Source organism: Vitis vinifera, chromosome 14 (genome assembly GCF_030704535.1).
Source record: "Vitis vinifera cultivar Pinot Noir 40024 chromosome 14, ASM3070453v1".
Taxonomy (NCBI): domain Eukaryota; kingdom Viridiplantae; phylum Streptophyta; class Magnoliopsida; order Vitales; family Vitaceae; genus Vitis; species Vitis vinifera.
The window spans coordinates 16,405,342-16,477,430 of NC_081818.1; the positions used below are offsets into that span (position 1 = coordinate 16,405,342).

The following is a 72,089-nucleotide window of genomic DNA, read 5'->3' on the forward strand; positions in this document are numbered from 1 at the left end:
GAGGATATGCACCTATTGAGAAAAGCCAATGTAGTATGCATAAATTATATTCATGGGTAACTAAGGTTATGGTGCCTAAAAAATAATAAGAAAAGGAAAAAAATATTAAGAAAAATGATTTTGGTTGTGCTTTGAAAAATACCAAAGAAAATAAAATATTATTAAAATTAATTAGAACTTATACTTTTTAAAATTATTTAATCTTTATATGGAAGAGTTAAGATAAGGGAAATGGGTTACTGTGTATAAAAATAATTTATTAATTTTAAAGCTATTTTTTATTTTTATTTTTCTCTTCATTTTCTATCAAATTTTCTGAAAACCAAATATAGCCTAAAGGAATTGCTTTCCTTTATGAAAAAATAGAGGAAAAATCATTTGTCAACTTCTGATTTATTTATAAATAATCAATTTAAAAGACAAGACTCAAGTTTTTTTTAATAAAAATCAACTTCTGATTTGGAGCTTAATTTTATACAACTCAGTTTTGATTTTATTAACATCAATTCACAAAATATCAATTTATAGAATAAATTTTGGTTTAAGTTACAGAACTGTAGAAAATTGATCAATGAAATAAATTCCCAATTTAAAGAATTAATAAATTTTTTGTTTAATTTATAACCTTACAAAATTAGTTGATAAAAATGATTTTCTAATTTTTGTTAACATTGATATAAAACGAAGTAAAAAAGTCAGCAAGATCCCCTACAAATCTTCCGGTCTTTTCCTTTTTCCATTGTCAACCTCCTCTCAAAATCCTCATCCTAATTCCCTCTTCCTACTAACTAAAAAATTTCATCTCTTTCTGTTTTTCCGATTCAACCTTTTTTTCCCCACAAGAGTAGAACAAAATGCACCATTAAAACTAAAATGAAGGCCAAAAAAATAAGATAAAAAATTATTTGTATAAATATTATTATCAATTTTATTCATTTATTTCATCCTCATCCCCTTTATTTAATATGAAATTAAAATAAATAATCATTTCAATCTGACATTCTTATATACATCCAAACACAAAATTAAAATCATCAAATTCATTTCTATTTTTTTTTTTAAATGAATAAAAAGAAAATTTTCATGAACATGATTGTCTATCGATAGATGGTAGGTGATTTGCAAATTAGGAATTGTATTAGAACGATTCAAACTCCTTAGGATGGTGAGAGATCCTTTGAGAGAAATAGCTGAGCTTCTGGATGATTGAATCTGGAGTGATTTCGAATAGGTTCTTTGAAGCGATTTCAAACCCGAGTGACTTGCAATCTAACATGGTTTAACCATGGTAATAGATTATCGTTTGATCCGAGCCCATGATACATTGATACTCTGAAGCAAGATAGGTCACTAAGAAATGTCAGTGTGGCTCTGAGTGCCTAGGTGAGGAGTCAAGGTTGAAGGAGATTTCAAAATCAAGCGATTGAATGATCTGTAATTCTTGGGATAGATTCAAAACAGATTCAGCTCATGATTTTTTCTCAAGACAAGATTTTCCATGTCAGTCCTTCTGTTTCTTCATGCAATTGTTTTTTAGATCTACATTTTGCTTGCTTATTATAATTGAATTGCATTAAATCAGATTAGTCTGGTAATAGTTTAATTAAAGTACATCACTCAAAATTGACAATATTTTTCTTTTGATATCAGGCGATGCACTAATCAATAGGATATGCTACCTTAGAATAAAATCTCAGTATCTCCTAATAATGCCAAATGATTCGGCCGCATCCTGTCCTCAACCGTTGCTGCATTTAGCCTGCTCTGTTCATTTTTTATTCTACTTTTTCTTAATTTGTCGCTTAAGCATCTTTTAACACCCAACTCCTCATTCCTGCTGCACTCCATTTTCTAAGAGGAGCATCTCCTAAATTTTAATTCCCAAGCTAGATTCCAAAAGTAAGACTTTAGCCTTCACATTCACATCAAATCGATATTGATTCGATGTATCCATTCGACCCAAGATCTTGGAGTTGGAATAAGTTCAACAGCTGCTTTCTCAAGTCAAAATTCTTGCAAAGTTGTAGGACAAACTTAACCTATTATTTCAGAAAGAAGTCTCAACATTCCTAAATTTGTGGATGATGCTAAGTTTAGTAATCATTGAGATTGCAGCATTTAGAGCTGGGAAAGGAGATACAAGAAAGCAAGAAAAGATAGTATGGAAGATATCCCATCAAGATAGATTATCAAAGACCATTCTAGTCACACTAAACTCATTCCATCTCAAAGTCCCTCACAAAAAACAAACCCAAATAAATAAATAAAATCCCAAATTTTGACAACTATTTATGAACAAAATGTACATGCTCATAAAACCAAACAAAATTGATTCAAAATTTTGAGCACTTCATTTCTCAGAGCAGCAGAATTAGGAAAACAATAACTATCCAAGTAAAAAAACTTAAAACTTAAACCTTGTTACTGCTCCTAAACAATATAAATAAGCAATAAAAGATTGGTCTAATACTTTAAAAACGTAATGCAGGACTGGATTCTGCCCCCCTTTTCTTTTATGTACTAAAATGGCCTGAAAATTCTCTGTTTTACAGATTTACTACAAAACTAAACACGAGATCAAACGATAACTAAGAAGAAATATATACTCAAATCAAAGCAACTTAAAGTGGGAAGGCTGAATTATCAATTGCTCTGCATATTAAAGGGTGACAAGAACTACCTACAGAACTCGAGTTATTTCACTATCAGTAGGTTATTTTCCATTAAACCCTCACCAACAGTAGGAAATTCTGGCGATAGCTGCCATTCTCCATCCACCAAAAACTTGATCTCATACCTTTGAAATGCAAAATAGGTTAGAAGAAGATGAGGATCATGAAGATAACAAGATGATGAAAAAAAAAAGGTGAAATGGTACCGTCCAGGTCTAAGCATTAATGTTGTCGAGAATTTAGTGAAAGAACCAGTGTACTCTGGTGACAAGTGCTCTCCTTGACTCCAACCATCAAAGGTGCCCATTACTTGCACACTCTTTTGCCCACCAAAAAAGACAAGAATTATAACAATAATAACAAAACAAAACAAAACAAAACAAAAAATAAAAAACAAGAAAAGAAATATGATATTATATCCAAAATATGTTCTTTCTTCAGTTCCTTCCACACAATCCAACCAAAAACTTGATAATTCAGCTTTATCCTAATATATCAAAGGGTTTGTCAATGCCACAAGGCAAAGGATTGTGCCATTTTGATGGAAGCATTTTTGTATTTTTTTTTTTTTTTTTTTTTTTGAAGTCTTTCTATTTTCTTTGACTTGGCTGTTATTAAGTAGGTAGTCAAAGGGTCAATCTAGGTTATGTAAAAACATTAAATCATTCTAGAAAGTATAAGGAATATTATAGACTTTCCATAAAACATAAATAGGTGGTTGAAAGCTAAGAATATGAAGGTCTCAGATGGGGGATGTAATCAATTTTTTAATTTTTTTTTTTTTTTGAAAAGAAAAAAAAAAGGGACAAAGAAAGAAAATGGAAAGGGATTTTTTTTCCTTTTTTTTTTTTCCAGATTTTCTCTTGACAAGAAGGGCTGTTTCCAGCATTGGAGGAAGATTAGGTTTGAGGAGTCAACCTTGTGGCATCTTCCAGTCCCTCACCGCTGCATATTGCGCGAGAGGTCAGCAATCTGCCACCAACTTGTTACCGCACTTGGTTTACATCAGATTGGTATCAGAGCGAAAAGGTCTGAATATTGGGAAGCTATGGCTGCAAGGAATGCACGTGGACATAGAGGATGTAGAGGTGGGAATTATGTCACAATGGAGATGTTTCAAGAGCTGCAGGAGCTAATCCAACAACTGGCTGCTGCATTTGAACAAGTAACTGGTAATCGTGGCAATGGTCGTAATCGTGACCCAGATCATTCAAGGGAAGAGGAAGAGGCACTCTATCAGTTATCTGAAAGAAAGTGACAGCTCTTTTGATGACAGAGCAAACAATGTAAGGAGACCAGTGCAACAAAATATGAGACCTCAATGATGGGAAGATCGCATTGTACAGGCCCTACAAATTCAAGGGAGTACAGTGTACAAGCTCAAATTTCAGAATTTGATGGTGGGATGGAACTGGAAGAGTTTGTGGACTGGCTTGGCAGCATTAAAACCTATTTTGATTGGAAAGAAGTGCCAGAGGAGAGGGGAGCAAAGTTGAGAGGAGCAGCTTCTACTTGGTGGAAACATTATCAAAATGATAGAGAAATGAGGGGTAAAGGAAAAATCAGAAGTTGGAGCAAGATGAAAGATAAGCTGAAAGCATAATTTTTGCCTCGAGACTATGAGCAAACACTGTATCAAAGGGTGCAGAATTTGTGGTAGTGTGACAAGACTGTGAAAGAGTATGCACAAGAGTTCCATCAGTTGACATTGAGAAGCAACTTGATTGAAACTGAAAGCCAGAAAGTCAATCATCATATGAATGGTCTTAGATTAGCAATCCAAGATCAAGTGAGCCTCCAACGTCCATACAAGGTTAGTGATGCTTATCAACTTGCTCTTAAAGTTGAAGCTCAATTTATTTGGGGTTCTTCCAAGAAATCTGGACCTGAATGTAGTAGGGCAACAACTAGGAAAACAAATAATATTAACCAAGGAGGACAAAGAATAGCCCCCACAAGAACAGGTGGAAAAACAGTTCAAACATACAACAATGCTCAAGGAAAAAAAATTGATGAAGTACTACAGGTGTGCAGAGTTTGGGCATCAATCTAATGAATGTCCAAAGAGAAAACTTGATGTTCGAGTTAATTTTGCAGAAGATCAAGAGGAAGATTATAAATAAAACTTTGTAATTGAAGAGGAGGAAAAACAACCTGGGAAAAGTGAAGCTACTAGTGTACTAATGATGAAGAAGAGGGGATCAAAGGTGACATGGTAGGTGATGTGCTGCTCATTTGGCAGTCCATGCTTGCACCTCCTGTTCAAGAAAAGAATGATTGGCTTCACAAGAATATCTTTAGAACAAGTTGCACCTCAGGAGGTAAACTTTGTAATTTCATTATTGATGGTGGGAGCAGTGAGAACCTGGTTTCTCAAGAGATGGTAGACAAACTAAAGCTGAAAATGGAGAAGCATCCACAACCATATTGCATTCTTTGGTTCAACAAAGGAAATGAAGTACTTGTGTCATCAAAGTGCCTTGTGAACTTTTCAATTGGGGATTCTTTTAAAGAGCAGGTGTACTGTAGTACCAATGGATGCATGCCACATTCTTCTAGGTTGTCCATGGCAATTTGATAGGAAAACAGTCCATCATGATGACAAGAATACCTATTCTTTTTACTTGGGAAAGAAGAAGTTTGTGTTGAAACCAATGAGAGATCAGGTGGCTGCCAAGAAAGAAAACAAGTTTCGTTTTTGAATTTAAGTGACTGTGGAGGAAAGTAAGGAGGCTGAAATTATTTATGCTCGTCAGAAAAGAAGACATCAAGCCTCAGATGGTACCAAAAAGTGTGTAGGGATTGTTAGATCAGTGTATAGATGTAAAGCCTACTGAATTGCCTAATGGGTCACCTCCTCCAAGGAAAATACAGCACCACATTGATTTTGTGCCAGGGGCCACTCTTCCAAATCTGCCTCACTATAGAATGAGCCCGAAAGAACATTAGGAGCTTCATAGACAAGTTGTGGAGCTTCTTAAGAAAGGCTTTCTTCAAGAGGGTTTAAATCCATGTGCTGCCCAGCTCTTCTCACACCAAAGAAGGATGGAACTTGGAGAATGTGTGTTGACAGCAGAGTTATAAATAAGATCACTATTAAATATAGATTTCCAATACCAAGGTTGGATGACATGCTGGATATGTTAGTAGGTTCTTAGATTTTCTCAAAAATCGACTTGAAAAGTGGCTACCATCAAATAAGGATTCGGAAAGGGAATGAGTGAAAAACAACATTCAAGACCAAGGATGGACTCTATGAATGGTTGTTGGTCATGCTGTTTGGTGTTTGAAATGCCCTGATCACTGTTATGAGATTTATAAACCAGGTTCTTAAACCATGCATGGAAAGTTTGTTGTAGTTTATTTTGATGACATGCTGATTTATAGCAAAGATTCCAAGACTCATGTTCAGCATTTGAGGTTTGTGTTATAGCTTCTTAGGGAAAATCAGCTTTATGCCAACATAAAGGAGTGTGTCTTTATGGTGGATAGATTGGAGTTTCTGGGATTTGTAGTTTCAGCAAAGGGCTTAAAATGTTGATCCAGCCAAGGTTGAAGCTATTACAAGTTTGCCCACTCCAAAAACCTTAACTGAAACTAGAAGTTTTCATGGTTTGGCCACATTTTATAGGAGATTTATTAAGAATTTCAGCATTGTAATGGCACCAATTACAGAGTGCCTTAAGGGGGGCCAATACAGATGATGGAACTCCCAAGCTGAGAAAAGTTTCCAAGAGATTAAGAGAAGGATGACACAAGCACCAGTTCTAGCTTTACTAGATCTTGATAAGGTCTTTGAGTAATGCATCCAAAGTTGGAATCGGGGGTGTCCTAAATCAAGAGGGGTGGCCAATTGCATACTTTAGTGAAAAACTTAATGGGAGTCGGCAGAATTATTCAAATTATGATGTTGAATTTTATGCTATTGTTCAAGCTTTGAAGTTTTGGCGTCATTACTTAATTCAGAGGGAGTTCATTCTACATTCAGACCATGAGGCTTTGAAGTTCCTCAACTCGCAACAAAAGCTGAACCATAGACATGCAAAGTGGGTGGCATACTTGCAAAAATACACGTTCACACTTAGATACAAGGCTGGTTCACAAAACAGGGTGGCTGATGCGTTATGTAGAAGGGTTTATTTATTGCAAACAATGACTAACAGTGTGGTTGGGCTGGAGGCTATCAAGGAGCAGTACATGAAAGACTCATTTTTCCAAGAAGTGCTTGAGAAATATGATGCCAAAGATAGCGGGGTACTTGCAGAATTGGTCTTTAATGATGGTTATCTGTTCAAGGGAGTTAGATTGTGCATACCTGAAGGTTCTTTGAAGGAGCTATTGATTGGAGAATTGCATGGTGGTGGTTTAGGGGGACATTTTGGCAGAAATAAGACACTGAATTTAGTTTCTGAAAGGTAATTTTGGCCTACCTTGTGACGAGATGTGTATAGGCATGTAGATAGATGTTGTGTATGCCAAGTTTCCAAGGACCAGAAACAAAATACTGGCTTATAAGACCCTCTACCAGTACCTACAGTCCCTTGGATGGAAGTTAGTGTGGATTTTATATTAGGATTGCCTCATGCAACAAGAGGTGCAGATCCAGTATTTGTTGTGGTTGAGAGGTTTTCTAAAATGACACATTTTATAGCATGTAAAAAGGCCCTTGATGCAACCCCTGTTGCAAATCTTTTCTTTTGGGCAGTGGTTCGACTACATGGAGTGCCAAAAATAATCACATTTGATAGAGATGTAGGATCTGTTTGGCAACTGTTTTGAAAAACAGTTTTTCATTCTCTAGAACCAAAAAACAGGAAAACATGTTTGACATTCAAAAGTTATTTTTTGTTTTCTCTTAAAAACAGGGTGTTTTAAAAATAACATCTTTTAATTGTTTTCTATTGTTTTCAATTGTTTTCTAAGAGCTATTTTAAAAAATAGGTATACAAACATTTAAAATGATTAAAAATAAAATACAAGATATAAAAAAATATTTTAAAAATATTAAAAAAAGATTAAAAATATGTTAAGTTTCCAAACAGATTTTTGTTCTACAACAATCAAAGAATAGTTTTCAAAAACTGTTTTTTAAAACAATTACCAAACAGACCTGTAAAGTTCCTTAGCCATTTTTGGAGAACTTCATGGAAGTTATTGGCTACAAAACTATAGTTTAGTAGTGATTTCATCCGCAAACAGATGGCCAAACAGAAGTAGTAAATCGTAGCCTCGGTAATTTGTTGAGATGTCTTTCAAAGGACAACATTAGGCAATGGGACTTAATTTTACCACAAGCTGAATTTATCTATAACTGTTCATTATACAGATCCACAGCCACCCACAAGTTAGCGATGATGGTATTGCCTTTGCAGAGAATTTAAAGGAGATTCAGAAAAGTGTTTGATGACTAAGCACTATAAAGAAGCTACAAACCAACATAGGTGATTCAAAGAATACTAAGTTGGAGATTGGGTCATGGCGTTCTTATGGAAAGAAAGGATCCCTGCTGGTACTTATCATAAGTTAATGAGCAAGAAGTGGGGCCTTTGCAAAATATTGCGCAAGTTTGGGGAAAATGCTTATGAGGTGGCATTTCCACAAGGATTAAACATATCTCCCATATTCAATGTATCAAATCTTTATACTTTTCATGGAGATTTACCAAGGGAATCATATGATGCTGGAGCAGAAGCAAAGGGTCGAGCCTGGTGTGAAGAAGTAGATGTTGAAAGGGTGATCCAAGTGCGAGAAGTTAAAACAAGAGCAGGTTCATACTATAGGTTTCTTGTCCAATGGGTAGGGGAAACCAGATTGTGAAAATTCTTGGGTGAAGGAAAATGAGTTTATGAAGATAGATGCTGATAAGTGTCAAGCTGCAAAAATAGAAACTCATTCGGAGACGAGTTCTCTCTATAATCGGGGGAGAATGATAGAAGCATTTTTTTTTTTTTTTTTTTTTTGAAGTCTTTCTATTTTCTTTGACTTAGGTGTTATTAAGTAGGTAGTCAAAGAGTCAATCTAGGTTATGTAAAATCATTAAATCATTCTAGGAAGTATAACAAATACTATAAAATTTCTATAAAACATTAATAGGTGGTTGAAAGCCGAGAATATGAAAGTCTTTGAGGGGGGATGCAATTGAGGAGTCAACCTTGTGGCATCTTCCAGTCCCTCTACTGCTGCATATTGTGTGAGGTCAGCAATCTGCCACCAACTTGTTACCACACTTGGTTTACATCAGATTGGTATCAGTCAGCAATCTGCTACCAACTTGTTATCGCACTTGGTTTACATCACATTTTATTTTCCCTAGAATTGGAAGACGAAATCTACCCTTTATATTTGCTTCGTTTTGGGAAAAGAAAAAGAAAAATCGAGTTATCATTAAAAGGGTAACAATCATTTGACATCAGAGACTGTTGCTTTAAAGACTAAAACTAGACCTTACAATCAAATTGAATAATTCTAGTGCTATGCAAGTAATTTATACATATTCCAAATTCTAATAGATATAAACCTATGTGATGTCAAATCGCATCTGGTGAAATAGAAATTCACAAAGAGAATCTACAGCTTAAGGAACTTCAAAACTAACTAAACTGAAGCAATCATTATCAGAGAATTGATAGCAAGTTCGAATAGTCAAAGGATTGCATGAAAAGAGTTTTTTATTAAATTAGAAATCAAAAGGTTAAGTCCTTTTTTTTTTCTTTTTTTTTTTTTACTAGAACTATAGTAAATGAATATATAAAGGCTACTAATTGTATCCTAGAAACCATCGTTAAGTAGTTGAGGGTTACCATTATTAAAGGGAAGAACCTACTTATTTTAAGGACTTCCATTATTTTTTTTTTTTCCAAAAGAAATATGCTAAGTGGTTATCCAAGACTTTCTAGTTTTCAGTTTATGCAAAAGATTTTTCCGAGATTTCTCCTTTAAGAGATCTGTGCTCTAACAGTGTGTGTAGGTTGTAATCTACTTAGATAGTTAGTAGCTACACTAGTTTTTCAGTTTTCATCATAAACTGGGCTTTAAAGTTGGGCAAATAGAACTAATTTGGTAACTAGACTTTACTTGAAAAAGATAACTCAACATACGTGTGCGTGCATGCCCAGAAAGAGTTACATGTGTGTGTGCATGCATGCTTAGAGAGAGTTACACACTCACCCATATGCCCACATACACACACACACACACACAAAGCTCAACTATCTTTCTCATTTAAGGGAAAAAAACAATACCTTCTAATAATGTTAAGAAGTGCGGAAAAGAAACAGGTCAGATTTGGGTTCAAGAACCAGTTTTAAATCATTTATTCAATATGTGATAGATTAATAACTTGTTGAATATAATGTATTTATAGTGTACAATCTTTCTTTCCTTTCTTAATATAGGTCACATATATGGTAGTTAGTTCAACCTAACCTTGTATATATATTTCTCTATTATAAGAAGTTAATCATATATATGAATGAGAATTAAGGTTTTCTCTCTCTCTCTTTCAACATGGTATCAGAGCCAAGGGAGAAAACTTTATTCTTTCTGGTTTCCCCGTGTAATTAATTCCGGGAATCCGTCCAGTGACCGTGTTTCATTCCGGTCACCTTTTCCATCTCCCAAAGCATTCCGGTCAACCATATCGTGGTCAGAAAACCCTCATCACCGTCAACATTTTTTCGGCGATATTTTTCGGCGACTCTTGTTTTCCGACGATATTTTCCGACACTAACCACATCATCAAGAGCGCAAAAAGGAGATCTGCAACTTTTTTCAAAGCACTGGAGCCAAAAAAACCGATCCACGCGCCTCCCACGCGCCTTTTTTCTCTGGCGACCTGAATCCCACACGCCGACGCGTGAGGGCGCGTGGCCCACTTTCTGGTGCCGAGCTTCTACCAGCAGGCTTGTCTAGCGCCATCTTGCACTTCTACGCCTCCGTCAGTCCTCTCCGAACTCTGCTTCTCCATTTTTTTGGCATTTCAGCCTCCTCCGGCCTCCAACAGCAGCTCCCTTCCTTGGCCGAGACCTGTGTGTGCCTTGGGAAGGCCTCTTCTTCATCTCTAGTCACTTTTCTCCTTTGTTTGGGTCCCGACATACCAGGTTCTTCTTCCACAGCTATGATCCGACCTTCCTTTAGGGTTTTCTTCAATCCAAACGTGATTCAATCTTAGGTGAAGTGGATATGGCGACTAAAAATCCTATTTTTACATCCGTCATCTCTGGATCTCCTACTATCACATCGGAAAAATTGATTGGTAGTGATTATGATGCCTATCTCCGATATTAGGCAGCCACATCAGCTTCTGTTGCTTCTGTTGCCCATACCGATAATGTCTCTGTCTGCTTTACTCAGTCTCCTTCTCTTGGCCCATGGATTCTAGATTCTGGAGCATCTGATCATATCTCTGGTAATAAACACATTTTCTCCTCTATTACTACTACCTCTACCTTATCTACCGTTACTTTAGCTAATGGTTCCCAAACTATGGCTAAAGGTATTGGTTTGGCTCATCCTCTCCCTTCCCTACCTCTCCATTCTGTCCTTTATGCCCCTGAGTGTCCTTTTAATCTTATTTCCATCAGCAAAACAACTCGCATTCTTAACTGTTCTATCACTTTTTTTTATAAATCTGTGATCTTGTAGGACCGGAGTACGGGGAAGACGATTGGCATAGGGCATGAGTCTCAAGGCCTCTATCACCTCACATCAACTTCATCTCCTGCAGCTTACATTTCCACCGATGCTCCTCTTCTCATTCACAGTTGTCTGGGTCATCCTAGTCTCTCCAAGTTCTAGAGATGGTCCCTCGTTTTTTCCACTTTGTCATCACTTGCGTGTGAGTTGTGTCAGCTTGGGAAACATACTCGTGTCTCGTTCCCAAAGCGTTTGAATAATCGGGCAAAGTCTCCTTTTGAACTTGTCCACACTGATTTTTGAGGTCCGTTTCGGACCGCGTCTACTTTAGGATTTCAGTATTTTTTCACTTTCATTGATGACTATTCAAGATGTACTTGGTTATTTTTTATGAAAAATCGAGCTGAGTTATTCTCTATTTTCCAGAAATTTTATACTGAAATCCAAACGCAATTCAATGTTTCTATTCGAGTGTTACGCAGTGACAATGCTTGGGAATATTTTTCTACACCCTTTACTTCTTTTATGTCCCAACATGGGATCCTCCATCAGTCATCTTGTGCTCATACTCCTCAACAAAATGGGGTTGCTGAACGTAAAAATCGACATCTTGTTGAGACAACTCGTACCCTCCTTCTCCATAGTCATGTTCCGTTTCGTTTTTGGGGGGATGCTATTCTTACAGCCTGTTACTTGATTAATCGTAGGCCCTCATCTATATTACATGACCAAATCCCTCATTCCCTCCTTTTTCCTACCCAACCTCTTTATTTCCTTCCTCCTCGTGTCTTTTGTTATACTTGTTTTGTTCATACTCTCACACTTAGACAGGACAAGCTGTCCGCCAAGGCTACGAAATGTATCTTCTTGGGATACTCTCGAATCAGAAGGGCTATCGTTGTTATTCCCTTGACACTCATCGTTATTTTCTCTCCGCTAATGTCACCTTCTTTGAGGACTCTCCATTCTTCTCATCCTCTGAATCTCTTCCCATTTCTGAAGTATTGCCACTTCCCTATATATCCCCCCCTTCAGATGCGCTCTCTTGTCCTCTTCAGGTTTATCATCGTCGACATTGTGTTGTTGCTCCTCCTCTCTCTTCAGCTAAGGTACCCGATGACTCACCTCCTGTCCCACCAATTTCTCCTACCCCGGCCCTGTCATCTACTGACCATTTGCCTATTGCTCTTCGGAAAGGTAATCGATCTACTCGTAATCCTCATCCTATTTATAATTTTTTGAGCTACCATCGATTATCTTCATCCTATTCTACCTTTGTCTCTACTTTATCCTCTATTTCTCTTCCTAAGAGCACTAGTGAGGCACTTTCTCATCCTGGGTGGCGACAGGCAATGGTTGATGAAATGGCTGCTCTGCACTCCAATGGCACATGGGATCTTGTTTCTTTACCTCCTGGTAAATCTACAGTTGGATGTCGTTGGATCTACACTGTTAAAGTTGGTCCTGATGGTCAGGTTGACCGCCTTAAGGCCCGCTTAGTTGTTAAAGGTTATACTCAGATTTATGGTTGTGATAATGGTGACACCTTTTCTCCTGTTGCCAAGATTGCTTCTGTTCGCTTATTTCTCTCCATGGTAGCTATGTGTCATTGGCCTCTTTATCAGTTGGATATTAAGAATGTTTTCCTTCATGGTGAACTTCTCGAGGAAGTGTATATGGAGCAACCACCTGGTTTTGTTGCTCAGGGGGAGTCTGGTTTAGTGTGCAAGTTACGCCGCTCTCTATATGGCTTGAAACAATCTCCTCGGGCATGGTTTGGGAGTTTAAGTTCAGTTGTTCAAGAGTATGGAATGCTTCAGAGTGAAGCAGATCATTCAGTTTTCTATCATCATAACTCTTCGAGCCAATGCATCTATTTGGTAGTTTATGTGGATGACATTGTCATTACAGGCAGTGATCAGGAAGGTATCCAAAGACTAAAGCAACACCTTTTCAACCACTTTCAAACCAAAGACTTGGGCAAACTCAAGTACTTTCTGGGACTTGAAATAGCTCAATCCAGTTCAGGTGTGGTTATGTCACAAAGGAAGTATGTCTTAGACATCTTGGAAGAAACAGGTATGTTAGAATGTAAACCTGTTGACACTCCTATGAATCCAAATGTCAAACTTGTACCAAGACAAGAGGAGCCTCTAAGAGATCCTGGGAGATATCGACGACTTGTAGGCAAACTGAACTACCTCACCATCACTCGGCCAGACATCTCTTTTCCTGTGAGTGTGATTAGTCAATTTCTACAGTCACCATGTGACAACCATTGGGATGTTATGATCCGCATTCTTCGATATATTAAAAGAATACCATGTCAAGGTATGTTGTATGAAGACAGGGGTCATACCCAAATTGTTGGTTACACAGATGCAGACTGGGTTGGTTCACCCTCAGATAGGCGTTCCACCTCAGGGTATTGTGTTTTTATTGGAGGTAACTTAATATCCTGGAAGAGTAAGAAACAAGATGTAGTGGCCAGATCAAGCGCCGAAGCTGAGTATTAAGCTATGGCTTTGGCAACATGTGAACTCATATGGTTGAGGCAACTCCTTCAGGAATTGAGATTTGGAAAAGATGAACAGATAAAGCTAGTCTGTGACAATCAGGCCGCATTACATATTGCATCCAATCCAGTCTTTCATGAAAGGACCAAGCATATTGAAGTTGACTGTCACTTCATTAGAGAGAAGATCGCATCAAGGTGTGTTGCTACAAGTTTTGTTAATTCAAGAGATCTTCACTAAATCTCTCAGAGGTCGTAGGATTAAATATATTTGTAACAAACTTGGAGCATATGACATATATGCTCCAACTTTAAAGGGAGTGTTGAATATAATGTATTTATAATATACAATTTTTCTTTCCTTTCTTAATATAGGTCACATATATGGTAGTTAGTCCAACCTAGTCTTATATATATATATTTCTCTATTGTAAGCAAAGTTTTTAAAGGCGAAAGCGTAAGGCGAGGCGTTTTTGTGTTCGTGAGGCGAGGCGTAAGCCTCGAGGCGTTGAGGCGTAAGCTTTTTGAGCCTCACATTATATAATTAATTAATATTTTAAAATATATAAAATAAAATAGCATAAATAAAAACATGAAAACAATTCATTAGAATCATAAAAAAAAACATACTAATTCCCTACTTTCACAAAAAACCATAACAAATTCATAAAATAGATTATAGATTCAACTATACTAATAGTTTCAAACTTTAACAAAAAGCCATAACTAAGTCATGAAATAGAAAATAGAGTCAACCATAATAATAGTTCTAAACTTTTACAAAAAATCCATAACTAAGTCATGAAATAACAACTAGAGTAAATTGTTTCAACTTAAATCCTCCTCTCCAAGGTCATCATCATCCTCATCCAATGTATCAATAGTAGGAAAATGTCCACTATCATGTATCCCCATTTCATCTATATCTTCATCTTCATCAATTGGTGTCAAATTCAATTCCTTCTCTTTGCCTTTGCCTCCACTTGTACCTAGCACAAAGTATTAATTATGTGTAAATATTAAAAGTTTTTTTTATTAAATTTAATCAAATTTATGATTTCAATTTTTAAGTACTTACTTGGTACTTCATTATGTTTCCTTTTGTAGGAATGTGAAGAAACCATATGATCCGATGATGCTTGCGTCTCTTGGGAGTTGGATGACACAACTCTAATGGCATCAACATTGAATAATTCATTATCTTGAAGCCAACAAAGATCAAGGGGGAGGAGGGGATCTTCTTTCTCCGCAATCCATTCATCATTGGAATCAATCTCCTCTACCAAGATTGGATCAACATTTTGTTTCCTTTGTAGACTTCGCTCTCTCAATCTAGTGTTGTACCTTACATACACTAGAGCATTCAACCTTTGATGTTCAAGTCTATTTCTTTTTTTTGTATGGATCTACAAATAATAAAAGAAACAATTTTATGTGTTAAAATGAAATAAAGTTCTCTAACATTGAAATAGAAATATATGTATAAAAATTTACAAAAATAGAAGTATTACCGATTCAAATGTGCTCCAATTTCTTTCACATCCCGAAGCACTACAAGTAAGGCTAAGGACTCGAATAGCAAACTTTTGCAACTCCGGTGTTAAACCCCCAAAACGCATCCACCAACTTGTAGGACTTCTTAATGTTCGAGAATCAATTACAATACGACTCCCAAATTCACCCATTGCTTGGTTATATGAGTCCAATTGAATGTCAGCTTTTAAACGTTCTTGATAATCCAACATCCTATCCATGCATTCAAATAATCCCTTCCTCACCTCATCAACATTAGAGAACTTATCTCCATACCGCAATTGAGGATTAAGATAATAGCCTGCTGCATGTAAAGGTCGATGAAGTTGCGGAGTCCATCTTGCATCAATTTTTCTCCAAATTGGGCCATATTTTCTCTCCATGCCCCGACAATTAAATGCAATCTTCTCCTTAGCTGAATCCATCAACTCATAAATATAACCCATGGCTGGTCTTTCCTCTGAATCAACCTTTCTCAAGACACTAACTAATGGAACAGTGGTCTTTATGCAAAAAGCAACATGAGGCCAAAAATTTGGATCAAACAACACTATACTTCGAGTTTTCACACCTTCTACCTTTTTAGCCCATGTGCTTGAACACCATTTTTCTGAGGAGAACATTGCTATAAGAGCTTGCTTTTGCTTATAAAGACTTTGGAGAGTAAGAAATGCAGTAGCAAACCGTGTAATTGCTGGACGAATAAGTTCATGATTTTTTGTAAATGTTCTCATTAAGCTAAGAACCCAAGTATGCCCATATATAAACTTCACAACTTGCCTAGCTCGAGAAAGTGTAGTAGCATGAACATTTAGCTTTCCAATATCCTCCAACATCAAATCAATGCAATGAGTAGCACAAGGAGTCCACCATAATCTACTCCTTTTTTCCATAAGCCTCATTCCAGCATTCACATAATTAGAGGCATTATCAGTGATGACTTGCACAACATTCTCCTCTCCAATTTCTTCAACCACCTCATCAAGATATTTGAACATATTTTCCCCATTTTTTATTGTATCAGAAGCATCAATTGATTTCATAAACCAAGTGCCAGCAGGACTATTCACCAAAAAATTGATAAGACACCTACTTTTTCCATTTGTCCAACCATCTGACATAATTGAACATCCATATTGTTTCCAAGCTTTTTTGTGATCTTCCATAATGATACTTAGGTCATTCACCTCTTCTTTAAGAATCCATGTCCTCAATTCGTGCATAGATGAAGGCTTAAACCCGGGCCCAAAGTTTGCAACAGCATCTATCATAGGAAACCAATAAGGATCATTCACAGTGTTGAATGGGAGACCTTTTGAATATATAAATCTACCAATTTTTCTACACACTTCCTTCCTTTCTTCTTGCTTCCACTTTGAATTCAAAGTACTTTGTCTAGGTTGTGAAGTAGTAAATTTATCCATGGGTCCCCTAGGAATAGGTTCCCCACTCCCACTTACACTCCCAACTCCACTCCCAACTCCACTCCCACTCCCACTCCCTAATGTCCCTATTGTTTTAGACAAGGCACTCTCATGCATTGAAGTTGGACCCATACCAATTTCTTGGAGCAATTCATTTCTCTTTGTTTTTTTATCCTTAAAATTGGCCAATGCCTCTTTGCATTCCAATCTAGCATCTTCACTAACTTTGCTGCATGGTTTCATACCATGATGAGTTCCAGCTAAGTGATGCTTTAATCTATTCACCCCTCCCGTACATCTTTGATTGCAAAATTTACATCTTAAATATTGCTCTCCAGAAACTTCAATCACATACTTCCACACAAAATCTTTTCTTGAATTTTTCGAATCGGAGGAACTCATTTTTAAAAAAAATCAACAATAATAATATTCAAATTTCCATATAACAATATAATTGACTAAAAAATAATAACAAAGCATAATTGAAATGAATTTAAAAATGAAATACAAAATTTAATTGGTTTAAATTAAAAAAAACCAATTTTTTTTAAAGGAATTTAAAAATGAAATACAAAATTTAATTGGTTTAAATTAAAAAAAAAACCAATTTTTTTTTAAGGAATTTAAAAATTATACACAGAAAATCAAGGTGAAAATTAAAATTAAACCACAAATAAAAAATTCAAAATTAACAAATAATTATCTTTATTAAAAAAAAAAAAAAAAAAAGATGAAAAGCCTACTGTGAGAGAGAGAAAAGTGTGGACTGCCCGAAGAGAGAGAGAAGGGGGGGGGGGGGGTGGGTTTAAAATTTAAATAGGAGATAGATATATATATAACTGATTTGATAAAATAAAGAAATAAAAAAAAAATTGGATGAAAACCCGACGAAGCCCGTGTGGATTGCGGAGAGGGAAACAAAGAGGGAGAAACCAGAGGGAGTTCGCAACATACCTGGAGATGTACGAGAGTGATCGCCGCCGGAGAAGACGCACTGCGATTGGTCGCCGCCGAGGGGTGAGCACTCCGTCGCCGCTTGAGTCGTTGGAGGTAGGGTTTCGTTTTGGGCTTGTTTTCAGTCGAGAGTCGGGTTTTAGGGATTACTTAGGGCTTTTTTTAAATCTCTGTTCATTGCCACATCAGATCCGACGAAGCGTACGCCTTCTTCTTGGAGCGTGAAAGGCGCGATCAAAGCGCGCCTCAATCACGCCTCACCGGAAAAGCGTACGCCTTTCAAGCATTTCGTTTTATTTTTAACGCCTCAGGGCGTTTTCGCCGCGCCTCGCCTCAGGGCGCGCCTCACAAACGCCTTTAAAAACTTTGATTGTAAGAAGTTAATCATATATGTGAATGAGAATTAAGGTTTTCTCTCTCTCTCTTTCAACACTTGTTAATATCAATACAGCACAAAGGAAAGTTTATTATAATTTATTATGCATTTAACAAGAGAACTCAGATAAAATGCATTATAAAAAAGCACAAAAATGCAACCAAAGTCAAAATCCTATATAAGTGATGTATAAATATAAACAGTTCAATTCTTTAAAGAATGAATAGAAAAATAAATAAGGTTCAATATAAAGAAAAAGACGAAGGTGTTGAATATAATATACAGGTTCACCTTAGAAAGAAGTTGAATCCAGAGAAAAAAATTAGTGAAACACTCTCAATTGTGGAAAGTCAAGGGATATTGTTCCTAATTGCTGCTTTTTTGTGTGGTTGTGAAGAAGAAAATGTAAATCATATTCTTATACACTGTATGATGGTTAGAGCCTTGTGGGATATTGTTATTGGGTTAGTAGATGTAAAATGGGTCTTTCCAAAAACTGTAAAGGAGGTCTTAACTAGCTGGAGGGGCCCCTTTGTGGGGAAGAAAAGGAAAAAGGTTTGGAAATCCATCCTGTTGTGTATTTTTTGGACGCTTTGGAAGAAGAGGAATAGATTAGCTTTTAGGGGGGGTATGTTGAATATCCAGAAACTAAAGAATTTTTTTGCTTGTAATTTATGGAGTTGGGTCAAATTGTATTTAGGTGAGGAGTCTCTCTCCCTTATAAGCTTTTTGGAGTGGGTAGCATCCACTTAAGGGGAGGTGATTCCTTTCTGGTTTTGTTGTTTTTAGAGGCCTTAGCCGTCTTGTATACCCCCTGTATGCTTTGTGGCTTTTGGCCTCTTCTTTAATGCAGTTCTTTTTTACTTATCAAAAAAAAAATTGTGGAAAGTCAAGGGTTGAAGGCAACCATAAAACGGTCCAAAATTGAGATAGAGGGTGGAGTATCTCATTTCTAATTTCACAACATTTTTTTCTTGCATTTATTAATTTATTATTTATTATATATTTATTTGGTTTTATGCTTAATTTTATTTATTTTTTATTATTTTATCGGCAGTCTCTCATCATCCTAGCATGGGTGGGAGTTTGGGGTCATAATCTTTTTTTAAAGATTTAACTCAGTTCAGGGTTCTCAATTTATGTTCAAACTTGAGGCTTGAGGTTATAGGAGTGACTGAATCAAGATAAATCTGTGAACCTATTTGTTGCATTACCACCAATTGAAAATCATCGATCTGTGTGTTATTTATTTATATCGCATTGCCTAAAGCATTTCTAGGTTATGGCTTGACTTTTACTTTGCAATAACCTAAGCTCAACATTAAATTCCATTTTTTTTCTTTTTCTTCTTGGTGACTTAAATTTCCACAGGGCAAACTAAGCAAACATAAACAAAGAAAAAATCTATTTTCATGAGTGAAGATAGAACTGAAGTGTGAGGTTAAGATCTTTCTGCAACATACCTCTGCCATGCCACACCAGATTATGGAAACCTCCTTGGATTGCACAGCATCTACATCTTTTATCTGTTCCTTCAATTTTTCATGTACAGCTTTACATGGAAAAATCCAACACAGTTTGTGTTAAGACTACAGGGGTGTACTGTATAAAGCAAAATTGAAGATTGCTGACACATTTAATAAAGCATTTGAAAGTTCTAACAATTGCAGTATCTTATCAAGGAGAGTACCCGATTGCCTTGAGATACCTAATAAAGTATATAGTGCCAAGTTCGTGTGCAAAAACCTATCATATTTCAAATCAAACCCATAGAATACTATTTTGGAAGTCCATATTGATGCTGACGTCCGTCATACCCACAACAATATAGGCAAAAGAAAGGCTAAAATTCATGAGTTCCATTTAAGTATCTGAAAGAACGAGGAGAAAATGAAAATTCTGAAAATAGATTGGAAAATAAATCCATTCTTAGTAATTTCCGCATTTTCCTTTTCTTTCATTATTCCTTCCAAGATCTAAATGTAGCTTTAATATCCTACAATATGCCTCGTCAGTCTCACCACTTAAAATCATCATATGGAAGTACAAGATAAAGTGACAATGCTTAATTACGATAGAGAGGGTTGTTCATTCAAAGAAACGTGGCAGGTTAATCATACCTTCTAGCCGAGAATGGAGATGACTCTGAATGTATTTCCCATTAATCTTTCTTGAACCTTTTGGGATTCCAGATTTAGCTATTTCTTCGGCCAGTGAAACCAAAGCCTGGCAATAAAAATAATAGTGAGTAACAAATAAGATGAAAAATAATTTGCATGTTGTTCTGTCATGAGATAAAAATAAAAGATAAAAAAAAAAAAAATAGAGAGCCATTGACTTGATACTGCCCAGAAAAACCAAGCATCTGCACAATGAATTCTGTGGAATCTACTTTATAAGTTGATGAGGGAACGTACAATTGCAGACAGATTCTTAGTAATGGTCTTCCGTCTCCTCAAGAAGGATGAGATCCCTTCTCCACATATCTCAAGATCTCTTCATGGTCAAGGTCTCTTTCCCAATAAATGGACATATCCAAAGCCACAAGAAACTTCATCTGGTTCTTGTTTGATTTTTCCATGTTTCTAATGTGTAAAAAGATTGTATCTTATCATGGTGATCATGGTATGACATTTAGAAAATATATGACGATCAGTGCTCTATGTATGGGTGATAGCAAACACTTTTTGCACTTTGCATAAAACATATATAACATGCATGAGGTATTTTGCATTATTTTTTAATCTAAAGAATGAATTCCTGTCTTGATTAACACTTGTTGAAGTTAAATCTATATTTTTTTTTTGTTTTCAAATTAATTTCAGTCAATTTTCCAAGTTTTATCAATATCAAAAAGTTAACTATCTCCTATTCCCGAGTACTAAATACCTTTCTTGATATCAAGAAACTTCCTCTCCAATGCAAATGCAGAATTCAAAGGTAAGTTGAATCAAGCTATTTTCTTGGAGGATCAGGACCACTGAAACAGGACTCTTTAGGTCTTATAGATCCATGGCAAGCAAATGGGATTTAAACCTTTTGATACTGGTATATCTTATGATGAAACTGGATTCATAACTCTTAATTCTTCAATTTGCTAAAATCATTCATGGAGGTAGGTTTCATAACACTTCAATTCTTTGCCTGGGCGGTGATTCTTATTAGCGCAAAAATTATAACTATTTTTGGGGGAGTAATTGGAAAACACCAGACTGAAGGTTCCAAAAATATCGCCAGTCTCCTGTCTTAGTAGGGAATATGATAATTTAGATCAATCCTTTTGATGCTCACCATAAAAATTATTTTCTAAAACAAACATCTCCCTTTTGCTTTACTCTTAGTTCAATCAATATGTGCTCAAGGTCATTACTTTCCTGACAAAAAGAGCAATGTGGATATCAAATGTATCACCTATGAGCAAGGACAATGACATCTGAAACCTGTGAAGTCTCTCTTGTAAAAAGGTATGGAGACAAGTTTGGACACCAGTTGCCATAGAATTCGTGCTTTAGTGCATTGAAGTAGAATACGATCAATGGACCCCCCTCAAGTTTACAAAGAAAACATATATTCACTAGCAGCCGCCCTCTTTTCTAGAGTTGATCTACAGTCAACTTTTCTCCAACTGGCTTCCTAAGTGAAAAGCTCACTCTCGATAGGAGCCACAGATTCCAAATAATGTTCATTGGAAAGGGAATTGACCTTCTGGGTTCCAAGACTGAATAGAAAGATTTGACTGAAAATAGCCCTCCTTTTAGTTAACTAACCCATTTTTCTTGGTTAGCAACACAGCAAGCCTAAGAAAGGAGAGAGAAAAAAAAGACATATCAGGTTGCTTGCTAGATTGGTAACTTGATGGATCCACCCTTCATACTTCCTTGGACCTCATTTCCTCTCGGACACCCACGAAATGACAATAGTTGAGTCACCCTCAACCTATAAATTCAAAGATCTCAAAGCTTTGGTTTGCAACAATCCCTCAAAGAGCTTGAACCTACCTTAATAGTTATACCCTTTCCCACCTATTTTGAAAATGCTCTAAGCATTGTACCATAATGATATCTAAAACAAACACTCCAGTTCCAATTTGTCTTGGATTACCCAAGGAAAATCTATCAAAATTAAATTTAAATAGAGCCTACTGGAGGTTTTGAAAACAACTTAGGTTGATTCTCCCCATCAACTTCTCGGATCTAGGCATGAGATTTCAACCTAGCATTAATAAGCTGGATATCAACAAAAGTATCTATGTTTAGGGATCCACAAAGAAGTATACAAATAGAACCAAAGTCCCAAGCCTCCATGGATCTCCACCTTTCATAAAAAATTAAGCATTTCTATCCTGCCAAATAGTCCAGATCACAGCAGCTACATTATTAGCATGGAAAAAGCAGGTGTGCTTGGCATGGCCATATAGGTTTGCAGCATGATAGCAGCAGAGGAATATCTTTAAGTCAGATAAGGCCTAAACATTAGTAGTTTCTGAATAATACCATCAGCCAAAAGAACAAGTACTGACCAATTACACAATATCGGTTTCAGCAGCCAAACTTGATCATTGTGCTCCCTATGACATAATAATCAATACTAGGATTCTCTGGTCCTTCCAAAAAGATCTTTAATTATTGTAATCCTGAGTTACAAATAACTAACCAATAGGTTTGATAAAGCCAACCTCAACCAAGAATAGTGATCTTTGAGAAAGTTTGGACTAAGTGACTTGTCATAAGTAATTTGAATTTTGTTAGATATGGCAAACCAAAAAAAAATATATTCATGTAGCATAATCATATAATAATAGTATATTAACCATTTTTCACAATAAGATGAATAGTTGTTAAAAACTTGTGATACATGATACGATAAATCTCTTATAGAAATTGATACTTCCAGCAATATATATCTTATCTTAAAGCATATCTTATGGTACATATAAGATACACGATACAATACATGATATAACAATACAATGATACATATATCTTCAATTATTTTCCATAATTTTTAAGAAAAATCAAAATTTTTTTTTTTAAAAAAAAGAAGAATTTATTATATTAATTGTTTAAATGTACTAAAAGATTAAAAATTGAACATAAAAAGAAGACATAGGTAAAATAATCTTATATGAAAAACAATATTCTTGTTGTCAAATTCTAAATTAGAAGTCAAGTAAGTTTATTTTTACAACAAATATTGAAGAATTTTCATTTGAATGGTTTAAATGTTGACATTGAAAATGATAGTAATTATGGAATAAAATTATTTTACTTAATATATTAAATTTTTTTTTAATTTCTTTTTCAATGGGGAAGAAAGGATGACAAACATGATAAAATTGGAACTATATATATATATATATATATATATAAATATATCAATCAACAACACAATAACTGCATATGCCTAGTTAGAATTTGTAACTAAAAATCATAGCTAAACAATTTAAAAAATTTATATTTGTGGATTATGTGATGAATCTGTATATTAAAGTCATATTTTGTTAATTTAAACTTGTCAAAACACTAATATTCTATGTTTTATATGATATGATATAGTTTAACTCTTTAGAGTCCACTATCTTTCATAAAATTGGTTATATATTACTTCACACTTCATACTTTCAATAGTGTATATAGATATATATTTATTTATTTATTTTTCACTATATAAAAAAACTTATGATACACGATTAAAAAAATAGAAAAGCAATACACTATATGTTTTACGAGTTAACAACTACGATAAGATGTACCAATTAATAAAGCAAATGACAAGAAGATATTCATATCCTACACTGAGTAATACAAAGACAAGGATGATGAAACAGTTATTAAAGATGTAGACCTGAACTTCAAGTTCCATGACAGCCAGTTCGCTTTTGAAGTTAACCAGTGCATCTTCCTTTATGTACAACTGTAGAGAACAAATATTAAAATATGCTGTCAGTAGAAAGGTGGTTTTCCTAACTGAAAATTCTAACAGAGAGTTTGTCATTCAATACGCCTTGGTTTCAGATCCCAAAGGCTAAAAGGTGTATCCTTCAAATCATGATACCAGAGTTTGAATCCTGCTCCAATCAATCGTCAAGGGATCAACCAGGTAACAGCATAACTTTTCAATCAAACAGGGTACACTATACAAATTGGGCATAAGTAAGGTCTGCACATGACACATTATAGTAAACTAGTTTTGATTTCTTTATTTCTCTAGAAGAATGCCCATTTTTCCCTTGACTACTTTTGCAAAATATCTGAAACTAGGAATAGCATCTGCAATTTGAATGATAGTCAACATGTATCAGTAAAATTTTAATTTTGGTATAATGGTAAAAGGCATTCTCTAGACCTACTGGAGAGGATTTAGACTTTAGACTGAGATTTTGTCCTTGTTGGAGGGTCTAAAGCAGGCCAACACCACGGATCTTTCCAACCTTCCAGTGGAGGAAGATTTTGCTACTGTCTTTGTGTACACAAAGATTTCTTGTTAATTAAAATAGTTGAAAAAAATGGAAATTTGTTAAGTAATAGACTTGAATATTATCCCTAATCTATCCCCTTATTCTCCCTTAGAAAATATGAAAATGTCTACTCGATCACTATGGTTTGTAATTATGGATTAAAAAAAATGCTTTGGACTTGAATTTGGAATTGAGGATCTACCACTTTTGAATTCGTTCTTGAAAACCTCTGAATATTCAATCTCGATCTACAAAAAGCTTCAAATCCCAAGCTTGAAACCTTGAAGAACTTGATGAAACTTGAAGAATCTAGAAAAATCTTAAAAACAATCTTGAAGAACTTGGAGAAACTTGAAGGCATGCCCATTTTAAATCTGCTGAAGTCTAATTTGAAGGCTTAGTAGGAGGTCCTGCTATTTCACGTTTGGCTTGTCTTGAACCTCAAATACTACCCATAATTTTTAGGGACAATTACAATTATTAAGATGATTATTTATTTTTTAATTATCAAGTTAATTAACTAGCAATCACACTTTAATTAATTAAATAATCAATTTTTATTTAGCTTAAATTTCTGTGTGTCTCCCCCCCCCCCCCCCATGTGACACATGGAATTCCCCTTCTTTTTTTGAACTTAAGGGACCCAATACCACATGGCAACTCTTGATATACCCTAGGTGTCTTAGCTCACATGCTTTATGACATGAGATATCATTTGATTTCAAAGGACATAAATCCCAAGGGAGTTCTATCTGCTAGATGTGTCTTGCATCATAAGTCCTGTGACATGTCACAATTTCTAATTTAGCCACTTTTGGACACACGTCATCTTATGACTTCTCCATTATTTATGCATACAATTAATTAATGGGTAAATTTTACCCCTTCACAGTCTTATTGACTGAGAAAGAAACAGGTTCAGGGAAGTCTGGTAAGTGGTTTTGCCCAATTTTTTTTATTACTTCAGAGTTAGGGTGTTCTTTTTGTTCCTTGCTTGGCAAATCACGTGACATGCACTTAGCGAAGTGGGGAGCAAAGCATTGACTTCTTTTGTGGGGAATTTTGTACCTCGCTAAGATGTTTCAAATGATTTTTGGATAGATACTTAACCGCCTTCAGTTTCTGCAGTTAGTTTTGTTTTCTAGAGCAGTACAAACTTATTTTCTTTCTTTAGGGCAGATTTTGTACAATTGATTGTGTTCTTAGGAAAGGATTTCTCATCCTTCTGTGTATTTACCAATTTCATGGTAATGAAATATTTGTTTCCAATGAAAACAATAATTTAATAAAGGAGAAATGGAAGAATGAATATTTGAGGCAATAAGGGCTGGATCTGAAGAATATGATTGACATGGAAGTCGAAGAGCCCCAGTGACCTTACCTCTCAAACACCTAACACAGACTCATTGAAACATCTATGCCTTTCTACAATTTTTTTTTTTTTTTTTTTTTTTTTTTTTTGTGTGGTGTGTGTGTAGCTGAGATTGCAGACAACAATCAAAACAAACCAGAAAAATGGTAAAAACTGGTTCAAGGAAAGGAATTACATGAAACAACTCCTCCCTTGCACTCTCTACAAAAGTGTCACGCATTGAGGAGAAAAAGATGCAAGGAACTACATGAGACAACTCTTCCCTATCACTCTCCTCGACAAAAGTGTTGTACAATGAGGGCAAGGAGAATAAGAAACTCTTACCTTGCACTCTCCTCTACAAACATGTTGGGCAGTGAGGATGCAGTAGGCAGTAGACTCAAAAAGATAAACATTTAAGCTAAAAACCTTTCTTCAAAGAGGGTTGGTAACAGTTGTATCCTTTCTAAATAACAGAAACATGCCAACAAAATATACTTAAGAACATGTGGATTAAGTTTAAGTTTACCTCTAACTCTCTCACTAGCATCAGCGGAACAGACAATCAAACATCCATGGCAAATAAACAACAATGATTAAGGACACAGGACCTTTAGAGAGATCTTAAAGTTTTAACATTAACACCTTAGAAGGGATAAAGTTAATGAAGCATGGCACTGTAAGTAATGAATCAATCTCATAGCACTTTGAAAATTCACACTATCACAGAATGAACAATCTCTAACAACCAGTTATAGCTAAAAGCAGAAGTTCACAAGTGGGACACTTAGAATATGTATGAAAAAATATCATAAATGGCAGAATGAATCTGTTCAGACCATGGAACCAAATGAGTGGTCCATCCAAATGTAAATACAGGCACTTGCAGACCTGAGCCCAAAGTCAATTGTGGCTTTTCTTGGGGCACTTGCCTATTAAATATGGCATTACTTTCTCTTCAATTTCCGACGTGGGATGACCTTTTTAATGCTAAACAGAAAAACCACTTAAACAAGTAGATGAAGGGATTTGAACCAGAGACCTTAAACGTGTCTTGCTATTAAACATGCACATAAAATTATATATGCATACATAGACATTCTTTTATATATTATATATTATAAATAGATTAATATAAAATTATATAAATAAATTAATTTTAATTTTCTTACTATGTTTTTTATATAATAATTAAATACAAAACAAATATAAATTTATAAATAAAATTATTAATATTTTTAAATATAAAAACGTAATTCAACCTATGGCTCAGATGCAGTCACAGTTGGACAGCAAGGGAGGTACTTACTATTTTTCTTTTTTGTTTTCCTTTAAATTCTTAATTACAGTTTTAATTGTATTATGCTTTGAGGTAGAAGAAGTGAATTCCGCCATTTGATTATTTGATCCTGGTTTCAAAAGGTAAGGTTCGGATGGAATTTTGGGGAAGGAGAAGAAAATTTAGGAATGATTTAGGGTTAATTAATAGTCAGCTTAATTAATGATTTGGAGCTAATCCTAATGTACCTCTTTGTTTGGTTACAATTTTTTTATTTGGTTTGTTTGGTTACAAGATGAATTACGTTTTGTTTGAAAATAAAAATTTGGGGCATTTTCCAGCAAAAAAGAAGGGCTGAATTTAGAAAAAACTTGCCTCAGTAAATGGTTCCATGACACATGCAGCAATCATGTTTCATGTTTCATGTTAGTTGACCAAAACTTAATGGGGTATCTATGTAACATTTAAAACCACAGGAGGCATTAGAATCATCAAGAATGGTAAGTGTAATTTTCCCTTAACAATAAAAATTATATTGTCAAACACTAGTTCAGTCTATCATAATAATACTGGGAAAGATTTCCTCAAACTCTAGTTATTAAGTCCCAAGGGGCCATGCAGAAGGAATGATCCTAGATCTCTAAGGGCACATCCTTCTCATAAGAAACACTAGCTTTTCTCTCAAACCAAATTCCTTAAACGGTGGATAAAAGAGCACAAGTGAGGAAAACATCAATTTAATTGTCTCATTCTTCATTAGCCCTCCAAAGGTAATTTACAAGCACCAAATAATCTCCCTTGGAGCTACTAGGGAATGCCTGCCAAGAAAAGAAGGTATACCATACTACATAGCAGAAAGGATATTGATAAATAAAATGTCAACCGACTCTTTTTGTTGTGCATATATTTTATATATATATATATATATATGCATGTATGCAAGTATGTATGTCCAAGTTGAGGGATTTGTAACAATCTCTTGGCTTAAAAATTAACATTAGGATTTACTTTGTTATAGACCAACAGCTGAGCAACAACTTCAATATTAGGTGGAATGTTGGGTTTCTAGATCAAGTTAATTAGATAAAAGATAATTGAGGTTTCAAAAGTTAGAAGCCTATTAAACACACCTCTACTGTGAAGCAACCACCAACTCCCATTTTGGTACTTTGTTAGGAGAAAATTTTTCAGAGTTCGGAGGGAAGTGAAGTTATAAATTTCCCTATCATGATGGGGTTGAGGTTCCAAAATATTAAATTTCCAGATTGGCATGCTGGGTATCAGAAAATCCTTCTCCCTCTAAGAAATGGAAAAATCCTAGAGAAATAATCATTTAAAGGCTTGCCTATTGCAGCAAAAGAGGAAGTTTTTCAATGTTTGATTCTCCACCATTAGGCCGTGCAAAAATTAATTTAGGCATCAAGTTCATGGTATAGCCATCCTGCATGATACAGGCAATATTGCATAATAGTTTTTATTGCATGTTGAAATCCATTAAAATAAGGTAAATATTGTAATGTGGGCTGCTGAGCATTTATGAATATGAAATTGCATGATAAATTAGTTAGAAGAAACAACAGTCCAGACGAAATCTATACACACCTGTCGTTTGAGGATTCGATTCTGTTGATTGGCTTCACTAAGTTTCTTAATAAGTTTCGTTCTTTCAGAATCAACCAGCAGTGTTTTCAACTGTTAAGAAATTTTGCACCATAATTAACAAAATCAATGTGAAAAGGAACCGCTATGGGTGAAAGCATAGTTAAGCTGGTTCTTGTGCTACTCTACAATCATAAGGTATATGGGGTGGGTTCAGTCACATATTACCTTCAAAAAAATGTCACTAGTTATAATAAAGGGGGAAACGGAGACAAATTTCATGACAAACAAGAACAAAGAGAAATGCCTGTATATTACAGCATTTGCTTTTAAAATTATAGAAATTGATAAGCACAAACTACATTTCGGGTATGCAACGCAGACATGGGTCTAAATTTATATATTGGCACAATCCTAATTTAATAAGTATACAATGTGAATGTCCAACAAAGAAAGAGAAGAATGCCTTGCTAAATTGTTACTTTCCAAATTATAATTTCTTACCATGTCAGTATATCACGTAATAATGTCAAGATGAGTGATATTTATAAGTGTAGAATGCCATGTCATGCAGAAACTTCTTTTCATCATAACAAGGTTATCTACCAGTGTTGTAGGATTTGAAGGACGAAAGAATGCAACTGCTAGGCACAAACTGACATCCAGATGTGTATCCAAGTGCATAACATAGCTTTGGACTTATTTTGTCTAGATCAAGAATTACATATATAGGTGGATGCATGATTAAGATGTGGTTACATCTGTGAATCTTGTAAACAAATAAGTGTACTAACATAAGCAGATATTACCATGGCTAGGCTATATAGCTTGTTTGGGATGGTGTTTAACTTCCACATTTAACAATAGAAAAAGAAGTAAAAGAAATTACTACTGCAATGCGATTAAGTTTATGTTTGGGCACTATATTTTATAAATGTTTCTATCAAATATAAAGATAATTATGACATTTCTAAAAATTTATAATTAAATAAAGTATGTTTCCTACATCATGTTTGAGGAAAAGCTTGTATCTTCCAGCTTCTTCAAAATGCAGATAAATTACATCAGGAAATATGGATCCTGTGGTTTAGGATCCAATCCAAACACTCTTACAACTTGCCTTCAACCTTCAAATGCTACTTTTTGCATTTCAGAAAACCTCAAACAGGGCTTCTCTACCAGTGTCCTAGAATTGGAAGGACAAAAGAATGCAACTACTAAAGACATACACCAAAATGTGTATCCAAGTGCATGTAACATAGCCTTTAACTTATTTTATCTAAACTAGCAATTACACATATTTATGGATGCATGATGCAGATATGGTTATATATGTGAATCTTGTAAATAAACAAGTATAGTGACATCAGCAGATAATTCCCAAGGGAGGGAGGGAGAAATTGAGAGAGAAGAGAGAGAGAGAGTACACAAGGCAGATTATTTCTACTCTTGAGCAACACAAGTAACAAAGGGAGAAGTCCTAGATAAGAAAATAATCCATGATAACAGTGTACTACTCAATCATAACCTTTCTCAGCACCAATCAAGAAATAGACCAAACTAATCGCCAAGTCCACAACCAGTTTGGTAAAAGAGCATTTTTCGAAGATCCAAGATTGACATGTCTTAGTAAGCAAGGGAAAATGAGACAAGCCATATAGAGTTACAAAACCAAGGCAAGCAACATCACATAAACAACACCCTACCTCCAATGCAGTATAAAAATAAAATATGAAATAAAAAGTAAAGTTAGTAAAACTTTACCTCATCACTGCCCAGCGGTTGGTCAAGAAGTTCCTCAGGTGAATCTTCAGAAGCATTTTCATTATCACTTGAATAATCTTGCGAAAATGGTGATGAAGATTCCTTATCCAAATTAATGGGCATAGAATATGTTCTCCACAATTTCTGGTGCATGGACTGCTTCCCAACAAAAGCTTGACATGTAATAGCACACTTTTGAGAGCCCACCCTTAAATTCCAGCGAGTCACATTACATCGAAGACCACGCACATCCTCCCAATCTAAATTTGTTGATTTCCATGAAAACCATGACACTTGATTTTCAGGACAACCCCTATCAAAAGCAAAGCAGAAGAGGGGTGCGGAAGGTAAAGATATTAATAATATTGCTAAATTGAGATCCATATAACTTTTACCTTTCCGAACAATAAGTAAAGGCTTGGTTAAGAGAATTAGAGCAGAAGGCAGAGAAGCCAGTAAACAATTATCAAACGATCAAAATATAACAAAACATTTGTTTAAGTTTAGAAGGTAATTCCCCAGATTTTTCATGAAAGATTTATGCACAAGATTCAGGAGTTCTCCATATCTGTTTCCTTCTTGCTGAGCAATGGGCAAGGAATAAAATTTTAACGTGATGAATGTTGTAGGACTTGCCCTCTATAGGTGAGATTCCCAGAACACCACAGGAAGTCATGAAATGAAGAAGCATGTGGACTATTGCACATCAAAATCCACATTCTATGAGGGAGTTTCGGGATTAAGAGTTGGGCATGGTGGTGGAGTATATAAAGGTCACATATGGCATTCAGCCTACCTGAGTAGGGGAGGAAGGTTTGAGATTGGAAACTTCTAAAGGATGGTGGTTTTGCATCACTACCAGCATCAGAGATTTGAGATTTAATTCCTCCAAAAAGTTTCTTCTTTGTTTGAAGAGCAGTTTGAGAGAAGATTTTGACTATTGATCCCTTTTAATGTAGTGGATGGAGCATGGCAAATTGCATGTGTATGTGCATATCAAGTAACAAGTCAGTTAATCAATCTTTTGATACATTGTCCAATTGCCTAGTATTTGTGAGCTACTTTTAGTGCTCTTTGGGATTTTCAGTGCATCTGACATTGATCAGAAAGTTGCTAGAAAGCTCGCATGATAATTGATCAGTAGCAATAGAAGAAGGTCTCTGGTGCATGTTAAAACGAAAGGAACAGAGAAATCTTTGAGCGAGTTAAAAACTATGTAATCAAGCTCAAAGAAATTGTTGAGATTTTTGTATGCAATTTAAGATGCCAAGGGTGGTATATCCTGCACCATTGATGTTTTGATTTTTCGTTGAATTTCTGTAATTTCCTAAATGTAATGGGTGCTTCATCTTTACCACCACACCTAGGTTTTACCTTTTCTAACGCTTTTGTATAATATTAACTTTATATAGCAGAAAAGGCAAGACTACTTTCTAAAAACGGCAAGTAAATTCAGTTCTCAAGTGCGCATTGAAGATGTTTACCTTGAAATACCTATCATATGGCACTCCATATTGAAAACTTTTTCCTGCCAAAGAAAGTAAACATACTAAATTAGAAATCTCATGAATTCAAACAGAACTGCTTGATATACAACAGTACTACAATCAAGGATGGAAGGCCACTAAAGTGTGACAAACCCATGTTTAACAAAGAGTGAAGCCGCTACAAATAGGCATTGAAAATTAATGTAGCATATTATTTGCTAGTATCAAATGTGAAGCAACTGAGTAATTGATGCATGTTCCAAGAAACTGAGTTAATCAATGCCACTAGATCATAGTTTTCAATTCATAGATCATATCCTATGTTGTTTTACTTTATTGTTGCATTAGAATTATATCTTATCATTTATTGTAAGCTTTTACATAATAATAATAAATAAATACAAAAAAAAATGTTTACATACATCAACCATAATATATGCAAGAAAAAGTACAATTGTACAAAACAATGTATAATCAATTTCCTAAAGGACAATATGGTTAAAAGACGTAAGTATAGACATTCATCAATTTTATAAATTTTTTGATAGCATTGTACCATAGTGTACCATTCATGTATTCCAGTATACTCTTGACATGAGGCATGTACAGGTAATACATGTACAGAAAACAAGTGCATTATATTATGTATCAAAAACATTTTGACAGTGTGCTCTAGTTAGAATATTTTTCAGACATGACTAAGATCTCTCAGGACTTGGACACTGAATTCACCATGAAATAACCATGTTAGGAGATATTCCTTAACACTTTGTAATGATCTCTTAGAAATTCACCTACATATAGTCCACAAAGCTATGATGGGGGTTGAACCTAAAACCAAGAATGTCTTCTTCCCAAAATTGAGATACAGATTCAAAATCCATGAAGCTGGGATCAAGTTGTTAACTTTTGAACACTCTATACAGCACTGAATTCCAGTAGTATATGCAGAATAGTTCAACATGATTATTGGAAAATATGCTTAAGCATATAACAACTTTATGCTAAAAAGCAAACATTTCAAACCAGGGGTTCCTTTCCTTGATCATTCTTATGTTTCTGTTTTGTTCTCCTTTACATATGAGCAAGTATAGACCAAATTATGGCCCTTGTGTTACACCCCAGCCCAACAGCAGATTATATAAGACCAGTAATACAATAACTAAAAAACATTGAATGCAAATACAAGAGAAAGAAAACATAGGCCCTGCTTGGATTGGCTTTTTGAAAGCCAGAAGCTCTTCCTTAAGCCCAATAAGGGCTTTCTATATTATTAAAAAGCTTTTAAAATGGGGACAAAAATTTACCTATCAAAAAAAAAAAAGAGAGAGCTTTTAAAAAGCTTTTAATAATTCAAATAGTTTTTTAAAAGCTTTTTAAAAACCAGTATTTGGATATATTATTGAAAAGCTTTTAGCTTGAAAAAGAGCATAATAGGGCAGCAAGAAAATTCTCGCTGTTCATGGAAACTTTTTTTGGCTTCACCAGGAATCTGTTTACTTTTCAATGGAACTTTCATAATATCAGGGTTGCCTCTGTTGAAATTATGGTTCCAACTTCACCTTTAGCTCTCAACTAAAGCCAGAAGCAAGAAACTACCCAAACAAGGCTTTAATGTATTTTAATCAAAACCTACCTACATTGATGATTGAGAAGATCCACCACAATATTTTACTACAGTAGAGAACACCATAATTGTCAAGCCCTAAAGAAAATCCCATCTTCCAGCTCCCTATGTACCCCTATCTTTTACTTCTGTTCTAGTTGTCATCATCTCCTGCATATAATTTTAAGATGATTTAACAAGTTCAACAAGGACCTGCAAATGCATTTGTATGGATGAGTTATTTGGCCTATATTTAAGGCCAAGTAAGCCAAGAATGACATCAGCATAGGTTGTTCAGAACAATATGATTATCCCTAACAGAAGATATGACCCTGGATATAGTTGTATAGCAAAAACGAACTCATGCAGCCGATCCATGCAGTTAAAATAAAGGCTGTGTTGAGTTGTGTTTGTGCAGGTTTCTAACCTATTTCACCTTTGAACCAGGTTGACACTGTTTCCATCTTTAGATGTATGGACATTTCTAATTTTTAAATTTGTCTATGGCCCCTCTGGGCATAAAATATAAACACAAGAGAAACGAACTGAAGCCAAGTCTATTCTCAGCATGACCATCACTACCAAGAGTGTTCTTAGCAATAAGTCTTCAGCAGCCAAACCAACCTCCCCCATTTCTAACAACAATATCACCATTGTCATGACCTACCATAAAATATTCCACCATATAAATATAAGTAAATAAATAAAGAAACAAACAAATAGACATTCATATATACAATTATATTAAGTGAACCCTTCTTGAAAATGTATGAGCTGAATAACCAAAATACATATGCCATTTTTTTAGTTGAAGAAAAAGGATTAAAGTACTAACTTTGGAAATCTAAACTCTTCCAATTCACCTGCTACTCTCAGGAGCAAATAAACCATCCTTAGGCTCCATTTAGATCACAAAATGTATGATACACAACATCAAGGAAAGGAAAAATGAAAGAAATAAAATGTGAAGGATGTAAAGAGATAATCTGGAGTTCAATAAATTTTTCTTTCAATCCTTCTCCAAGTTTATTCCCCTTTCACATAGATAACAAACAAAACTGAAAATATAAATTTTTTAAATAACTTTTATTATATTCCATTTTCCTTAATATTTTTCATTTCAAACCAAACAAGAGAACTTTGGATTCCTTGCTTCTTGGTCTGTTGGTTCGTTTCAAAATACACAAAGCATTAATTCGAACAGTGAGAAAATTGAAAAAATAAAATTAAGAGTATGATGGGCCAAGAAGATCGCAACGTGTTCCTAAGAAAAACCCAAGGTTCATAACATGATAAACATGAAGAGCAAGTAGGATGATCGTGCAAGGAGCTGTTAGAGATTAATTGCTAGCATAGTTCTATTAGAAGACTTGGTCTGATGTCTGTTAGCTATTATTATGCTATTTGAATAAGTATTAGCTATTTATTTGCTAATAATGGTTGAGTCCTTATTTTCAGTAGTTATGGTCGTGAGAGTAGGAGAAGGTGGGTTTTTCCTTGTATATTTAAACTATTTCAGTATGCAGCAAGAGGGAGAAGTTCATTCAAAATCCAAATATTGTGGCTCGTTCTTGCCCTATGAAGAATTCTATTTACTGATTATATTAGCTTTGATTGGGACCTATCATTGGTATCAGAGCTCGGTTACTCTGATGGCAACTAACAAGGAAAGAATAGAACAATTGGAGGCTGGGCTAGGAGGACTTCAAGACAGAATGAGTCGAATGGAACTTGGTCTGACTGACAAGATGCATCAAATGGAGGAAACCATCCACAGGCTATCAGAAGCTTTGCTTTCCAACAAAGAAGAATCCAGTAGCAACACCAACGATCGTAATGGTCGTGTCCGCAACAATAGAGACAACTCTAAGGAACAAATGGAAGGGGGACAACAAATGTTCTTATCCAAGTTGGCAAAGCTTGAATTTCCAAGGTACTCTGGCAATGATCCAACTGAAAGGTTCAACAAAGTGGACCAATTCTTTGAATATCAAGGCATCCCAGCAGCACAAAAGGTGTCATTGGCATCATTTCATCTTGAGGGTGAAGCTAATCAGTGGTGGCAGTGGTTACGCCGCTCCTACAGTGAAGAAGGGAAAGAAGTGGCGTGGGCAGATTTTGAAGAGGAACTCTGGGCTCGTTTTGGACCTACAGAGTGTGAAGATTTTGATGAGGCTTTGTCAAGGGTGAAACAGATGGGCTCACTACGAGACTATCAAAGGGAGTTTGAAAAGCTAGGAAATCGGATGCAAGGATGGACACAAAAGGCGTTGGTTGGAACGTTTATGGGTGGTCTTAAGTCGGAAATTGCCGACGGCATTCGGATGTTCAAACCCAAATCATTGAAAGAAGCAATCAGCTTGGCACGAATGAGAGACGACCAACTAACTCGCCAACAAAGATTCACACGACCTTTGCAACCCAACTGCCGGCAGCCTGACTTTTCTACTCAAATGAAATCCAAGCCAACACCAAACATGAAACGTCTCACTTGGGAAGAAATGCAGAAAAGGCGAGCACAAGGCCTCTGTTTCAATTGTGATGACAAATTCACCGCGGGTCATAAGTGTCGAGGACCGCAACTCTTGTTGTTGGAAGGGAACTCCATTCCAAATAAGGAAGATGATATAGATGAGGAGATCGAAGAACCCGCTATCAACGAACAAACTAAACCCGAAATTTCCTTCCATGCTCTAACTGGATGGTCAACCCCCAAAACCATGCGGATTACAGCTAAGATTGGGCAGCATAAGGTGGTTGTCCTCATTGATAGTGGTTCCACACACAACTTTATTAGTGAGAAAGTAGCCGACATGTTGCACTTACCTGTGGTTCCAACCAAGCCATTCACTGTCAAGGTGGCAAACGGAACACCATTGAAGTGCCAAGGGAGGTTTGAGCACGTGCATGTGATACTTCAGGGTATTCCTTTCTCTCTTACTCTCTACTCTTTACCACTAACCGGGTTGGACTTGGTGCTAGGCGTACAATGGTTAGAACAATTGGAAACAGTTGTATGCAATTGGAAGAAACTGACAATGGAGTTTCAATGGGAAAATCAAACACATAAGCTACAAGGGACAAATACACAAACCATTCAAGTTGCATCCTTGAAAGCTGTTTCAAAAGAATTACGACAAGGAAGTTCTATGTTCGCAATCTGTCTGCAATCAACATCAAATGAAGTACAACAAGCTATCCATCTAGACATGCAACAATTGATTAAAGCATTCGAGGACATTTTTCAAGAGCCAAATCAACTACCTCTAGCAAGAGAGATTGACCACCGAATTACTTTGAAAGAAGGAACCGAGCCCGTCAACGTGAGACCCTACAGGTATGCCTATTTTCAAAAAGCTGAAATTGAAAAACAAGTTCGTGACATGTTAAAATTGGGGCTTATAAGAGCAAGCACTAGTCCTTTTTCATCTCCTGTTTTATTGGTTAAAAAGAAAGATGGAACGTGGCGTTTTTGTACTGACTATAGAGCACTTAATGTCGTAACCATCAAAGACCGATTTCCAATTCCTACAGTTGATGATATGCTAGATGAGCTCCATAGGGCAACTTACTTTACTAAACTCGATCTCAGAGCTGGCTACCATCAGGTACGGGTACATCCTCCAGATATTCCTAAAACTGCTTTCCGTACTCACAATGGGCATTACGAATATTTGGTCATGCCTTTTGGTCTTTCTAATGCACCACCTACCTTTCAAGCAATTATGAATTCTATATTCCGACCATATCTCCTCAAATTTGTGTTAGTATTTTTTTATGACATTTTGATTTATAGCCCCAATTCGAACATGCATCTTGAACATGTTAAACAAGCTTTTGAAATATTAAGGCAACACCAATTCTTTGTTAAAATCAGCAAGTGTGCATTCGGCCAGCAAGAGTTGGAGTATTTAGGTCATATTGTGACTCCGCAAGGCGTACAAGTAGATCAAGGAAAAATTAAAGCAATGCTAAATTGGCCAAGGCCTACTAATATTTCTGAATTACATGGGTTCTTAGGCCTAACAGGTTACTATAGGAAGTTTGTTCGTAACTACGGCATCATTGCTCGGGCCCTTACCAATTTGTTGAAGAAAGGACAATTCGCGTGGACAAAGGATGCCGAAACAGCCTTCCAAGCACTCAAACAGGCTATGACTTCAACCCCTACACTTGCTATGCCTAATTTTAATGAACCTTTTGTCATTGAATCTGATGCTTTAGGAGATGGGATTGGTGCGGTTCTAACCCAGCAAGGAAAACCAATAGCCTTCATGAGTCGTGCCTTAGGAGTGTCCAAACGATCATGGTCCATCTATGCTCGCGAAATGTTGGCCATTGTTCACGCCATCCAAACTTGGCGACCATATTTGTTAGGACGAAAGTTCTATATCCAAACAGATCAAAGAAGCCTCAAATACTTGCTAGAGCAACGAATAGCAACACCGGAGCAGCAAGAATGGGTGGCAAAATTGCTGGGATATGACTATGAAATCACTTACAAACGAGGACGGGAGAACTCAGCAGAAAATGCACTATCAAGAGTGGTAAGCAGTCCTAGTCTTAATGCTTTATTTGTTCCACAAGCTCCTTTATGGGATGAAATCAAAGCAGAGGCTATTAAACATCCATACATGGACAAAATTGGCAAATTGGCAACAGACAGTCCAGGTGCTCCTTACACATGGCGAAATGGGCTAGTGTGCTATTAAAATTGAGTGGTGATACCCCCAAACTCTTCGATAATCAAGCAATTATTGTGAGAATTCCATGATTCTCAAATCGGGGGCCATTCAAGGGTGTTACGGACATACAAAAGGCTTGCACAACAATTCTATTGGCCATCAATGTTTCAAATAGTGCAGGACTATGTCTCTTCTTGTGATGTATGCCAACGAGTTAAATCTGAAACTCTTGCGCTAGCAGGACTCTTACAACCATTGCCCATTCCATGTCTAGTATGGGATGACATTACAATGGATTTTATAGAGGGGCTGCCAACTTCCAACGGCAAGAATACAATCCTTGTGGTGGTAGATCACTTGAGTAAATCAGCACATTTTTTTGCCTTAGCCCATCCTTTCACCGCAAAAATGGTAGCTGAAAAATTCGTTGAGGGAGTAGTCAAACTTCACGGCATGCCCAAATCCATCATTAGTGATCGGGATCCAGTGTTTATGAGCCAATTTTGGCAAGAGTTCTTCAAGTTATCAGGCACACAATTGAAAATGAGTTCTTCCTACCACCCGCAAACGGATGGGCAGTCCGAAGTCGTCAACCGATGTGTCGAACAATATCTTTGCTGCTATGCCCATCACCACCCACGAAAATGGAGCTTCTTTCTTCCATGGGTAGAATTTTGGTATAACACAACTTACCACACATCAACAGGAATGACACCATTTCAAGCTTTGTATGGGCGTCTACCCCCAAACATTCCACACTATCTGATGGGCACAACTCCAGTTCATGCAGTCGACCAAAATCTCGCCTCCAGAGATGCAATATTACGCCAACTCAAGACCAATTTACATGTTGCTACCAATCGCATGAAACAGGTGGCTAACTCCAAACGGCGAAATATTGAGTATCAAGTAGGCGACATGGTCTTCCTTAAACTACAACCATATCGGCAGCAATCGGTATTTTGTAGAGCTTCTCAGAAATTGGCAAGTCGATTCTATGGTCCTTATCAGATAGAACAACGAATTGGCAAGGTAGCATATAAATTAAACCTCCCAGAAGGATCCAAAATTCATCCCATTTTCCATGTTTCACTGCTTAAAAAGAAATTGGGTGAGCCCAACAATACTACGGTTGAATTGCCTCTTACTAATGATGAAGGAGAAATTGTCCTAAAACCTGAAGGAATCTTGGATACACGCTGGGTTAAGAAAGGATCACGTATTTTTGAAGAAAGCCTGGTTAAATGGAAACGACTACCACTAAACGATGCTACGTGGGAGGATACTAAAATGTTGCAGGATCGATTCATTAATGTGAACCTTGAGGACAAGGTTCCAGTGCAAGACAGGGGTATTGATGAGCCAAGAAGATCGCAACGTGTTCCTAAGAAAAACCCAAGGTTCATAACATGATAAACATGCAGAGCAAGTAGGATGATCGTGCAAGGAGCTGTTAGAGATTAATTGCTGGCATAGTTCTGTTAGAAGACTTGGTCTGATGTCTGTTATTATTATGCTATTTGAATAAGTATTAGCTATTTATTTGCTAATAATGGTTGAGTCCTTATTTTCAGTAGTTATGGTCGTGAGAGTAGGAGAAGGTGGGTTTTTCCTTGTATATTTAAACTATTTCAGTATGCAGCAAGAGGGAGAAGTTCATTCAAAATCCAAATATTGTGGCTCGTTCTTGCCCTAAGAAGAATTCTGTTTACTGATTATATTAGCTTTGATTGGGACCTATCAGAGTAAAAAAAGGAGGAACATGCAATGGAATGCACAACACAAACCACTAGAAAGTTGGTGCAACAATTTTAAATTAAAGGAAGGGTGGGTGAAAAAAAGTTCTTCAAAAAACTTAAAAATTCGTCAACAGCCTACCAAAATCACTAGATAAATTCCACTGTCCTGGGAAACTCTCTGGAAGATAGAGTATAACCTTCCCAAATATAAAGAAAAACTCCATAAAAAGAAACCCAACCAAGATAAGAACTCAAGATGAATTCCCAACATTAAGGGTGCACTACATTTGCAGTGAATTAGGCGAATGAACAGGAGGCTCAAACCCCACTATTGCATGGGCCAAAATGATACAAATGCATTCCCTTGGTTCGCATTAGTCCTACCCCATTCTTCCTCAAACCACCCACCTTTACTTAATTCTTCAATAATGAACAAAACCCAGAAACGGGCGTCCGTGAAACGCGTCATTTGAAAACCTTTAGTTCAAACTAGTACCAAAATTACAACCCCTTTTTTGGAATTGGCATTTATTCAAACATATGGTGAACTAACTTGAAGTTCCAATAACAAACAACCTAAAACATAAAACGAAATCAATACCAATCTATGCAGCAATTGAAAGCGCAAAAAATTTATTGGTTTCTCAACACATAAATAGAAACCACAGTAATATATATTAAGGCACTTACAAGGCAGGTTGGAGTGAAGATTGTAGAATCAACGAGTTCATAGGAGTAGCAGCAGCTGAAGGCACAGGTATAAGGGCTTGTGTGTGGCAGAGAAGCACAACTCTCAGGAAATACACAAGTCTTCGAATATCTTCTCGCCACGTGTCACTTTGTGAGATAGCAACTTCTTGCTTCACAAAAAAAGCCGATGCACGTGCCAGCGAGATGGGAAAATAAATTGTAATAAAATATTTCTATGAATAGTAATGTGGTTGGCAGCTGGGGCATTTTTTATTTTTAATATCAAAGGCAAATCGAAGAGTTTTGGGCCAAACTACCCTTACGAAAAAAAAAATTAATTTAATCACTTTGCCAAACTTATATTTAAAATGATTTTTTTCATTATCACATAAGAGCCAAAACCCTCAATTGTCAATTGAGACTTCAATTAAAATATGAAACTTCAGCTCTTAATTGCAATTTCATTTTTTAACATAAAACCTTAATTAACAATTGAAGTTTCGTTTTTGAACTAAAATTTCATTTAGCAATTGCGACTTTATTTTTTAACTAAAATCTTAATTATCAATTGAGACTTCATTTTTGTGAAAAGATGATGTGGCACTCACGTTATGGAAAAAAAACCATATTGAATATAAGATTTAAAAGAGACCTAAGATGTATAATTTTTTTGTCAAACGGGTTATTCCAAAATTCCAAATTGAAAAAAAAAATAAAAAAAGGTTGGCTGTAGAAGTATAAGGAATTTAAGAGTTTATTTAACAGTTATTTTAAGAAGGTTTTTAGTCTTTTTTTTAACACTTAAAAATAACTTTTTGGATAAAAAAATTTAAGTACTAAAAATATTAGAAGTATTTTTTTATAATTACTGTCAAACTTAGAGTTCGTTTGATAGTTATTTTAGAAACACTTCTAAAAAATTTAACACTCGAAAATTTTTATCATTCAAATGTTAGAAAAATTATAAACGTTTTCTAAAATTACTACCAAATGTATTCTTATAATCCATTTGATAGTATTTTTAAAAAATACTTTTAGCCTAAAAAGTGTTTTTGAAAAAAAAAAATCAAGCGTCGGAAAATTTAGGAAACATTTTTAAAAAATTTTTAAATTATTTATAATGTTGAAAAATCAATTTTTTTTTTTTTGGAGAAAAAACTTCATACAACATTTCATGAAAAAGCATTTATTAAATGCACTTCAAATAAAAATAATGTGAAATGCACTTGTATTCTAAAGTGGTTTTGACCATGTTAGTGAGAACTCCCATATAATTCATATTTACATTGAAACAACAAAATGAAATTAGGTCTTGTGCCAAATGCATTTACTTTTAACATAGGAAAATACAAATTCCATATAACTTTGAAAAAAACAACTTTAATATAAATAATAAAACTCTTTTTATAAAAGTTGTCTTTTCCATGAACAATTAGTAAATTGATTTATGAAAGAAATGAAATAGTAAAATATTAAAATATAGATAATTTTCATCATAGTTATTTAAAAAAAAAAATTGAAAGCTTAATTTTTTATAAATACTTAATTTTCATTTATGATGTTGCTTTTAAAAGATAACTTTCTTAGACATTGATTTTCTTAAGTTACAATTTTTAAATTATTTTATTTTTATTTTTAAAAACTTTATGATCTTTTACCGGATAGTTCTCTCTTGGACCTTGGCATGTGAAGATGGTGTGTTCTCTCTCTAAGAGACTAAATAGCTAAAGTTCCAAATCGTAAACCCTTAAGAGGGTTTATATAAGCTTACTTGTGGGCTTAAGTGACTCTAGCTCATTTTAAGCTTGGGTCACTTAATCTAACCCATTATGTCATAATTAATTAATTAATCATATTGGGCTCCAATTAATCAATTAATCTGGTCTAAAAGGACAATTCATAAGCTCTTATGCAATTTTACATATTTACTAAAATCCCATTATGCACATATATGAATAAAAAAAACTCAAATATTCCTCAAATAATGTGTCATCAAGGAATATGAACTCGAGCAAGAACCACTTGAATTCATAGGAAAATATTGACCCCTTCGAAATCTAATTTTAAAGATAACTCAACATCTCACTACAGAGAATCAATTGCACTCCAATATCGTACAATATTATATTGAAATAGGAAACTTGGATTCAAAACTTACTAACAACTGTATGCAAGCTTCCCATGAACTGGTGTTCATAATCTAATGAAGTGAATGTTATTAACCTCTATAGTCCTTGAGTCTCAAATCTTCTTATTATGTAATCAACTGACATACTTTAATTTTCTAAGAGTATATATCAAATTCCACTTAAGGAACTATTGTGGTTATAGTTTTCATGATCGCCTATCCTTAGTGTTAGAAAAATTAGGCTAATTCAATCTAAGGTAATCACCCTAGGAGAAAGGAGAGGGGTGGGGGAGAGGTAAATAGGGTGATGGTCTTTTTCTGCAAATTTAATTTATGTGAATACAAGAGACAATTATATGTAAATATATAATAAACAATATAAAGACAATTGCATATAAAGTAAAAGAGTAGGGAAGAGAGAATGCAAATACAAGATTTTTATAGTGGTTCGACGTAACCTGACCTATGTCCACTCTCCTCTAACTTCAATTCCAAGCTTAAGGTTCCACTAATTCAAGGCTTCCAAACCAAACCTTCAAGCAATACAATTGAATTATGGTTCCAATCCACCATCTTGAACTTTTGGCTCCAAGTACCCTTTAAAATCCTCAAGAGATATCTTACTCTTGAACAACCCCTCAAGGGATACCCCACACTTGAGAATCTTTAAGTGATACCTTACACTTAGATTCTTCATAAAGATTTACAAAAAAATAAGAAATATGATTCTCGTGCCCAGTTGGTGTACCTTGATTTTGGTCCCCTGATGGGAGTAATCAACAAAATTTATAACATATTACACCATGTACTAGGATAGCCTCGGCTAGCATAGCATAGTAGCTCTAGGATAGTTCACTGGGAAGGGTTTTCAATTTACAATTGATACCAATTCAAAGTTGAATGGGTGCCCTTTCATTTCAAGGTTAGCTTCAAAAGAAAACATAAACTTTGGTTGAAAAAGGTTTGGTTTCAAGCTAACGAAAAAGAAAGTAATGAGAATTACTTATAAAGAAAAACGTTTCTTGGAGTTTTAGGATCACTGGGGTTAAGCTCCTCATGCAAAAACAGAGCTCCGGTCACTTTGGTTCTTTTCCTCGCATTGGAGAATTAACATATAGTTCATTCTCCAACCGGTATTGTACAGATGCTTCCCTTTTATGAATTTCAACACTAATTCCCTCTCACTGATGCATCTTGCAATGGCTCGTGCCTCTCACCTAGCATTTTCCATTCAAGGTGATCATTAACCTTGGACTTCCCTTCTCAAGCTCGCAAGAGATAACTAATGGATGTCTCCTTAGAGTCCAAAAGCTTACCAAGTGTTGGCAATTCTAGAAAATCCTACCTTCAAGTCACCTCCCAAAGGCTTGCAAGAGGTAAACTAGTGCATCTCAATGGACGGAGATCACTTGCCTTACCAAGTGTTGGCCCAGGTGAATTGAAGGCGTTTTAAGTTAACTAAAAACATAGAAACCATAAACGGGTTACACTTCCTCTTCATTAACAACTGAAACAACAAAACTCTCAATTCTTGCATTCGACACTTACCCAGCTACCTTAGCTCCAAGAGACGAAAAGTCTAGCCACCCATTCTCTGAGGAAACATCCTCAGAGTTTGATTGGCTAGTAATGAAAAATACAATCAAATTGAGTAGGTAAGGCAGAGCAAAGCTCTGTATTTTACTTCCTTCAAAAACTATACAAAAGTTGATTCTCTAATAACAAGCTCCCGAGATGTCTCTGTAATGAAAATTACAATACAATATATAAGAGGTTATTCACCCTTTGTTCTTACTTAATAATTAAGGAATCCTATAATTGGTGGGTTACAAGGAGAAAATGGGGATTTAGACATCAAATATATGAAGCAAAATATCAAAAAATGTCGGTCACAAATATCTGGAAGCACTCAGGAGAATTTCGCAGGTGCACAAAATGGCTGCGAAATTTCGTAGACGTACAAGATGGCTGCGAAATTATTTCGCAACCAAAGGCTGATTTCGCAGCCTGGGAAATTGGCCTTCAGCTTGGTGTGATCGGCTTTCAATGGCTCTAACTTCTTCATTTCAACTCCGATTTAAAAATCGTTTGAAGCGTTGGATTGCTGAATTCCCGAGCTTCGAAACGACATATAGTATGCATCAAATGGACTTCAAAAAGTGCTCCAAAAGTGTCAAACAGTTGATGTCCTCTTGAATTCTTCATGTTAGATTTCTCTCTTTGCTTTCATCCTTGCATTCATGATTTGTTTATGGCAAAGGACTATAAAGCTCCAAAGCTTAGGTTCTTCATGTAAATGAGCTTCCAATTGCTTTGCCATGGATTCCATAGAGCTCTCCTTAATCTTAGATTGCTTTGGTGATCAAATTACTATCAAAAGCACCAAAACTTACACAATTTGATTAGAAACGATTGCAAAGGTCCTTAACATGCCAATTGAGTTAAAAGGTAATAACTACTACTCAAAAGTGTTTAAAAGAGTTAATTACAAACTATCAAATAGCACTTTTTGAGTAGTAATCAAAATAATATCACAAAATCCTAGTACAACACTTTTTCTTAAATGTACAAGCAAAACTAGGATTGAAAGTGCACTAATGATATGCAAGTTTTAGAACAATGGTGTACTAAAAAACACTCTCCCAATGCTCAAATATATTTAAGAAAGGTTTATGAAAGTTAAGCTCTCGAAACAATGAAGATTGGAACCTTTTTATAGAGGAAAAAATGTTAAATTAGTCATTGGACGTTTGACCGATCGAGTTGAGGGTCAACTGATTGACTAGCTATTAACATTTAATGTTTGATAGGTGACCGTTGGACCTTGACCACCCCTTAACCGGACCTTGATCAGACCTCAACTGGTTGAGGTTCAACCTTGACCAGTTGAGCAAGCGTTATGGAAGAGAAAGAAAGTTTTTACGAATGGTAGATGTGTAAGCAAAATCAAAAAAACCGACAAACCAATCTAAAGCAATCAAAACCGATTATATTAGTTCAATTTTCAATAATAAAAAAGGTTGGTTTGATTTGAGAATTTTGAAAATTGACCTTATTGATTCAATTTTCAATTTTCTTGTCTCCAAACTGGTAAGAACTAAACTAAATGATATTCTAAAGGCTATATATACTTGTTTAATATTTGATAATTTTTTTAATATTAGATTCTATTAAAGTCATTCATTATTTTTATATTATGGTCAAATTAATTCTAAATGCATTTAATATATTTTAACATCAAATCTAAATTGGTTTCATATAATTTTAAAAATAAATTAGATTTAAGGTATAATATAAACACAAATTAATAGGCTTTAAGCTCAAAACGAATACAAATCTACAACTGAGTTGAGGACTAAAAAAGACCATTACATTATATTGAAACCAATCCATGAAAATCGAATCAAATCAACCTCAAAAGGCTTGGTTTGGTTAAGGTTTTTTACTTCAAATCTAGTTAGTTTAGTTTTTATCACATATAAAACCAACTATATCGGTTTGGCTCATTCTTTACCCAAAAGCTTGACCAAATTGGCCTTCTTTACACCCTTAAAGAATAGGTATATTAAGAGTAAGACCATATTTGGAAATTTTATTTTAAAATCTTGGTTTGGTTAAGGTATTACACCTCATTGCCCTAATTACATATAAAATAAATTAAATAAATTTTTTTCTTTTCTTGACTTGCATAAAATCAAAATACAAGTTAATTTCTCATAAAAAATAAAATATAAAAATTTATATAAGTTTATTAATATGTAAATCATATTTATTATAATATAACTAAAAATTTTAAATAGATATAAGAGTTAATTTTCTAGTCTCATCCCACCTTTTTCATTATAGATTTGGGATGATCTAATATGTATTTAAATAATAAAGATAAAGTCATTAATGGTGAATCTAGAGATTGTCATAAAGAGGACTTTATCTTATTAATAAATTCACTTAAAAAATTCAATATACTTAATGTAATGAATCGCTCTTAACTATGTAGAATATTGTCTACTCCAAGTTCAAGAGATCCTCACGACTTTAAAATGTGATTATACGGTTAAGAAGAATTCGTACATAATAACATAAAAAACTTTTTTCTTATCCCATGTGACATATTACAATCAACCCCCATGTAGGTGTGGGAAAAACCTTGGATAACTATGTTCCCATGCCCTGGATTGTGTAGTGTGCATGCAAATCTATCATAGGCCCTTTAAATCTATCGTAGCGGATAAATGGATATTAAAAAACAATATGGATATCATAGAAGTCATGGATCTAGAGAATAAAACCACATACCTTTGATTCAAATGTTCTTGGATCGATTTTAATCTATGTAGATAACTCCAAAGTCGTAATGGATCTCGTAAACATCAGGATCTTCCGCCTGATGACTTTTCCTTATGTCTAGGCATTGAGATGGTGGAGATCTCAAGCGTGGAGGTTAGGGTTCTCTCTCTAGACTATACGGAGAAAATGGCAAGACATGGAAACTCTAACCTCTAAAGTGGTATTTATAAGCTTCCTACTAGGCTTAAGTGGACTTGGGTCACTTAATCTAGTCTAAAAAAAAGTTACTAATTGATTAATTAACCATACAAGGTTGTAATTAATCAATTAACCCAATCTAGAGACACCACTCACTTATCCCTACACACCTTGCATAATTACCAAAATTCCCTTATGCACAAAAGTGAACTAAAAACCTATCCAACCTTCATAAACCGTGCCACAAAGGAATATGATCACAAAATGGAGACCATTAGGACCCATAGAAGTATTGGCTCCCTCAGAATCAAATTCTAAAATTGACTCAATATCTCACTATAGAGAATCAACTGCACTCCAATACCCTATGTATATTACAACAAGACACCAAGTACTTGGGTCCATGACCTACTATCCATTGCATGTAAACTCCTTATGAGCTGGTGTCTATAATCCAATTAGGTAGTGTTATCACTTATAAAGATTACCTCTCAAATCATTGGGTTACTGATCTCACTTATTATGTGATCAAATAACATACTCTAACTTCAAGGAATATATGTCAAATTCCACTAAATAAATTACTATGGTCATATATTTTATGATCACATGTCCTTTAAATCAGCCAAGGGAACACACTATTTTAATCCCATGAGATATCATGGTGCCTCTATTGAGAATACCTGTTGTCATTAGCCTCCATCAACAGTGACCCAATCCTAGGGATACATGACCACTTTAGGGTCTCACTCATAGGTTAAAGTCTCCTATTGATTTTAGTACAGACTCAATATCCTCTGAAGGTTGAGAGCTCATTTAGTATAGTAACTTGGTGAATCATGATAATTGATAGCCTTGTGACAATTGATTTTACCATAGATCATGTCCAGTGTAAATCGCATACGTTAGTACACTCACCATGGGAAATCCATCTCAACGACCAAGACAAGTCATCCTTCTAATTAGGAGGTGATGCACTATAGTATCTATTGGATTGCCAAAATCCATGAAGCAATTATGAACAACTTATCTACTTACAAGGAACCCATGATTTGTATCTTTATAATGCAACTTCTATGCACACAAGTCATGTACATTGTAAGAGACACGGGTTGAATGCTTAAATCAATATCAATACACCAAAGGGATAGCAAGGGGATGGTTAAATTTAAATTTGTTACACCATGTCTTGCTTTTAGGGGCACAATCCCAACAAACTCCTACTAGCCCTAAAAGCAAATTGGGTATTGTAGAAAGAATTTACTCCACATTCACATCACCTCTCTATACTATCTTACAACAAGATATCACTTGCTCTCTATGTGTTTCCTTTTCTAATGGTACTTTAATTTTTTAGACTATGCCACCGTCCTACTGTTATCACATAACAGTATATTAGACGATATAACCAAAGGAACTACTCATAAGCCAAAAGGTTTCATTTGTTACTCTAGAAGCAACAAAAACCACTTAGAGTGTATACATTCCTAGAGATAGACCTATGAGAGTCCTCATTAGACTGAAAGTCTAATTCCTAGTACAAAAAAAGTAGCAACTTATCGCAAAGACTAACAAACATATAATCCCTTATTCTCCAAAGATACTGAGTATATGCTTGACATGCACCCAAAGCTCTAATAAGGAAATGAACAAATATTTACTCATTATTCCTACAACAAAACAAATATCTAGTCTAGCACATAGCATCACATACTTAAGACTATCCATCATAGAGTCATAAGATACCGTCTTATTGTGATCTCTCTCCATTGATGTCCAAGGACATTGATCCTGATAAAGACAACCCCAAAACCTAAAGGGTAAAAAACCCTTCTTGGAGTTTTGCATCATGTACTTGACCAAATGCTCATTAATGTAGGTGACATGACACAATTTTCTTATTTTTGTGGTCCTAAAAGACCTTAACCCCAAGAATATATTGTGTATTCCTCTAGATTTTCACCTAGAACTGAGTAGACTACCAGATCTTGATTGATGATAATATCCCTACATCATATTCAATGAGTAGATTGTCATCTACCTATAAAATCTTAGAGCATCACCATGCTTTCTTGTTCCTTCTTGTACACACAAGACCCTTTGCTATGAAAATGTTTGGTTGTTATATCTTATAAAAAAGACACACTACAATAGATAGGAGTAATCTAATGGATTTGAGTATGACCATTGTTGAAAAGGTTTTTCATAGTTGAAACAAAGTTTCAAAATATAACCTTTAGCTACAGTCTTAACCACATAAAACTCAAGCTTTTTGTCTACTCCTATATTCCTCTTGTAGACCAACTTACACCATGAGCCTTATCCCTTTACATGCTTCTATAGGAACCCAAGCTATGTTAGAATACAAAGATTCTAACTACCTCTTCATAGTTCATTGCCTTAAGTGAGCACAAACACTACTCATTACTTCATCATAATCTATGGGATATAAACCTTCTACTATGATGAGGCACTGGTGTACTAGAAATCATAGGAATGGTATGCCTTTAACCCTCTAGATCCATAGTATCCTATGCAATGTAGGACTATCTTCTAATAGATCACTCTTTGCCTTATTCCTCATCATATAGTCTTCATAAAAAATTTGACATTTGTGTTAGCAAATATCTTTTGATGATCCTGACTGTAAAAGTAATAACCCAAAAAACCTCTTATATATCCTATAAACTGATAAACCTCTTGAGAAAAAGATGTGTTACACAATCTATAAGACATATCCCTAAAAGAATATGGGGGAAAAAAAAAAGAGAAACCTATCCATAATCTCACTATGTCCATCCAAGTTGATATCTTATTTCCACATATCTATTTTGAAATAGAGACCTTGGTGCACATAACTGGGAAATAATGTCGTGCTTTAACGGAAAGAATCAAACTTACTAGACATATCACCCTGATCTAATCAAAGTAACTTGGTATGTATATCTAATAGGTTATTCGATCCCGCTTTAAATTTAATGAATGTATCCAAGAAATCATATTTCTTATGTGCATATCCAAAATTAGAGTAATCATCGTTAAAAGTGATGAAATACCCATACCCTCCCCATGCATGACCACTAAAAGTTTCATACATGTTAGTATGCACTAACTCCAAACATTCTTTGACTCTAGTCTTCTTGATCATTTTACCATTTATATAAGATTCGTAGATTGGAAGATCCTTTGGAATCAAAGAGTCCAAACTTTATCAATCTTTGGATCCTATTTAGATTAATATGACTTAGGTCTAGATACCAAATGTTTAATTAGCGCTAGGTTCAATCCTAAGATCTAACTATTCTGATTACTTGGCAAAGTGATAATGGAATAAAAATAAAAGAAGAGGATATTACCTCCCACTAACCTACATAACTAACTTTGCTTTTAAAGCTAAGGTAAGTATAATCCCATCATTTAACCTTCTCACTTATCGAATATCCTATAAGGACTTACAAACAGTGGGCCTAAAATCTATTCACCATAAATGGTGAAATTCATCACTAAATATTCAATAACGAGAAAATGATGTATACTTTTTTTTTTCCTTTAAGTAAATTGTGCATTCCCTTTCTAGTGTCCTAAAAAGTCACAAAGGAATCACTTGCCCTTGAGCTTGCTTTCTTATTCCTACTCTTGAACTTTCCTTATTTGTTGTTGTTGTTCTTCTTCTTGACAAGAGGACCTAAAGAACCTTTGACTTCCATATGAATACCTTAATCTTTGAGAATCCCCTTAGCCATCCCGAAGGAAAATGACAAGGTCTTTAAGATCATATGAATACTGGTGTCCATAACAATCATAAGAGTAGCTTGTCAAAGTTGACCTACCCTTATCACCATATAACTATTGCAAACTAGAAAGAGAATGTCAAAGTCTCTAGTAATAGACATGTCTTGCTATTGCAACACATTATCCATACTAGACACTTGGTCTTTTGATCCATCTAATATCACCTTGATATACCAATCTTTCCTTTTGTTGAGTTAGTTGATAAGGTTAGCTCTTCCTAAACTAGCTTCTATGTCATTAGTTACCATATCTAGAATAAAATGAGTCCAAATGATTAGTTGGGATTGGTCTATTGTGAGAAAAAGAGTGATGATAAAACCAACATGATATCGGTAAGAAAGAATATAACCAAGCATATGACATAATTGAGCATCCAAGGCAACTGGTAATTAATTTAGCAAAAATGTAGTGATCTCAAATTACATATATTTTTGTAAGGTATTTTAGTATCATAAGAATCAAGTCTAAGGTGGGCAGGTCATGACCTAATTTCTAGTTAGAAACCCTCTCAGATTGATCTTCCTTCCTTGACCATGAAAGGTATTTAATGGTAAAATCAATATAACTTTTATTTGGCCCATTGACTATGCAGGTGGGACTGTAGTGGGTGATTCGACCACTTCAAATCCAATGATAAGTGTATAACCATTGTCTTTGAACTATCAATGTCAACAAGTAAGGAACCCTACCGGTAAAGTGGTTGCTTCCACTATAGATATGTCTAATCTCGTCCTAATGAGGAGTCCATATCCCTTGATTCCTAGGGACCAACCCACCGGTGAGGTGGTGATGAACCCAAATCAAGATAATCTCAACTATGGAGGTCGTGAGCTTGTCTAATGTCCTCTCCCACTTAATCTTTTGAGATAAATAAGAACATTTTAAAACCATTAGTAATTTCCCTAATGAATAAATTATTTACTTTGAAATTCTTAAAAAATATTTATTTCCTAATTGAAAACCTAGTGTAATAGGAGAATACCAACATGAAAAATTTAAAATTTCCATGAGAGTAATTTTTAAAAAGAATTTTGATAAAATATCCACTCTCAAAATTTTAAAATCTATTTTCATAAAATTCTCCTTCTATACACAATTCTAATTAATAAATATTTTATCTAGGAAATGTTTCAAAGAAATTTATTTCCATCAAATTACTAAGCATTTTGGTAATAATCTTTTAATGATAAATTATCTCTAATGAATATTTTCAAAATATTTATTTTCCAAATTGGAAGCTCTTGTATAATAAGGAAATTACCAATCTTGAGAGAACCTTATCCAAGAAAAGAACTTTTGCTTCTCATATTCAAAAATCCTCATAAGATTTACTTTCCTTATTCCTTACACTTTTCCACTTAATAAATATTTGTAGGGGAATTTCATAATAATTTATTCCGTTAAATACTGTCAAAAATAGAACATTTTCGTAATTACTTAATGAATAAAATATTCTCTATGAAAAACTCCCAAAAAATGTTTATTTCCAAAAAGGAATTAAACAATCCATTATATAAAGTATTTTTCAAAATATTTTATATCTCCATAAAATTACTAAAACTTTCCAAAATTATTTTGGTAACCTTTTTTTTAATCATAAATTCTCTGTCATGAGATTTTCCAAATCCGTTATTTATCTTTTAAATCAAGACTCCTATACTAAAAGAATTGTTTTCTTATTCCTTATCATTGAACTATTCAAATAGAATGGTTTTCTCCTTCTTTCTGGAGGGAGAGCCTAGAGGACCAACTATAAATATAGTTTTCCTTCTCTCACTGAGAAAAAACAAGAAAACCTTCTAAAGTTTAATAAACAAATAGTTCTAAAGAAATAACAATCTTCTTAGCAATAACCGGTTTAAATAAATAATCTTGAAAAATTTATTCTCATGAAAATTAACTAAGAATACAAAAAAAAAAAAAAAAAAAAAAAAACCTTTCTTTGGGTGCTAATATTTATTTTGGTAACCATTCTTTGGGTGCTAATATTTATTTTGGTAACCATTCTTAATTATAAATTATTGATCATGGATTTCCAAAATTAACTTATTTTCTTTAAATCGGAATCTTGTGCAAAATAGGAAAAATACTATTTTACAAAGATTTGGAAAAAATAATAGTTTTTCTATAAAAAAGAGAGATTTTATTCTTAGAGATCTCAAAGATTTGAGAAGATTTAAAATAAAATTAAAATCTATAAAAAAAAATAATTTTAAAAAGGTAAGAAAGCTCTTAATCATTTTCCAACTTATTATTTTTTTTAAAAAATAAAATTTCATAACCATGCACGTTTCATTTAAATAAGTTTTCCAAATTTGAAAAAACAAGAAAATTTATTTTCAATTAAGAATATCAAAATATCTTGAAGCCGCATATGCAATTAATCAAGAGCATATAATAAAAAAAAAATGAATAAATAAATAGAAACTTTTCTCATGGCTTTTAGGGATCCTATTGAATATTTGTTTATTAAAATTTGAATAAAATCCAAATTACCAAAAATAGTCATACAACTAAAGATAGGGTTAATGAAAATTGAAAAACCCAAAAGGCCCAATTGCCACCAAAATGAGCCCAAAAGGAGATGCCCAAAATTCATCCCAAACAACCAAAAGGAATTGGGCTAGTATGCAATGCAATAACAATATGCTTTTTGCACAGTATTACTTTGATTGGTCATATCTCCATCATTTCAACTCCAAATTGTGATCTGTTTGAAGCATTGGATTCTTGAATTCCTAAGCTTCAAAACCATAGGTCATTTTCCATAGGAAACTCAATGTAAGAGGTCCTGACTTTGGCTTAAAATGGACGTCCCTATGTTGTAATGCACTTTATGCAACCTTATTTCAATTGACCATATCTCCCTCATTTCAACTCCAAATTGCTATTCGCTTGAACAATTGAATTTGTGACTTCCTAAGCTTTAAATCCATATGTTTGCTTGCCTTAAGAAACTATTGTAAGGTAGTCCCAATTTTAAGTTTAATTTGATATCATTATGCAACCATGGATCTCAAAATAAGAACTTCCAAGAATCCTTCTTTCTTCTTTAACCACCATAGAATCTCAAAAAGAACTTTTAAGATTCTTTATTTTCTCTTAGGTCACCATAGATGGATACAAAAAAAAACTAAAAATTTTGCAATAATAAAAATTTATATGCTCCTATAATGGAGCTTACAACCTATTTATTGAAAAGAAAATTTTTTCACAACCAAATAAAAATCTTATGCCCCTTAATGGGGTGTACAACCTAATCTAGAGAATGAAAAGGCATAGATGATATCACAATTATAATCAATCAATCCAAATATATTGATATATTTCATTGTTTCATTCATTCATCCCCTAAGGCCATGGGATGAATAAGACAACTGTAAAACAGAATTAGCACCCTATAATAGATTTAACATGCTAGAACCTACCTTAAGGCTCTGATAACAGTTGTTGGGAACCTCAAATAACTCGGTTCCCATGTCCTAGATTGCGTAAGGTGCATGTAAATCTATTATAGGCCCTCTAAATTTATTGCAAATGATAAACAGGAATTCAAAAACAATATGGATATCATAGAAATTATAGATTTAGAGAATGAAGTCACATACCTTTGATTCGAATGTTTCTGGATCAATTCCAATTGATGTAGATAACTTTAAAGTCGTAATGGATCTCGTAAACACCATGATCTTCTACACGATGACTCTTCCTTGTGTCTAGGCATTGAAATGGTAAAGATCTTAAGGATGGAGACTAGGGTTCTCTCTAGACTATAGGAGGAAAATGGCAAGATATAGAAACTCTAACTCCTGAAGGGGTACTTATAGGCTTCCAACTAGGCTTCTTAAGCCCACCATGAGCTTGGGTCACTTAATCTAGCCCAAAAAATGTCACTAATTGATTAATAACCATACAAGGCCATAATTAATCAATTAACCCAATTTAAAGATACCACTCACTTATCCTTATGCAACCTTGCATAATTACTAAAATACCTCTTATGTTCAAAATTTAACTAAAAACTCATCCAACCCTCATAAACCGTGCCATCAAGGAATACAAGTTCAAAGTGGGGACCATTAAGACCCATACGAGTATTGGCTCCTTTAGAATCAAATTCTAAAATTGACTCAACATTCCACTATAGAAAGTCAACTGCACTCTAGTACCCTATGTATAATACAATGATACACTAAGTGATCGAGTTTGTGACCTATTATCCACTGCATGCAGACTCCCCACGAACTGGTATCCGTAATCTAACAAGGTAGTGTTATCACCTATAAAGATTACCTTTCAAATCATTGAGTTACTGATCTCACTTATTATGTGATCAAATGACTTACTCTAACTCCAAGGAGCATATGCCAAATTCCACTAAAGGAATTATTATGGCCATATATTTCATGATCACATATCCTTTAGATCACCTAAGGGTACGCACTATCTCAATCCCATGAAATATCATAGTGTCTCTATTGAGAATACCTGTTGTCACCAACCTCCATCAACAATGACCCAATCCATAAAGATATATAACCACTTTAGGATCTCACCCATAAGTCAAAGCGTCCTATTAATTTTAGCATAGGTTCAATATCCTTTCAAGGTTTAGAGTCCTTACAGTATAGTAGTTTGATGACTTATGACAATTGATAGCCTTGCACCATGATTTACCATAGGTCTTGTCTAGTGTGCATCACATACACTCGTATTCAACATGGAAACCATCCCAACAATCAAGACAGGTCATCCCTCCATTTAGGAGGTGATGCACTACAGTCTCTACTAGATTGTCCAAATTCATGAATCGACTGTGGACAAATTTTCTACTTATAAGTGTTGGAAATCAAGCCAGCATCCTTTGTTTACTTCCCTAATTAGTGTAATGTACAACCTTTATTATAATTGATTTAGGAGTAATTCTAGCAAGGTAGTTTATTCACTTCCCATGTAAGAGTTTATTCACTTTCCATGTAAGGGAAATTCCATTCCGGAATTGTCTCATATATGTAGGCTATTTATTTATGCTTTCATTCATTGTAAAGGTAGGTATCACAGAATGAATTGAGGTGTTCCTCCATAGTTTGTCTTCAAATTCTTCATATTTTTCTTCAATTTCTTCATGGTATCAGAGCAGGTTTAATCCTGTCTCATCGTCTTCATCTTTATTCAGTTTTTTTTTACTCAATTCTATTCTTCTAATTTATGCCTAAATACGGTCCAGCCTTTGGAATGGCTACCAACTCATCATCCTCTACTTCTGATATCATCATCTCATCGTCTTCATCCTCTCATCAGATGGAAACCTCTCATCTTCCAATCACAGCCCATAAACTGAATGGGCAAAATTATTTGCAATGGTCTCAGTCCATATTAATGTTTATACAGGGAAAGGAGAAAGATGACTACATCACCGGAGCTTCGGCGGCACCAGAAACCACAGCATCAACCTACAAAAAGTGGATAGCAGAAAATAATATGGTCATGTCCTGGCTAGTCAACTCTATGACCGCTGACATTGGTGAAAATTTTCTGTCATTTGATACTGCCAAAGAAATCTGGGACACTGCAAAAGAAACTTTCTCAGACAAGGAAAACACATCTGAAATCATCCAGATTGAAGGCATCCTCCACGATTTGCGTCAAGGAAACCTTACGGTAACTGAATATTTCAATACTCTTACTCGTCTATGGCATCAACTTGATACGTTTGAGGTTCATAACTGGAATTGTGTTACAGATGGTTTTTGTATAAAAAGATTGTCGAAGGGAACGTGTGTTTAAATTTTTGTTAGGTTTGAACAAAAATCTTGATGAAATCAGAGGAAGAATCATGGGAGTAAAACCCCTACCTAGCCTCAGAGAGGCATTCTCTGAAGTCCGTCGCGAAGAAAGTCGGAAAAATCTCATGATAGGATCCCATCAACAACTGAATATGGCAGAAAGCTCAGCTCTTAAGACTCAATTCGCTCCTTTTGACAACCGTAAAAAAATTAAAGGAGGTAGACCTTGGTGTGATCATTGCAGAAAGCCGGGACACTCAAGAGAAACTTGCTGGAAGATTCATGGAAAGCCAGTAGATTGGAAGCCACGTCAACCACTTGAGAAAGAAGGACGAGGCAATCATGTGGCTACCGATGAACAATCGCCACAACCTGAAGCTAGCCCTTTTAATAAGGAGCAAATGGAGATGCTTCAGAAACTACTGTCTCCTCTTTTGTCAGTACAGTCACAAACTAGCTCATCTTCCAACCAGGTCATTGGTTCCGGAACCTTGGCTCACAAAGGTAATTTTTTGAGTGCCTTCACTGCTGGTAAGAAACGTAAAAAACCTTGGATAGTGGACTCAGGAGCATCTGATCATATGACGGGAGATGCGACAATTTTTGATACATATAGCTCATGTCCAAATAATTTAACAGTCCGAATAGCAGATGGTTCACTATCAAAGGTTGCCGGAACAGGTTCAGTTGTGCCATCAAGGGATCTTACTCTCAACTCTGTTCTCCTTGTTCCTAACTTGGACTGTAATCTATTGTCAATTAGTAAACTCACTAAGGAAAAGAGGTGTATTACTAATTTTTCCTCCACTCACTGTGAATTTCAGGATTTGGATTCGGGGAAGACGATTGGCAATGCTGAGGAATGCTCTGGACTCTACATCCTTAAGGAGCGCCACGATCCACAAGAACAACCTCAAATGACAGTTGGTAGTAATTCTTTTTCGGTTTCATGTCAAAATAACGATAGTGCAATTAGGTTGTGGCACTATCACTTAGGTCATCCAAATGTTATGTATCTCAAGCATTTATTTCCTTCATTATTTAATAAAAATCCAAAATCCTTTGAGTGTGAAATCTGTCAATTATCAAAGCAAGTCCGGTCTCATTTTCCCATTCAACCCTATAAAGAGTCTAGTCCATTCTCAATGATTCATAGCGATATCTGGGGTCCGTCAAGAATAAAAAATGTAACTGGTACTAGGTGGTTTGTCTCATTCATAGATGATCACACTAGATTAACTTGGGTATTCCTCATGAAAGAAAAATATGAAACGAGTCAAATTTTCAAAAATTTTAAAAATATGATTCAGACCCAATTCCAGTCAAAAATACTAATCCTAAAGTCTGATAATGCTAGGGATTATTTCAACTCCATTCTAGGAGGATTTCTAGCACAAGAAGGGATAGTTCACTTAAGTTCATGTGTTGATACCCCACAACAAAACGGAATCGCTGAAAGGAAAAATAGGCATTTGTTAGAGGTGGCTAGATCACTAATGTTCTCCATGAATGTTCCAAAATTATTCTGGGGGCAAGCTATCCTTACGGCAGCCTACCTCATCAATAGGATGCCGTCTAGGGTACTAAAATTCTAAACACCTTGTCAAACACTCCTAAAATCCTTTCCGACTACTCGTCTCATCTCCACCGTCCCACCCAAAATTTTCGGGTGCTCTGTCTTTGTTCATATCAATCAACAACATAGAAGTAAACTTGATCCTAGGTCACTCAAGTGCATCTTTCTTGGGTATTCTTCAAATCAAAAAGGGTATAAGTGTTACTCTCCGGTCACAAGAAAATTCTACAATTCAATGGATGTCACCTTTTTTGAAACCCAGCCTTACTATCCCAAAAACGATATTCAGGGGGAGAATTCAACTCAGGAATATCAATTTTGGGATCTTGAGTCATTCAGTGAGTCACCCATCACCACTGAAAATCACATTCCTCCAGAGTCATTTAATCAACCCGAGTCCATTGTTGACTTGTGGGATAAGGAGCACATCCAAGAGGAAACAGAGGAAAGAGCACTTTCTCAACAAACCCATGAGGCAGAACCGGGTCCTAATCCAAGCAAACTTCCAGGTAACAACGCTCCTGATGGTACTGTTGATTCCGAGTTAGAAAATGATATTCTTAATATGCCCATAGCTTGGAGGAAAAGAGTTAGATCATGCACTCAGCATCCCATTGGAAATTTTATTTCTTATGATAAGCTATCACCTACGTTTCGTGCATTCACTTCTAGCATCACAGAGATACAAGTTCCTCAGAATATTCAGGAAGCTTTCAAGTATCCTAAGTGGAAGGCGGCAGTCGATGAGGAAGTTCGGGCGCTGGAAAAGAATGGTACGTGGGAAATTACTGACCTCCCAAGAGGTAAGAAACCAGTTGGGTGTAAGTGGATTTTCACAGTAAAGTACAAGGCAGATGGTAATGTGGACAGGTATAAGGCTCGGTTGGTCGCCAAAGGATTCACCCAATCCTATGGCATTGACTATCAAGAAACTTTTGCTCCAGTTGCCAAGCTCAATACTGTTCGTGTACTTTTATCCTTGGCAACTAATCTCGATTGGTCGCTTCACCAACTTGATGTGAAGAATGCCTTCCTCAATGGTGACTTAAAGGAAGAAGTTTACATGGACATTCCTGCTGGACTTGAGACGACATCAAATTTCAACAAGGTTTGCAGACTTCGAAAATCCTTGTATGGTCTCAAACAATCTCCCAGGGCCTGGTTTGAACGGTTCACTAAGGTAGTGAAAGGGTACAGATTTGTTCAATGTCAATCCGATCACACATTATTTGTGAAACACTTCCCAGAAGGGAAACTGGCAATTATCATTGTATATGTGGACGACATAATTTTGACAGGTGATCATGAAGAGAAAATTGACTTACTTAAAAAATTACTGACAAAGGAATTTGAGATCAAGGATCTTGGAAACCTCAAGTACTTTCTCGGAATGGAGATTGCTAGGTCAAAGAAAGGTATAGCAGTCTCACAACGCAAATACGTTCTGGACTTATTGAATGAAACAGGAATGCTAGGATGCAAGTGTGGACCCGCATTTTTCACGTGCGTCCCCACTCGATCGGCGAGACTCGCTTTTTATTGTGAAAAATTAATTTTAAAAAAAAGTTGGAGTCGCCACCTATTTTATTTTTATTTTGAAGGGAAAATAAAACAAGAAAGAAAAACCCTAAAAAGTGACTCCATAGTTTTGGAAAAAGCATGTCTTTGAGAAACCCGAGTCTAAGTCCGGGGATCAGGTTACTTATTGGGAAGGTACCTCTAGGAGGTAGCACCCCTCAAAGCCCTAAAAAGGTCTCTACTGACTAAGTTAAGGGAAGCATGGCAATTAAATGGTTGATCATGGATACCTAAGTAGACTAGGTGATTTCAAATATTGCATGCCTAATAAGAAAACAAACCATGAGAGGGAATCGAAGTGCGTACCTGAACGACTTTTCAAGCGCTATCACAAGACATCAAAGTTAGTATAGAGATATAGCACGCAACATGCATTTTATCCAAGCAAGTCAAACATACATCTAAGCACCCCAAGGATTAAATCAAAGCATGGATATAGCTCATGATAGCGTACATATTCATAGAATTTTAGGGTTGTGGGGTAGAAATGGCGTACCTGGTTAGCAAGCATCCACATCTCTATGGGAAGCAAGGATATCCCAATAATAGATATAAAACGAATTCATGAATATCATCAAGAAGAAAAAAAAATCAACATATCAAGCAAACAATATTGATGAGAATATCATGAATGTCGGGCCCCCACCAAAGCCCTAATTAATTTTGCATGAGTTGATTCAATGAATTCCATTGTTTGGAATCATGAAGTGTATTCATGCTTGTTGAAAATCGAGAAAATCAAGAAAATGGTTGAAAATTGAAGAAAATAGTGAAAATGCATGCCTGGAGGAAAATGGCAGCGAATTTATTAAAATCTGGATTTTAGTGACTAATGGGGCTCTAAAGATGGATTTTTCAAGGCTGGGAATACTTAATTGAACAATGGTTTTGAAATTCAATTTAAAACAGTAAATTCCCAATCAAAGAGGCAAGTAGGGGAGAAGATGCTTGTAGCATGGTTGCTATGATGGAGTGGAGCTTGGGAATGAGATTTAAGACTGTCTCGCTGGTGTTGAATCCCCAAATACATTCTGCTCTCTCTCTTGGCGCTTTCTGGGGCTTCCTGTTGTTCAAAGTTTTGGTGATTTCCAGTTTTCTGCATTGAGAGGTTTTCTGTATTCTGCTAGTTTTCAATTGATTAAGCCTTTCAACTTTTACCTCAATCTGCCATAATAGAGTCCGATTCGTGTGGCCTGTGGTCATTTTCTGCATACTTAAGCTTCCTGTGTGAAGACTTCATTACTTGGAGAGACATCCTGACTACTTCGATATATGATTCAAATTCTGTTGTTTGCTGAGGCATTTCCAATAGAGAACAAGAATGTTTAGACACCATTCTTAACTTCTGTCACACACGGAGACTATTTTCTTTCTGTCTTAAACAATCTGCACTGAACTTGGTTTTCATCTTTAATGATGGTGTTTGATCTGTATTTCTATTAAAAGCTCTACCAATTCCATAACAGTTCCAGAATTCTGTATCAATTGGTCTCTTAGCTGGACAAACGAATAAAGTCTGTATGTGCTTCCTATTTATTCATCAAGAGCAAACTAAGGATATCCTTGATGTGATAGGCAGCTAGATCAGTTTCAATCTCCACAGGTACAGAGTCCTTTTGCTGTCTTGAACCCCATTGCTTTGAGGCCAATATGCTTGATAGCATTTGATTTGGCTGTAACTCGATTTTCGAGTTCTTAGTTTTCTTTTGCTGAAGCCAAAATTCATCCGCTTCTCAAATGTTTCTAGAAATTAATCATGCAATCTTGAAGCTCCAATTTGTCGTGTGTCTTACTCTTCCCACTCATGAAAATTTTAAAAAAAGTCTGAGCTACTCGAAGAGCCTGATATCTTTCAAAGTATGTCGAGCTAAAGGTCAGGGAAACAAGCCAATACCCTCCCCCTTCTCTTACTCTGCTTCTGCCACAAATCAGTCGTAAACAAAGTCTGTTCGGTTTCATAGAGTACTAATAATCAGTGTGTCTAGGTGATGCTGGATGCTTTTTTGTAGACCAGGGTATCGTATAGAGCAAATGGCACCATTCCGGAAAACTGGGCAAAATTAGGCCCAAGCAATAGCTTGAGTAGAACTTCAGTCCCTGATTTTTCCACAAATAATCAGCAAGTTTCATGACATTCTAATATTCTGTTAACTAGAGTAGTCACATGAAAGATGCAAAGTTGGACGAGCTGTTTATTATTGATGTTTACTACAACTGAACCTATCAAAGCACTACAGCAAAGGCCATCCTTTGCTACAACAATTTGAATGAATGTCATTTTGATTCACCGTTTGCTGGAGACAGTGTAGCATGAGGTTTGAAGCAGAGGAGCAATTCTGACCATCAAAGTCTGATAAACATGGACTGCTCTTTGTTTAATTCAACAATTTTGGAGCTTTCTTGTCTGTTGTTACCTTATATTGTGCATTAGATCCACGAAAGGTTCCATTAAATTCATGGACTTCTGTACTACTACACCTAGTAGACATGTGACCACCAGAGAGAGCCAAGGCGATAGAAAGAGCACTGTTGGGCTTCTCAGCCACCATTAGAATTTTGTGAGGCTTGGGAGGAGCCATGAAACCGTGTGTATTCTCAGTTGTAGAAGATGATGCTTTCGCTGTTGCTGTGCTTCCCTTCAAGGTCTTGACAGTGAGCTTCATGGCAGGAGCGTGCTAGAAGATCAGAATACTTGGTTTGGTTGGATAGGATAGTTTCGACATTTATGGATCCCAAAGTTGTGGGAGTAGGCGCCACTGAATTTTCAGTTGTCTTATCAATTTCTGTGCAACAGCTGACAAAAACATCCGCCTCCTGTGCAGTTTCCCCTGATCCAATCTCAACGCTGCTTGTTGTTACCTTCAACTCGGAATCTGGTACAGGTTGTTTAACAGCTTCTAGAGATCTTGAGAAAATTGGTGCTGATGACTCTCTAAACAATGGGTATCTTATTTGAAACCCTTCAGGCAATTCACTTTCTCCTTGTCTTTCTATTTCCATCCTTGAAATGTGTCTCCCAAGTATACATTTTCGGGATTTTCATGTTCATAGGTGATTCTGCAAAAGCCTTCAGCTTCCATAATCATATCATTATCATCCGAGACATGATTTTCATTTCTTTCGGTATTCCTTGCCTGTTAAATAGTATATGCCACAGCATCTATTTCAACTTCTAATGCCTTCACTTCACTATAGAGTGTTGCTTGGTATCACCCAGCTGCTGAAGTTGCTGCTGCCTCTGAAGTTCTTGCAGCTGCTTGAACGTGATGTGCTGCTGTACCGACTGAATATCATTAAACCCAGATGGCTGTCTCAGACGAGGTTGTGGCATAACTGGCTGTTGGGTCTTGATGAAATGCTCTGGAAGCTTCAGCACCATTTCTCTTAGTAAATCAACCCATTCCTTTCGAACAAAATTTTCCTTGCCCATTGCATCTGCCATATGCTTCAAAAGGAATTTATTAATCACGCCCTGAATGCATGCTTCAGTCCAACAACCATCAGCTATGAATGCTACCATTACTTCAGGTGTTTCATGGTCACTCTTCACTTCAAGTTTAGGAATTTGGACAAAAAGTTCAACAGAAGAGACCAATAACCTTTTTGATAGTGATGTCTTCGTCATCCAATTCGTTATCAATGTTCAACAGGTTCTCAATAAACTTAAGAACATAAGATATAATAGCTTCAAATGCTGTTGTAACAGTTAAAATTGAAAATATATCAGCAACAAGATTCTGTTCCCGGTGCAATAATGATTCAATATTGTGGCTTCCACCCAACATCACCAATCTTTGTTTCTTTTTCTTCAGCGAGCTGAACCCCAAACAGTCCCTTCTACCCTTCGCTGTTTTCTCTGGTGGGGAGAGATCCATGAAACTTCTCTAGCAGATTCTGATCCAATTTTTGAAGTTCTACTTGTACATCATTTGGAAATTTCAGTACTGTTACTGCATTCCTATATGCATTTACAAGCTGCTCAAATGTTGTCCAGGATGTCGAGCTTCTCATAGCTTCCTGATTGAGTTATCTATCTAGCTTCTACAACCAGAATTTTATCGACTTCAGAGAGAGACTCCACTTGATGAGTCAACAGAATTATAGTTTTATGAGCAAGAGTAGCTATGACGCTTTCATTGAGAGGAATTGCAGCTGTATGTGCATCTACTGCACTGGAAGGATCATCCGGGAGGTAGATATTGGTATCATTATAGACAGCTCGTGCAAGTTGAATCCTCTGCTTCTGTCCTCCATTCATATTAAACCCTCTCTGACCGATTTCTGTTTCATCACCATGATCAAAACTGTTCATATCCTTATCTAAGTCACATGCTCTATAAAAGAAGGGCTTTCTTTTCTTCGTTAAATTCTGTAGGCAGCCTATCAGATAGATCAGAAGTTAGTTCCGCCACTGATGCATAATCATTAGTTACATACTTGGTGCCTAACAAAACCATTGATGAGTTGCCAAAGGCACTTAAAACCTCTTGCCAATTGGGTGATGAGTTGAAGTAAAAATCTCTGTATGCTGCATCCCTAAGTGATGGTGATAATAACTTCTCCAGATTACGACAAAACCTGATGTAATGTGCCTGCAAACAAATTTTTGTTCACACAGAATGGGGTCACTTAGAAGTTCCATCGAGATTTGCTCCACGATTCTTTCAATGGTCTCCTCCTTGCAAAGATGCTTTGGCATGCATACCGTTATGCACTCTGTTTTTCAATGATTGGAAGATTACTCTTTAGCGAGGTCGTTGAAGAGGAAGTTTGATTGTTACTTAATATGCTGTAGGACGAGAAATCAAATGTGAGAGAAGTGTCTCGATCATTCTGAGTGCAGTCTTCGCCCTGAATCTGTAGAGCATTTGGCCTGAAGTTGGAATAGGAATCCATATTCATCAAATGGACGTGTCAAATCATCGGATTATCTATGAGAATCACCAAATACTTTTAACAGGGACTTTCAACTGGAGAATTGACTCAGAACAGAAGGTTAGGATGCAAAATCATTTTCCTCTCGATCATCCAATGAAGATGAGACTATGAACGAACTGAAGAAGGGAATCTGGATACTACCCTTTTCTGCTGTAAGCGCTCAGTGAGAAACTTTCTAGTACAGAGATGACCCCATGCTTCTTTTCATGACACAAAACCCAAAAAAGCAGATTCTTTCGTCAATCACGCAAGCAGCATAAATACCGGAGATACCTTCATGGTTCCCATACACCAAGTTAGCATCTTAGAAAGTCTGAAAACGACTGATTTTTCAAGAAACATTTGGAATGTCTTGGCATGAAGATGCCTGCTGTGCAGTGACCTTGTCTTTATGAGAAAATTGGTTGTATCCACTATATAAATAAAAAGGAGTGTTTTGGCATTACTGAACATGAAACCTCTGGATTGAATGGATACCCCAGAAATTCATCCCTCTAAGATGACGCCCTCTATTTTCGTCAAATTGATCAAACTCAATGTCTTTGACTACCTACATTACGCATATCCCGAAATCATTAAGTTCCATGCAACAGGGTTTTTGTGGGGCATTTTATCAAACAGCTTCTGAGCAAAAGTAAAGTATCCCATCTTAACACATACACTGACCATTTCAATTTGACACATCAAGCCTAACTCACGAATTGATGAAAAACATCCAGTAGCAAGCAGCCAAGCCATCCAATCCTGCCACATGTAGACTAAATCACTTCCTGCTTGAACCCATATTTCAGAACAGCACCATATACAGACGAACTGAAACTTTAACGTAGAGAATACGAAGCTAGACACACTGCTCGTCGCTGATTCCCCCGTCCAATCATCCTCCTATGTCTTCTTCTCAAATTTAACCCCTGATTCTCCCAGAGATAGTAAGTAAAGGTCCTCTCGATTCTCTCATATCGGTTCTTCTGGACAAACTTCAATGTAACCCAAATACAAAGGCAAGGATTCGAGTGCCATGCGGGAAGAGGAACATAGAACAAATAAAATAAAACATAGCAAAACTCGGGAAAGGAAAGAAATCGGAGGTATTGATTAGTAGACATAAATAACCTCCCCACTTCAAATTTTAATCCATGGGTTGATAACAGTGGGAATAAAGCAGAATAGGATTTAAACAAAAAAAATGACAAAACACGATCACATTCAGGCATAGAGTCATATACTTTCGAAGACATCAATGACACTTAAAATCAGAACGAGGCAAACAAGCAAGCAACCAGTCTCAACAAAACAAACCGTGGCCCTTTCCGTCCACACCAAATCAACAATACAATAAATATTCAGAAACGATCACGCTGGAAAATCGAACATGGGTAAAAATTCCAAGAGTAACCAGGAACGCACCTGGAAGAACCTTGGCTGCAATCACTCCTTTTCGGTTTCTCTGTGCTTTTCCTCCAGAAAATCCTCCAATGCGTGCTGCTCCAAAAAGAATTTCCTCCTCTTTTTCAAAAAAAGCTCTCCCACATATATATATCACCTCCTAAATCCTAAATCCGTTCCCGAAAGAAAAAAAAAAAATCCCTATTTTCTCTCTTCTTTTCTCCTTATCCTTTTTTAAATCTTCCAATTCAAAAGCAATCTTCATAATTTCAAATTCCTCTCCCAAACCTTCCAAGGAGAGTCCCGCCTTCCTTAAACTCCAATAGTAAGTTTCCTTGCAAAAAAAAATGAAATTTTAGAAGTTAAATAATTGCATTAATAGATAAATATGTAAATAAATTAGAAAATGGTAAAAATAATAAATAAATAAATAAGTTAAGGAAAATAATATAAAGAGGAAAATAAAATAAAATAAAATAAAAATAAACAAATTAACAAAAAATGGGCCCTACGAGCGATGCAAACATGCAAGTCATATAAGTCACACTAAAAATATCCGAATGGGCCAAGTGTATCTAAAAGCTATCCTAAAAAACAAGAAAAGCCTAAGTCTAAGTTAGGGCTGCCAAGGGTCACAATAAAGGGTCAGATAATCCCTTAACCAAAGTCTCCGAGGTGACTCAGAAAAAGGTAAGTGGTATGAGTAGCCATGGGCCACCAAGGAACTATTTTGAAGCACTGAAAACGAACTTGAAGACATGTGCTAAAGGGACAAAATTGAGGGTCTACAAATATGCCCCTCTTCGGTATAGATCACGAGTGTAGAGAATGTGAGTAGAAATACGAGTAATGAGCAGAATGAAGTGAACTATACCGAAGAATTAAAGAAGGACCAGAGATTTTGTCCTAGCACACGAAAAGGTAAGGTCAAAAGGTGGGGTCGCAATGAGATGGAAAGAGGTGAAAAGGGTGACTCAAAGTCATGAATGAGATGAGTGTATATAGGTCATGGACAAGATGAACGACTCTGGGTCTAAAATAGGATGAACGACTCTAGGTCGAGAGCCCTAGGCTCTAAATGGAAAAGAAATGACTCTAGGTCGTAAACGGAAAACAACTCTGGGTCGAGGGCTCCAGGCTCTAAATAGGAAAGAATGACTCTGGGTCAAAATGGAGAGTGACTCTGGGTCGAGAGCTCCAAGCTCTAAAATAGGAAAGAATGACTCTGGGTCAAAATGGAAAGTGACTCTGGGTTGAGAGCCTTAGGCTCTAAAATAGGAAAGAATGACTCTGGGTCGAAATGGAAAGTGACTCTGGGTCGAGAGCCTTAGGCTCTAAATGGAAAGGAAATGACTCTGGGTCGAAATGGAAAGTGACTCTGGGTCGAGAGCTCCAAGCTCTAAAATAGGAAAGAAATGACTCTGGGTCGAAATGGAAAGTGACTCTGGGTCGAGAGCTCCGGGCTCTAAAATAGGAAATAATGACTCTGGGTCGAGAGCTCCGGGCTCTAAATAGATAGCCGATCAGGATACTTTCCGACTCAAGATGTCGGGTCGAGGCCACTCACAAGTGGCTAGAATGATGAAAACGAAACGTCTCAGGGATGTGAATGATGCAAATGACTCCGGGTCGTGAGCTCAGGGCTCGGGGTGCTATGAATGACTCTGGGTCAAGATGAAAAATGACTCTGGGTCGACGAATAGCTCAGGGCTATGAGCTCTGGGCTTTATGACTGATCGGCTAGAAGGAGAATGCGATACGCAAACTCCAGGTCAAACCACTCATGGGTGACCAAATGATGAAAGCTCAGCTAAGAGCTGGAAAGACTCCGGGTCTATAGGAAATGATAGCTCAGGGCTAGCGGGCTCAGGGCCTAAGGGAAAGTGACTCTGGGTCGAGAGCTCCAAGCTCTAAAATAGGAAATAATGACTCTGGGTCGAAATGGAAAGTGACTCTGGGTCGAGAGCTCCGGGCTCTAAAATAGGAAAGAATGACTCTAGGTCGAAATGGAAAGTGACTCTGGGTTGAAATGGAAAGTGACTCTGGGTCGAGAGCTCCAAGCTCTAAAATAGGAAAGAATGACTCTGGGTCGAAATGGAAAGTGACTCCGGGTCGAGAGCTCCAAGCTCTAAAATAGGAAAGAATGACTCTGGGTCGAAATGGAAAGTGACTCTGGGTCGAGAGCTCCAAGCTCTAAAATAGGAAAGAATGACTCTGGGTCGAAATGGAAAGTGACTCCGGGTCGAGAGCTCCAAGCTCTAAAATAGGAAAGAATGACTCTGGGTCGAAATGGAAAGTGACTCTGGGTCGAGAGCTCCGGGCTCTAAATGGAAAGGAATGACTCTGGGTCAAAATGGAAAATGACTCTGGGTCGAGAGCTCCAGGCTCTAAATGGAAAGGAATGACTCTGGGTCAAAATGGAAAATGACTCTGGGTCGAGAGCTCCGGGCTCTAAATAGAAAGGAATGACTCTGGGTCAAAATGGAAAATGACTCTGGGTCGAGAGCTCCGGGCTCTAGATAGATAGCCGATCAGGATACTTTCCGACTCAAGGTGTCGGATCGAGGCCACTCACAAGTGGCTAGAATGATGAAAACGAAATATCTCAGGGATGTGAATGATGCAAATGACTCCGGGTCGTGAGCTCAGGGCTCGGGGTGCTATGAATGACTCTGGGTCAAGATGGAAAATGACTCTGGGTCGATGAATAGCTCTGGGCTATGAGCTCCGGGCTCTAGGACTGATCGGCTAGAAGGAGAATGCGATACGCAAACTCCAGGTCAAACCACTCATGGGCGACCAAGTGATGAAAGCTCAGCTAAGAGCTGGAAAGACTCTAGGTCTATAGGAAATGATAGCTCAGGGCTAACGGGCTCAGGGCCTAAGGGAAAAAGGATAGCTCAGGGCTATAAGACTCAGGGTCTAGAAGGAATGAATAACTCATGGCTACGAGGCTCAAGGCCTAAAAAAAGGAAAGATAGCTCAAGGCTAGTGGGCTCAGGGCCTAAGGGAAGAAGGATGCTCAAGGCTATAAGACTCGGGGTCTAGAAGGAATGAATAACTCAAAGCTATGAGGCTCAGGGCCTAGAAGGGAATAATAGAGAAGACCAGCTCGAAAGTGGACATGAAATAAATTGGCTCAAAGCCACATACTCAAAATATCAAAGGTCGGACTACTAAAACCAAGAAGGGAAATATGCCCTAGTATCCAGGGTGCTCACACTGCTGAAACAACCAGTAAACCAATCATCTGCTAGAATCAATGGGTCAAGAACCAATACATCATGACAAACCTCTGAAAAGTCAAAACTGAAGGAGGCCTCTATGTCTGAAAAACTACTATGTCAACGAACCTCAAAAGGCAAATCTCAAAGTGTGTATATCATGGCTCATCTAAAAGCAAATCTCAAAGTGCGTAGAATGCTGCTCATCTGGATAATCCAATCTGCAAGGTAACAATGACGAAAATAAATCTGTCTCATGAACATCTGGCTAAAGGATCCACCCACACTCCTCGGGTGAAACCTAATGCGATCCGTCTCTATCTCAACAAATCCATGTAGGGAGGCCCTGATACAGTCGATCATCGGAAGCTCTGGGCTAGTGCTCAATCTAAAACCAAACTGGCCACTGTCTCAATCTCAAGGATACTCAAAGAAAATGGGGGAAATATGCCCCAGTATATGATCTGACGTCAAAGTCATAAGCTAAACAACCGACACCAATCATCCATCCTCATATCACTGCCTAAATAAATCTCGTAATAGAGAGGGGAATATGCTCCAGTATGGATATCGGATGTCGAAGTCGTGAGGTAAACAAACTAACAATGATCATCCATCATCCATCCTCATATCACTGCCCAATTACAATCTCATCAAGGAGAGGGGAATATGCCCCAGTGTGGATAGTCTAATGTCGAAGTCGTGAGGTGAACAAACTAACAATGATCATCCATCCTCGTACCGTATACAATAACAGATAAGAATCTCGGAGGAATGGGGGAATATGCCCCAGTGTGAATATATGATGCACAACCAAAGGGTGAATCCAACATCATCAATCAACTGTCCCCAGCTCAATAATAATCTGCTAGGAAGTCAGAATAAAGTACCGACCAATGCCTCAAGGGAGACACTCTAAATCCAACCTCAAATGAATAGCCAAAATGATGAAGGATGTGATAATCTCAGGAGTAGAAGCACGTCTCTAATGAATCCCTGACTGTATCCAACATGAATCTGGTAAACTCAAAATGGGGAAATATGTCCCAGTATGCCAGGTCTATACACTGCACTGAAAACTACCTCCAACTCAGTAATAATCCACTAGTCTATCTCAGAAGTACTCCGGGAATGGAACCACTAGGGGCTCAACGATGCTCCACTAGAACTGATATAGTCTCAACATACCTCACTAGGGATCTCTGATCGGTGAAAATACCCAGACTCAAAGAAAGTGCTCCACTAGGGGCTCATCTCAGCCAAATGAAAGGGGAATATGCCCCAGTATGGATATCTAATGCACAACCAAAGGATGAATCCAATATCCTCAATGAACTGTCTCCAAACCCAAAAATCCATCAAACATCAATATGCCAAGCAAGAGAGAGACCAAATGCTTCCAAAAGTATCTTCCATAAAAGAGAACATAGTAACGACCAAACTTCAACCAATCTACCAAAAACCTGTCCAAGTGAAGACTGTCAAAGATAACGTCTAATCTCGTGGCCTCAGGGTGGTCTTAAGACACGGGACGTAACGTAGGCCAAGGTGATAGGGTGAAAGAAATGAAGGGAAACTAGGCTCAAATACCCAATGGTCAAACCCGTACCCTCGTGTACAAGATGTAATGCATAGAAAAATCTCATGAGTCATGGACTTAGAAGTAACCAAAGAGAATGCCGATAACGAAATGAGAGAAAGATGAGTAGTCAAACCATCAATGAAATATGTGAATGATGTGAAAAAGGTATCAAATCAGTAATGGGTATCAATAAGTAGGGAATGGATAAAAAGTGGAACGAAGATCTAGAAAGAGGTAATGAGATACAAAAGAAAACAAAGAGAAAGTGGAATGAGTGATGATCAACCCATGTTAGTACAATAAAGGAAGGTCATATCACCAATGATGGAATGGTGGGTAAGACAATGATCCGGAGACCCTAGTAAAAAGGTCACTCATCTCTCATACCTAATACATATCAATCATGATCCAAGCAGCATAGGATCTCATAGAACTCTCACATGAACCCTCGACACTCCAAATGCGTAACAAGAGTGGCTCAAGGAGTGAAAACTCATATAAACATCTCACAAGAACCCACAATGTCAAATATACCCAGTAAACAAACCTCAAAAGGTGATATAAGTACCCAATGGAGCAAGATACCATACACAAACATGTCATTGCGCTTTTTCTTTCTTTTTTTTTTTTTTTTTTTTTGTTTGTTTTTTTTTTTTTTTGATTTTTTTTTTTTTTTTTTTTTTTTTTTGCGCATGCTCTGATCATCAATAAGTCAAACTCCAATGGAAAAATATAAGGAATGAACAAACTCTCTCCGACCACTGATGAATACATGAACCCCAACCCATGAGACAACCTCTCAAACTAAGATCTCCGAATCAATGTCAAATGATGGAACGAATAGAGTGA

General features: G+C 36.1%; 2 protein-coding genes across 2 annotated transcripts; both read right to left on the reverse strand.

Annotated features, from left to right (window-relative positions):
- Window positions 1-2,470: 2,470 nt before the first annotated feature.
- On the reverse strand, window positions 2,471-40,883 carry LOC100255271 (protein PTST, chloroplastic). The gene is made up of 9 exons (XM_002275266.4): window positions 40,766-40,883; window positions 32,043-32,086; window positions 30,559-30,871; window positions 28,798-28,887; window positions 23,953-24,021; window positions 20,229-20,334; window positions 19,572-19,660; window positions 2,879-2,991; window positions 2,471-2,797 (listed from the first exon to the last, which is right to left on the reverse strand). Exons 2-9 carry the CDS (start codon window positions 32,069-32,071, stop codon window positions 2,695-2,697), a joined length of 912 nt encoding a protein of 303 aa, XP_002275302.1. The 5' UTR covers window positions 32,072-32,086; window positions 40,766-40,883; the 3' UTR covers window positions 2,471-2,694.
- Window positions 14,478-19,565, reverse strand: LOC104881545 (uncharacterized). Its single transcript, XM_059742498.1, has 4 exons — window positions 16,853-19,565; window positions 15,333-16,822; window positions 14,900-15,227; window positions 14,478-14,810 (listed from the first exon to the last, which is right to left on the reverse strand). The coding sequence occupies exons 1-4, from the start codon at window positions 17,178-17,180 to the stop codon at window positions 14,650-14,652; spliced, it is 2,307 nt and encodes a 768-aa protein (XP_059598481.1). The 5' UTR covers window positions 17,181-19,565; the 3' UTR covers window positions 14,478-14,649.
- Window positions 40,884-72,089: the final 31,206 nt, after the last annotated feature.

What these genes read in the sequence shown, in the direction of transcription:
- LOC104881545 (XM_059742498.1), bottom strand. Translation starts at nt 17,180, where the DNA reads ATGAGTTCCTCCGATTCGAAAAATTCAAGAAAAGATTTTGTGTGGAAG. An exon ending in AACAATAGGGACATTAGGGA is followed by an intron (nt 16,823 to 16,852) that starts GTGGGAGTGGGA and finishes TTGGGAGTGGAG; the next exon opens with TTGGGAGTGTAAGTGGGAGT. An exon ending in ATTGGAGCACATTTGAATCG is followed by an intron (nt 15,228 to 15,332) that starts GTAATACTTCTA and finishes TATTATTTGTAG; the next exon opens with ATCCATACAAAAAAAAGAAA.
- LOC100255271 (XM_002275266.4), bottom strand. Translation starts at nt 32,071, where the DNA reads ATGGAGTGCCATATGATAGGTATTTCAAG. An exon ending in ATCGAATCCTCAAACGACAG is followed by an intron (nt 24,022 to 28,797) that starts GTGTGTATAGAT and finishes TGTTCTCTACAG; the next exon opens with TTGTACATAAAGGAAGATGC. An exon ending in TCTCCATTCTCGGCTAGAAG is followed by an intron (nt 19,661 to 20,228) that starts GTATGATTAACC and finishes TTCCATGTAAAG; the next exon opens with CTGTACATGAAAAATTGAAG.